A 62,530-nucleotide genomic window follows, 5' to 3' on the forward strand; every position below is an offset into this window, starting at 1 on the left:
TGAAATGATAAATGAAAATTTGATAAAAAACTCTAATTATGATAACAATGGTGTTAGAAAAGGAGCAAAGTAAGGCGAAGACACATACCTTAGATACTTACGTTCCGCCATGATCACGGCGATTTACGAGTTCCGGTAAGCTCTCCCACTTCTCCAATGCTTCTCCCCACACACCCAGGACACCAAGAACACACTTGATGGATCTCAAAACTCACTATCTTTCAATCAGCCCACACAAGTAGGAAGAAAATTTAAGATGAATTTCACAATGATCCAGGCCTCTATTTATAGATCAGAGGGTTTGAATGGAAAGAGGAGGGGAAGACGAAGCAATACTAAAAATTTCAGCTAAATCAGAGGTGTAGATCAAAATTTATGGCCGTTTGAAGTTGAAGAAATCCTAGCCCTTGAAATTTTCTCTCTCATCATCATCATCATCATTTTCCGTGCCTGTTGAGCAGTCAAAGCGCTCCGCATTCCGCGCTTTTTGTATTCTGCGCGGCATTCATCTTATTCTGCGCCATGTGCACCTAGGGAGAAGAAAAAGACAAAAAGGAAGAAAAGAAAGATAAAATAGAGGGCGAAATAGAAATAATTAAAAAAAAATGATATCCCTTCTCGAGGCTGACGTGGTGGCCAGTCAGCGCACGCTACGTTGCCTCTCTCTCTCCTTATCTTTTTTTATTTCTTTAACATTGGATACGAGCGTGCCACGTGTACAAGCATGGGCATGTGTACACGTGGCACCCCATCGTGCAGCCACGTCGTCTCCGTCGGAATCAAAAGAGAGAAAGCTAAAAAGTGATTTTTTGTCTTTTGCACATCAGTCCACGCAGCATTTATTGCTACAAAATGGCCTCTTTGTTTCTATTCATCCACGTCATCCTGCACAGAGAAAAAAATAATTATCGAAGTGTTAGTCACGAATCCAATCATCACTTTGCGAATTGCGAAGCGATGATTGCGTGGCTAATGATTGGCGGATGCCAATCATTAACTTTGCTAATGATTGGCTGTTGCCAATCATCAGAGATCGCTACGATTCGTTGTCGTTTGACGAATCAAATGGCGCCACGTGGCTGCGCGAATAAAAGGGCTAAAATATAATTAAAAATTCATATGACTTAAAATAAAAGCCCAAAAAATGCATATAAATATATATAATTTGACTTAGAAAATTCATATATTTCTAAATTTAATGTCAAAAAATTCCAGAAAAATCGTACTCTGTCTCAAAAAATATTATTTTATAGTATATTGTTAGAAAAATCCCAAAAATGCAGAAATTTCAGAAATGCATTCTAAAAGTAAATTTTATCATTTTAATCGTGATAACATGGAAATATAAGTAATTTAATGCAGATAAACATGTAAATATGATCATATAAGGCACTAAAAATGCATGTTATCACTTGCCCATCTTGCCTATTAATTCGGAATGCATGTTATCACTAAAAATGCATGTTATCGCCATTTGGTTGGTATTTGACTGTAAAGACCCATCTTGCCTATTAACTTTTAATGTCATTGTAATTTAATTTTCCTAAAATCAATTAAATTTATAAAACATATAGTACTCACTCAGACGTACAGTATCGTAAGGTTGTTTCCACAGGGACTGGCCTTTAGAGGTGTATTTAACAATGGAGTTATGGTAAATAAGCAATACTAATAGTACTAAAGATAGTGAATGTAAAAGGGGATGAGTAGTACGTAAGTGGAGGGAATATTAGGTGAATAAGAGAACTAGATATCAGAGATAATCAGATATTTTTTATTTATACTTTTATAGATACTAGAAATAATAAAGAAGTGAGAGATGCCGCAAGAGTTATGAGTAATGCTAGTATAAGTAATGGAATAAGTAGATAAGTTTAATAAGATATATAAAATACTAAAGTTCTATGAAGAGAGGCTCCGAGTTTATTTAATTAATAGTATGTATATCTTAGATAGTAGAAATAAGGAATACTTATATATATATATATATATATATATATATATATATATATATATATATATATATGTCATAAGAGTTTAATATTAAGAGAGTTTGGTAGGTTTATGATATAATTAATTAGCTAGCAAGATAGGGAGACAGGTTAAGAGAGAATAAATGGGCTACTAATGGTAATTAAGGAGTAGATGTATGATTATAATGTTGCCTATAGTAGTAGAAGATGACTTATATCGGTATGTTATTTATTATATGGTTGATATATATAGTTTAATATCCTTTTAATAGCATAAATTTGATAGAAACAAGGGTAGTTCTGTCAATACCAGAGAGCTGTTTTACAGAACACCCAAAAGAGATTGAAATAATATATATATAATTTTATTATGTTTTTTACATAACTTTTATGAGTTAAAATAGGGAGATATAAGCGTAGTTATGTCCACACTTGAGAGGTGTTCGATAGAATGCCCAATAGAAACTGAAATAAGATATAAATAATTTTTTAAGATATTTTTATATGGTGAAATCGGCGTAAAAATATGAAAAGAAATCAAGGAAAATGCTTTGATTCAAAGTTCTTGTTTGATAAAATGCCTGAAAGAGGCTGCGGTAACCAATATTGACGAAAGTTCGATCAACCACCAAGTTTACTTAAAATCACACATCTGGGTGTGATAAACTAGTTACAATATACCAATTTGAGGTCAGTAGAATACTTGAACCACCCTGATTCGAGTGGCGGAGGATGGGGACGTCATTCGCGCCCCCCTGACTTCGGCGTGTGTCCCTGCAACTCTCCTCCATGCTGGTGCGAATCCAGAGCGGGAAGGAGCTCCAATGGCACCATCCGAAGCTCTAAGAACTGTCAGAAGGGTGTCACACCCCTCCTCTAAGAGCTCTTACCACTACTGGAGGGGTCCTCTGCCTCAAACAATCAAATTCGGTCGAAGGATGCCAAAATTAGGGGCCTTCGAGCCCCTTTAACCGCTTAGGAAGGGCCTCCTAGGGCTGTTGATGGAGGGAGACAGCCCTAGGGGTCCTCCCAGGCCACCGGATGCTTTGGTGGTTCACCCCCGCCAACCGAAAACAACCGTTTGGCGACGCCGTCGACGGCTAGGGACTGGGATGGATGAAACTGCCCCTAGTCGTCCGATCCCATTATATTTTTTTCCAAAGGCTGCAATTAAATCGCAGCCATGGATCCTTCTTAACATGTACCCCTGTTCTTGCCCCGTCAGGTGCTCCACCAATGTCTTCCTACTTCGTGATTCATTCGCTAGGGGACCCACCATCCTTGCTAGCAAATCAGAAGCCTACACATAAATCAATAAAAATATTAGTAGACTATGAAGATCTCATCGTGCGTTCTTCCTTAAGAAGATTGAAAAATCGAGATATATCACTATACTTAAAATGACCGATTATTACAGGGCTCGAAGCCCATTTATGTTTTCTATCCAGATTTTATTCATATCGCGGCCCGTTGGGTCCCGATCCTTCTTTAAAAATTCTAGGCCCAGCCCGTGCCAGCTGAAACTTAAAAGGTGAATCTAATCCCATATTGGACTATTCTAAAATGTGCAACCCTATATAATCTCTGCGCCATGAATGGAATGAAATATATAACACTCCCCTCTCATGTGTGTGCTGAACTCTCTGGGCCTATGTTGGGCGTTTGGTGGGCTTTTGATGGGTGTCGGCGCCCTTTATTGATTGCGGGTAGGCTTGAGCTGGCTTTAAAATGTGTATGATTGCATGGCGCCCTGATTTTATGCGTCCACCTGTCTGTGGCTGGCTCAAGAATTGTTGCACCTAGTTGCTGCCTAACTGGCTTAGCCCTAGCTGTGGCATTGAATCAACCTCTTTTATTATTCTTATATATGTGTGTGTATACTTTGTTCCTCTCTCTCCTTCTCTCTTTTATTTATTTCTTCAACCTTGATTTCACCCCTCCAACATCATATATTGACAGACTAGAGAGAGCATTAGTTTCATTAAAATTAACAATGTTTTTAAACACATTTTTACTAAGAAATACTTAGACTTGTAAAATATGTAACCATTAAATTCAAATGCATTGGTTTATCATTTTAACCATTTAGTGCATGAAATAAAAATCTGTGTAAAGTTAATACACATGAAATGATCCCAAAGTGACTTTAAAATATGTATGATTTCATGTCACATTTTTGTCCATCATCGCTTTCTAATTGCTATCATACAATGTTTCTGTCCAGGAACCAACTTTCGAAATGGAACCACTTTCAAAATAACCACTTGGTAAGAGTCTGTGAGAAGTTTAGGAGAAATGTGTACCTGAATAGGATAGTTGATGTCATCCTTTTTGCCACTTGTTTCATGGAGGAAGTTGTATTATTTTACAAGTCTTCTCATGATAGACTTGCTTACTAAATCTATTTATTGACGCAGCCGGTTGATTCTTCACCCCACACTTACTAACTTGTCTGTCTTGTTTCATTTAAGCAATGATGCCCTCCCGAAACGGTGTGGGGGATTTTACACTCATCAGTTCTATAGTAGATGTAGTTTGTCCAACTGGTTCACTAATTCTATCTTCAGTCATTTGATGCTGACTTGATGACATAGGGGTTCCATAGCAACATCAATCATCAATGGAAGGTTCACATCTTGTACATGTGATACAGAGTTTGATGTGACAAAATAAAATGGAATATACTCATGGAAAGTTACATCCAAGGTGGAATAATATTTTTGTTCTTTGGGATCATAACCTTTTTGATTCATGGAATAATCAACAAAAATGCACCTTAGCGCTCTAGATTCTAACTTTCTTGTTGGTGTAGCGATGTATGTATGTTCTGTAGTCGAAGACCATTAGGGAAAGTGGTGACCACAATTGAACACCTTGCATATGTTTCTGAAGTCCCTCAATTGGGAAATTCTTCCCCAATATCCTTGTAGGTCAAGTATTTATTAGAGATGTGCTCGTTAGTAGTACATCTCCCCACAAATAAGTAGAGACCTTATTGTTGAAAAATAGTGCTCTAGTGACATCTAAAAGGTGCCTATTCTTCCTCTCAGCTATACCATTTTGCTGAGGTGTATTCACATATGAGGTTTCATGTACCACCCCACTATCTTGAAAGAAGTTTCTCAACTCATGGTTTACATAATATTTTACATTATCTGAATGGAAGCATTGAATCCTCGTGTTAAACTGTAACTGAATCATTATAAAATATTTAATAATTATTGTAGATGAGCCAGAGGTTTGGGGCTTCAAATATACCCACATCCTCCTAGTACAGTCGTCAAGGAAGGTAATGTACCATCAATTACCTCCTATAGCTGGTCCTGGTGCAGGCCCATAAATATCACTATGAACTAACTCAAATGGATGCAAGTATATGTGAGATGAAAGGGGGTGATAGGTGAGGTGTGCTTGGCCAATTGACAAGTGTCACATACAAGGTCCAAAGCACATAAACTAGTACAGACTTTTGGGAACATTAAACATAAAGTCTGAAAATAGTGATGCCCAAGTCACTTATGGAGAAACATTTCCTCTCTTGAGGTCAAAGAGATGCTCTGAAAGAGCTTCGGAACAATTCTAGTGGCGCATCGGCCCATCCACTCCTCAAGTTAGTTCACATCTTGGAGTTCCTCAACCATCTTAATCTTCTGCCCAATAGGCTGGTTCACAAGAACACACCCATTTTTAATGATAAAAAAATCATGAATCATAGATTTTCTCAGTCAATTGATTGAGATGAGGTTGGCCGATAGATAGGGTGCATGTAGGTTCTTTAGGAAAAAACCAATATTTGGTGTATGGATTGTGTCAATGCTAGCGATAGGAATCATATGGACATTAGCAATAGATACTTTGTGGGTAGTCGAGAATGGGGTATACTTGATAAAGAAGTGTTTGTGTGGTGTCATGTTTTATGTGGCTCCTAAATCCAACATCTGCATATCGTATGATCGTCTCCGCTCATTAGATGCATTACCAAATAGCCATATGATTAACATAAGGAGATGTACCAGTTGAGGCATTTGATGGAGTAATTGACACAGCTGCCACCATCTAACGCATCCGATCAAGTTCATGTTGAATCTTCTCAATATCCTCAACAGAAGTAGATGTAGTCATTAGAGTGGTACTGGGAGCCTCTCCAATAGAGGAGCCCAAATGGTGAACGATGGTACTGGACACTGTCTACTCTTGAGGGAATCTCCAAGGAACATCTTCATGTGTTTGACTCAGAAATGTTTACTTCTGACTTGGTTGAGTTTTGCCATGTATCTTCCAACAGGCGTCTTTAATATGGTGTTGTTTACCACTGTAGTTTCACTAAAGGTGTCCTTTAGGATCAGTTTCAAGGAGTGTTATCTAACTCCTTGGCTCAGTGTCCCCATTATGAGTAGGTCTCTTGTCGAACGTTTTGGCTCCAAAGGCAGTGGTTTCTTGAGTAGGATCTATGACTACAGATTGCATACAACTCTCTTCTCTAATGGCAAGGTTTACAGTTTCTTCAAAGTTGGGCATTTTTTCCCTATTGATCAATAAGGTTTTAAATGTGTCAAATTGTGAACTAAGGCCAAAGGTGAATTTATGATCTCGATCTTCCAAAACATTGGCATGTTCTTTTAACTCTAGGTTTTTAACTGGTCTATAATGGTACAGCTCATTCCAAATGGCCTCTACAGGTGACGCATATTCCATTACCTTCATACTTCTTTGGTTGAGGGTAATTGATCGTTGAAAAATACAGCTATGTACGCTTTTTCATTGCATTAAGAGTGTGTATGGTGAAATTTTTCCCATACATCTTTGACATCGGGCGATCGTATAAGCTGCATCCTATTATAGGTTCTACTGTCTGAATGAGACATGCCTTGAGTAAGGCATCGACTTCTATCCATCCTTCATAAAGTGGACTAGATTATGCACGTGGAATTGAAGTTAGATGTGAGAGCTAACGCCAACCTTACAATATCATCTTAACATATTCCGACCACTAAAGTAGGTTAGGTCCCTTCAGCTTGAACCTTAGGAACCTCGGGTAGATCATGACATGACTAGGCATACTCAGCTTAGGGGTGGACTTGGACTAGAGATAATTCTAGTATCGTGCTTTCATCCATGGTTAAATTCTTGCCACTAATGTACTCTCCAACAGTAGAGTTGCTCCCACAAAGATGACTCTCCCTGATGATAGGAATACGGCCAGGTGTGGATAATGAGCTCTCCCTTATGATATGGCTACGGCTCGAGCAATAAAGAAATTAATAGGGGTATCCATGATGATAGGGCTATAGCCAAACACTGGGGATGATTGGGGTTATGGACCTGTCTATGGTATGATGCACACCACATGCATGTTTATGGCTCTCCCCAAGAAGAACAGTTTAAGCAGAAAAAGATAGAAACAAGATTTGCATAAAAACAAAATAATTACACCTGGATGTCCTGCTCTGATACACCACCGTCTAGGGAAAGGGAGAGATCTGATTGTTACACACGGAACGTGCCATGTTTGTGTCATTTGAGGTGCAGCAAGGTCCAGCCCACTCTCAATTGCACTTCTATGGCAGCCCATTTTGATCTTCTTCAGGCTCAAGGTGAACCAAGATGGGCTTAGTGGCAGATCATAGGCCACTAGCTGATTTTCTATGCCTAAATAGGCTTAAAGGACAAAAATGTGACCCAAAAGAGGCCATAATTGATCCTAATGAAGTAGCAACAATTGCTAGACTTTTGATGGGCACTAAAAACATATTAAAACCTGTTTGTTTGGAAATGGATTTTTACATATCATATCAAAGGGAAGCATTGAATATATGTGCATAATTATGAATTGGACTAATTGAAGGTTATAAATGAGCAAGATCATAAATAAAAGCAGACACATACATGCAAATTGAGTACGTTGTCCAGTGTTGTGAGTTTTTTTATGGAAACCACAAGCTAAAATGAGCTCTCTTTTGAATATGTTTTCACTATACATTAGATGTCATGTATGCATGTCAAATGTCAGGACTAGCTGGAACAAAGGTAGACAACTAAATGACGAGACAATGTACACTCATGATAATTATTCAATATTTTTTCTTCTGATCATTGAGTCATTCCAAACGATGACATGATACTTCATGAGAACTTATTGTCGATATATGCATTTGCTCCAAGACACCCATTTTAGTAAATATTATCATCCAAAGATGATATATTATTGGTGTCTTGTATGATAGTTTTCATCCTTCAACTCATGTTTTGAAAATATCTACATTGTTTGAAGATTTTTCAGTCATCATGACAATTACTTGTTGGGTTTCATGACCAGGATCAATAATTCAAAAATGATTTTCACATAGGAATGAAATTTTTTTAAAAAACATAGTAAAATTAAAATGAAAACTATTGATGTTCAAATCACCTTGTGTAAAATAAAATTTAGTCATTGGCACATCAAATCTCCTTGTCTTTTGGCAAACAAACATCATCCTCAATCTGAGATGGATATTTTCGTTGTTCTAGTTGCACGGGAAGGCAAGGGCATCCAAGCATAGAGGGAGAAGGAGGGCCCCAAAGAATGACTTGAATGGGTGTATTTCATTTTGATATTTATTATTTTCTACTTAATGATATTTTATATAAAATTGCCTATAATTTAAGTATGTCCTCAAATGTCCAATAAACCTTATATGTGTGACATTTTAGGCTCATGTCTAGTTGCCTTAACTACTTGATAATCACTTTATTATTTATTTTCTAACCTAATTTAGAAGCTGTATTTAATATATGTAACCAATAATTATTGATCAATTAAACCCAATCGAGTTGTGAACACATAAATTTCCAAGCTATATTGCATTTCTATAAGAGACAAGGGGTTCATCAAACCTCTCATAAAAAGATTATGTCATCAGTTACCATGTGCATAATCTCTCATTCGTGTGACATTCCTAGGATATAGTCAACTATCAAACCCTAATCGATTATTCTAACTATTGCTGATGTTTTTGGGACATCATCAAAAATACATTTTTTGGTATTTACACCCCATTAACTTCCCTGAGTTGTCACCTCTTACACGAAGGGAAGACAATCTCATCTTGATCACTCAATCACCATTGTGGACTTATTACTATACCTATGTGGAGCATGTTTGAATTAATCCAATTGACATTTACGTATAAAACCACCTAGAGTTTCATAACAATCAATTTAAAGAACTCCTTCAGTAAAGAGCACTCATGATATATATGTGGTGTCTTGATATGAATGGTTATTCGATCAAGTGCCTTTGTCATAAGAGGAGTAGATTGGGCTATTATTTTCTAGATATTTTTAAATCTTTCTCAAACATCTTACAGATAGGAATTTCTGGAATGTGTTTAACAATAAGTAATGGAATGTCTTTAACCAAGATCATCATAATTCACTTATCATTTCACATAGCATTGGATTTTATTATAAGCATTGCACGTGCATCATAATGTCTTTTATTAATGTTGTTGAATGCTAAATGAAATGTAGAATGTGCAATTTGTTAGCAAGACATGAATTATTCCATCAATACATATGGATGATAGAGAAACAAGGATGTTAATTAATGTTATGAATTTATGAAATAATCATTGTATGTGCAGTGTACCTTGTTTGTTAGGTCAAAGTCATGTACGAGTTTCACCAAGACGTTCCCCATCATCTCCCTAATTTTTATGGCAACAAATGCTTCAAAGCTTAAAATATACCCACACACGGTCCGCTTCTACATCCAATGCACTGTGATTCCCAAGAGGAAACCTGATATTTAGAGGTACATTTTTCAGTGGTAAGGGAAACATGTGGTGTCGTCCCCATTTTTGCATGGAGTCTAGACCTCCCCTCGATGAACATATAGTCCAATGTGATCCTGATTGTGTTTTCAAAGGGAACAGTGACATATTTCTGGTGAACTAAGACTCTAATATTTTCAACACCTTTACACTAGCGAGCTTAAACTAACATACAGCCCTGGTCACTTGAAAACCTAATGTCGGGTTATAAGGACCATAGATAAGTGTTGCATCATTAAACTACACTATACATATAATTGATGGAAAATCAAATCAAAAATATAAATTAATTAAAAGTGCCTGGAGTAATTATATTTTCAAGGAAATGAGATTTGAAAAATATTTAATATGAATATATATTACATGTAATTGATGAGGCACATAAAACAAAATACAATGAGTTGACAAATCTTTATGCCAAAGATTATGATTTTGGATAATGCCTACCGTATCCTTCAATATTATGAACCGTAAGGCCTCACGTAAAAGAAAAGAGCCAGACCAACCTACTTATTATGTAGTATTTTTATAACAGCGTAGGCTTTAATTGTTTACCAGGAAAGTAAGTACAAATTTTAATGATTGATTTTTATATGGGGGTAGTCTCAGAACAACATCAAAAAATACACTAAAGATATCCCATTTGCCTGCCTTCGATCAGCACTACGTTGAAAGAAGATTCAAAATCAAGCCCATCATCAAGCTGACAAAACCAACTAAGACAGCAAATTGAAAGGAGAATCCTTCATTCTTCCGGCGAGCATTTTTCACCTCATCCTGCAAATACGAACGATGGTCTCGGTTATCAAAGCGTGATAGTCACTTACATATGAAATTTTAACGTTGCAAGAAGTGGGGGATTTCTCCATTAGAGAATAACCCAGATAACTTGCACAAAGCCACATTAGAAATTCCAGAAATGGGACCTTGTTTCTAGTCTGGGTCATGGTCAGTGGAAGGTAAGAGTGATTCAATAATTCTTTCAAAGAGACGAAAAACTTTGATTCTAAAGAATTATAGGCATAAATTTTGAAACATGTAGCAGAATACATCTGCAAAGGTTGCTAAAAGCACCAAGGTTGAATCACTAATTCTTTAAGAGAGTCTACAAACTTTGACTCTGAAGATTTAGAAGTTTAAAAAATGAAATATGTAGCAGAATATATCAGTAACGCGTCAAAAGTTTATAGTGGATGAACGTTTCCTTACCAGTTCTCTTCTCAGCTGCTGATTGTAACCAAGGGCGGCATCCAACTCCTCCTTCAGGCGACGCTCCAAATCGATCTGCAAAAAGAATAAATCTAAATAAGTAAAAGACAGGTGACGTGCACTATTCCCTCATCTTCCTTTTCTTTTTTATTATCTTCATTTTCTTATTTTTGTTGTTCTTCTTCTTCCTTTTCTAATTGTTGTTGTTATTGTTCTTCTTCTCTCTCTCTCTCTCTCTCTCTCTCTCTCTCTCTCTCTCTCTCTCTCTCTCTCTCTCTCTCTCTCTCTCTCTTTCTCTTTTTCTCTCTCTTTTTCTTTCTCTCTCTCTCTCTCTCTCTCTCTCTCTCTCTCTCTCTCTCTCTCTCTCTCTCTCTCTCTCTCTCTCTCTCTCTCTCTCTCTCTCTCTCTCTCTCTCTCTCTCTCTCTCTCTCTCTCTCTCTCTCTCTCTCTCTCTCTCTCTCTCTCTCTCTCTCTCTCTCTCTCTCTCTCTCTCTCTCTCTCTCTCTCCCTCTCTCTCTCCCTCTCTCTCTCTCTCTCTCTCTCTCTCTCTCTCTCTCTCTCTCTCTCTCTCTCTCTCTCTTTCTATCTATCTATCTGTCTCTTTTTATCTATCTCTCTGTATCTCTCTCTGTTTATCTATCTCTCTGTATCTTTCTCTGTCTATCTATCTCTCTGTATCTCTCTCTGTCTATCTATCTCTCTGTATCTCTCTCTGTCAATCCACCTCTCTGTATCTCTCTCTGTCTATCTATCTCTCTTTCTATATATCTCTCTGTCTATCTATCCCTCTGTATCTCTCTCTGTCTATCTGTTCTGTATCTCTCTGTCTGCCTATCTCTATTTATCAATCTATTTCTCTTTCTCTCTCTCTGTCTATCTATCTCTCTTTATCTATATATCTCTCTGTATCTCTCTATATCTATCTATCTCTCTTTCTCTCTTTCTGTCTCTCTCTGGGTCTCTCTATATCTCTCTCTGTCTAGCTCTCTTTATCTATCTCTCTTTCTCTCTCTCTGTCAATCTATCTCTCCTTCTTTCTCTCTCTGTGTGTCTGTCTCTTTATCTCTCTTTCTCTCTCTATCTATCTATCTATTTATCTCTCTCTCTTTCTATCTATATATTTCTCTCTATTTATTTATATATTCTCTTTATCTATTTATATCTCTCTCACTCTATCTATATACATCTTTCTCTCTCTCTGTCTCTGTCTCTGCATCTCTCGCAAGCAATTTATCTCTCTTTCTCTATCTATCTATTTATCTCTCTATTTCTATCTACGTATCTCTCTCTTTCTCTATCTATCTATATATCTATTTATCTCTATATTTCTATCAATTTATCTTTCTCTTTATCTTTCTATTTATCATCTATCTATCTATTTATCTCTCTCTTTCTCTTTCTATTTATTTATCTATCTATTTATCTCTCTCTCTCTCTCTTTCTATCTATCTATTTACCTCTCTCTCTCTCTTATCTATCTATCTTTCTCTCTATCTATCTATATATTTATCTATATATATTCTCTATATCTTTGTCTCTCCCAATAAGACTACGAAAACCCACTTACCACGGAGGAATCGGGATTCCTACTCGAGAAAGGATTCGTGGCGAAGACGGGCTCAACGTCTCGCGGCGTTCGTCCCTTGCACACCACGCCTAGTTTCTGCTCTTCTATACGTCGACCGCCGTTGAACTGTTCAGAAAGTTGAATTTGCGTTACCAAAGTTCAGGTGTGAGACAAGATGGGAAGGAGAATAGGAACAAGATCAACAAGAATAAGAAGACGATGAACAATACGAATCAGAAGAAAAATAGTTATAAAAAAAAACAACAAGAAGAAAAGGAAGATGAGAAGAAGATGATGAAAAAGTAGAGGAAGAATAATAAGAAGAAGAGAAAGAAGAAAAAGATAATCACATTAAAAATATAAATAGTAAGAAGAAGAAGAACAACAACAACAACAAAAGAAAGTCGAGAAAAAGAGAAGAGAAAGAAGAAGAAGAATAATCAGGTAAACAATATGAATAAGAAGAACGACAACAACAACAAAAGGAAGATGAGAAAAAGAAGAGAAAAACGAAGAATGATAATCAGATTAACAACAAAAACAAGAAAAAAGAATAATAAGAAAATAAGATAAAGAACAAATGGCAGAAGACGATCAAGAAGAAGAAGTTCAAGAAGATTAAGAACAAGAAGAAATAGAAGAAGAAAAATCAGATAATCATGATATGAACGAAGATGGCGACGATGTGTGTTAAGACCCTCACAGTGTTTGGGGGAAGTTCATCAAAATCCACCGTCGGCCCCACGACTGTGCTAAGAACGAGGAACTTGTCCTTGTCGTCAGGGAACCTCTCCGCAGCTTGATGAATTACTGCAAATCAAGGAAAACCTCGCGTTCACTAAATTATCAAAGACAATCCCCTTAAAAAAAAATCTCAGAAATTTAATAAGAACATACTTTGGATTGTTTGGGAGTCCCACGGCTGCACCACCCCTTTGTTGGGTCTCACGAAATACTTCCTCGGAGCCGTTGTTTTCACCTTCAAAGTTCATTCCATACAGTTTATAAAGTATTTTTCGCTAATATGTTTTCTAAAGTTTTGGACGTTTAAATTGGGTAGAAAAGGAAATACCTTGAACGCAACGTAGTGCTCAGTGGTGTTGACGACCTTGATATCGCAGGAGGACGACTTTCCTGGCTCGGCTGATAGAGAATAGAACCGGTTTTTTATTTTTTTTTAAGGAGAGTAAATGAGTTTATTGGGTTTTTAGGGCAGGAATCCTGATCTTTTCTTCCTGAATAATTCGCGAAGGAGATATATAAAAATGCAAGAGAAACAGAACAGATACATTTTTACTGTTTTTAAGGAGAGTAAATGAATTTATTGGGTTTTTAGGGCAGGAATCCTGATCTTTCCTTCCTGAATAATTCGCGAAGGAGATATATAAAAATGCAAGAGAAACAGAACAGATACATTTTTACTGTTTTTAAGGAGAGTAAATGAATTTATTGGGTTTTTAGGGCAGGAATCCTGATCTTTTCTTCCCGAATAATTCACTAAGGATATATATAAAAATGCAAGAGAAATAGAACAGATTCATGTTTACTGTTTTTAAGGAGAGTAAATGAGTTTATTGGGTTTTTAGGGCAGGAATCCTGATCTTTCCTTCCTGAATAATTCGCGAAGGAGATATATAAAAATGCAAGAGAAACAGAACAGATTCATTTTTACTGTTTTTAAGGAGAGTAAATTAATTTACTGGGTTTTTAGGGTAGGAATCCTGACCTTTTCTTCCTGAATAATTCACTAAGGATATATAAAAAAATGCAAGAGAAATAGAACAGACTCATGTTTACTGTTTTTAAGGAGAGTAAATGAATTTATTGGTTTTTTCGGACAGGAATCCATGATATTTATTGCTTGAATAATTCACAAAGGAAATATATAAAAATGCAAGAGAAATATAGGAGGAAGACGACTTATCTGGCTCGTCTGATAGAGAATAGAACACTTCTTGAATATATTTTTTAAGAAGAGTAAATGAATTTATTAGATTTTTAGGATAGGAATCCGTGATCTTCACATCTTGAATAATTCACGACGGAAATATATAAAAATGCAAGAGAGCAATAGAACATATTCATTTTTACTGTTTTTAAGTAGAGTAAATGAATTTGTTGGGTTTTAGGACAGGACTCCATGATATTTACTGCTTAAATAATTCACGAAGGAAATAAATAAAAATGCAAGAGGATTATAGGAGAAAGAAATAAATGGTATACAACGGAGATCAAGGGGGGAAAAGGAAAAACAAATAAAATATTAACTGCGACGAGATGATAACATCAAGATTGAGGTTTGATTAAGATATCATGAAAGAGATAGAATGTTACGTTCGAATGTTAGATCGGGGGAATAGAGTGAGAAGAGAACAGTTTTTTAGTATTTTTTAAGGAGAGTAAACGAATTTATTGGGTTTTTATGACGGGAAGCCATGATCTTCACTGCTTGAATAATTCAAGGAAATAAATTTAAAAAAATGGTACGCAACGTAAGGAATTTCAACAGGGTTGCGCAGCAAACGTGGATTTAGAGAAAAATTAAACAAAAAAATGAAATATTAACTGCGATGAGATGATAACATCAAGATTGAGATTTGATTTAGATATCAAGAAAGAGATAGAATCTTACGTTCGAATGTTAGCTCGGAGGGATAGAGAGAGAAGAGGCGGCCGCCGTTGCACTCGCCGTTCGTTTCCGTTGCCATTACGATGGAATCAAGAACACAAATGCAAGAACAGTATGTTGATTTAGAGAGATAGATAAAGAATTCTTCTTGAAAGAGAGAGGAGTTGGGAGACAGAAATGCAAGAACAGTATAGAGAGAGAGAGAGAAAGAAGTCTTCTTGAAAGAGAGAGGAGCTGGGAGACAGAAAGAGATCAGAGAAAATTGAGAAGGGAGAAGAGAGACTCGAGAGGAAGAGAGAGAAGAGAGATACGGAGAGGAAAGAGAGAGGGATGAGAAAGGAGGGAGAGATGAGAGAGACAGAGGGGATAGAGAGAATTGAGAACAGACAAGGGAGAAAGAGAGAGAGAACAGGCAGGAGAAAGATGGAGGAGAGAGAGATAGGAGAGGCAGATATGAGAGACTGAGAGAGACAACAGAGAGGAGAGAGAGATGCGAGAGACGACAGAGAGGAGAGAGAGGTACGAGAGACAACAGAGAGGAAAGAGATACGAGAGACAACAGAGCGAAGAGATACAAGAGACAACAGAGGAGAGATACAAGAGACAACAGAGGAGAGAGAGATTGAAGAGACAACAGAGAGAGAACAGAGAGAGAGAGAGAAACGAGAGACGACAGAGAAAAGAGATATATATATATATATATATATGAGAGACAACAGAGAGGAGAGAGAGATACGAGAGACAACAGAGAGGAGAAAAAGAGAGAGAAAAACGAGAGACGACAGAGAGAAGAGAGAAATTCAGAGAGGAAAGAGAGATACGAGAGACAACAGAGAGGAGAGAGAGATGCAAGCGACTTAGAGAGAGAACAGGGACGATAGAGAGACGCGAGAGACAACAAGAGGAGAGAGAGATACGAGAGACTAAGAGAGACAACAGATAGGAGAGAGAGAGAGAGATACAAGAGACCGAGAGAGACAACAGAGGAAAGACAGAGATACGAGACACTAAGAGAGACAACAGAGAGGAGAGAGAGATACGAGAGACCGAAAGAGACAACAGACAGGAGAGAGAGATACGAGACATCGAGAGAGACAACAGACAGGTGAGAGAGAGATACGAGATATCTCTATTTTTTCTTCTCTCCTCTCTTTTTTCTCTCTCAGTCTCTCGTATCCCTCTATTATTATCTCTCTCTCTCTCTCTACCGTTGGCTAACCAACTAAATTAGGAAAAACCAAAAATAACTCCTCAATAACCAAAAAAAATCAACCCATATATATTTATTTATCCAGAAACCAAAACCCCACGGCCCAGGAGTGAACAGATCCACCGCCACGTCCACCCCCTCACCCTCATCGGACGGCCAAGAATCCACCTCGTGGCGACCTCAAAACCCGCCACGTCACCCTTCCATCGGCCCCTTCTCCACGTAAAAACGTTCCCTCTCCCCGTCTCTCTCCCCTTACTCTCTCCGGTTCTTCGATCAGGCCGAGGTCGGAGGAAGAAGATGAGACCGGGAGGGCCTCCAGGGCTGAAATTCCTCAGCCGATTCGGCGGAGAAAGCTCGATTTCCGGCCATGGCGGCGATCCAGAGGCGAAGACGAAGCAGCGGAAGAAGAAATTCAAATACCTGGTTCTCCTCCTCACCTTCCTCGCCTACGCCTGCTTCCACGCCTCCCGCAAGCCGCCGAGCATCGTGAAGAGCGTCCTCCACCCCGATCCGCCGTCCGATCAAACCTCAACGACCGGCTGGCCGCCGTTCGATCGCGAAGACGGCACGGTGAAGCTCGGCGAGATTGATCTGGCCTTCCTCGTGTTCTACTCGCTGGGAATGTACGTGGCGGGGCATCTCGGCGACAGCCTCGATCTTCGCGTGTTCCTGGCAGGGGGGATGGTGGGGAGCGGCTTCTTCGTGGCGTTGTTCGGCCTCGGAAGCTTCTGGAATGTCCACCGGTTCGGATTTTACTTTGCGGTTCAGGCCATGGCGGGGCTGTTCCAGGCGACGGGGTGGCCGTCGGTGGTGGCGGTGGTGGGGAATTGGTTCGGGAAGAGGAAGAGGGGGCTGATCATGGGGGTTTGGAACGCGCATACTTCCGTTGGCAACATACTTGGCTCCGTTTTAGCCGCTTCTGTGCTTGATTATGGCTGGGGCTGGTCCTTCCTCCTCCCTGGTGCGCTAATTGCCATGGCTGGCGTCGTCGTCTTCCTCTTCCTCCCCGCCTACCCTGAAGACTTTGGCCTCCCCAGCCCTCACCGAGCCCCGTCCGCCTCGCCGTCGCCGTCGCCATCCGCTGTCGGCCTCGTCGCCGCCTCCCGGATCCCCGGCGTGCTTCCGTTCGCCCTCTGCCTCTTCTTCGCCAAGCTCGTCGCCTACACCTTCATGTACTGGCTCCCCTTCTACCTCAACCAGACAGGTCTTCTTCTGCCTCCTTCTCTTTGATTTTGACCCTTGACCGGTGACCGTTGACTATTGACCTTGGTGCAGAGATTGGAGGGGAGCGGATGTCGGTCAGAACGGCAGGAATGTTGTCGACGGTGTTTGATGTTGGGGGGATTGTGGGTGGTGTGCTGGCGGGGTATATCTCTGACCGGGTCAACGCCAGGGCGACGACCGCCGCCGGATTCATGTTCCTCTCCGTGCCCGCCTTGTTCGCGTACCGGAGCTATGGAGGCGCCTCCAAGGCAACCAATGTCGTCCTCATGTTGATCGCTGGCTCATTGGTCAACGGCCCATACTCCCTTATAACGACGGCGGTCTCTGCCGACCTCGGGACCCATCCGTCAGTCAACGGCGACGCCCGCGCTCTGGCCACGGTCGCCGCCATCATCGACGGCACGGGCTCCGCCGGGGCGGCGCTTGGCCCCCTTCTGACTGGCGTTCTGTCGACCCGCGGCTGGGGCCAGGTGTTCACCATGCTCGCCGCCAGCGCCGCCGCCGCCGGCGCTCTGCTGGTCTTCTTGGTCAAGGCCGAGATCTCAGAGATGATCAGCCACCGTCCCCGCCACGGACCTGCGCCGGCAGAGCCACTCCTGGGGTCGTCAATCTCATAATAGAATTATAGTCCTGGGGTCAAACTAAGTCAACGTCAGGAGACCAGCGGCGCTTGAGCTCCGTCTTGGAACGGACCTCCTTGAGCTTGCCGTCAGGCCCGTAGTCTCGCTCCATGACAAGGTTGATCCCCTCGTCGGAGTACCAGCCGACACCGATGCAGAGAACGCCATCGGGGAGGACGTCCACATAAGCCGTCACGCCGCCCGGGAGCCACAGCACGGTGACGTCATGCTGGTCAAAGGCCTCTTCTTCGCCGAAATGGATCGGGCTCTCGGGGAGGCTCCTCTTCTTGAGCGTCTCCATGCAGAGGTACAGGCTCGACGGCCCGCTGCTGCTGCTGCTGCTGCTGCTGCCGCCATTGTCAAAGACGGGGGTCGAGCTGAGCTCGAACACCTTCCACGCTCCGGCGAGGTCGGTTGGCCGCGTCCGCTCCCGCCGTGAGAAGGGTTTGACGTCGAGAGGCCGAGCGCTGACCAGTTGCTCTAGCGTTGACTTTATACAATTATATGGAAACTAAAGAGATGACCGAAGACAAATTCACCTCTGGTCAACAGCGTCGTCGTCGAGGTTGACTGCGTTGTCCCACTGCTCCTCAAAGACTGAGACTCTTATGATCTGAACGTCGGCTCCCCCTTGGCTGAACTCGATCGTGTGGACGACGCGAAGCCGCTTGTGGCAACCTTTGACCAAGCACTGGTCAGCGCCACAAGTCAACGTATCCAGAAAGTCAACGCCCAAGTCCAATTGGGGAAATTTTATATTAAAAGAGTAGATTTACCTGCTCGAACTTGAAAGTAGGGCAGAGGAAGTATTTTGACTCGTCGTACTCCCCGACGGGTATCTCTGCCGGCCCATTGGAATAAGATCCGTCCTATGAATCCCAAGAACCGATGTTTTACTAAATTATGACAACATTGAAAATTCACAAGATTGATCAATCGATTTCGTCAAAAATAGTAGTCTTAATCATGATTATGGTTGATAATAGGTTCGAGCAAATTCATCATTTTTTTCATTTAAAGGAAAAACTTCGATGGGAACATAATTAAGCGATGTAATTAGATGATTAGAGGGAGTGCTAACCTCAAAAAAAACAAGACCAGGTTGCTCGCGGAGATGATCTTCTTCCATGACTTCGGCGCCGGCCAGATCGAAAGACTCGAAGCTCGGAAAATCATCAGATTTTGGATGAACAGACATGGAAGATCCACTCCGCCGGGAAGATTTTCCAATCTCTCCGAGGGAATTCAGAGAAACCCAGTTCGTCTTCCGTGTGACCTCCGCAACCCTTCCCTCGGAGAAAATTTCTTCGACTCGAGACCGTACGTAGCAATCGTAGAGATTCTCGCCCTTGTTGCTGATCCCAATCGGCTCCATTTCTCCAGAAATCGGAGAGAATACGGCCCCGACTCCCTTCCAGATCCCGCTCACGCTGCTCGCGAAGGTGTTCCAGAGAGGTATGATCACAGGTTCCTGCGAGAAATTCCACCCTAAATGAACTTGGCGGATTGATGAAATATTCAAAGATCGAATAGTGTTCGCAATTGAACGGAAATCACGAGGAATTTGAACGGAAGCTGTTGCGGAAAAAATTTGGACGGAATCTAGATTCGCTCCGATCGTAAATTGAGTAAGCCGACCGATCGCTTAATCAGGACTGAGCACCAAACGCGATTAACTGGAGATTGAAACGACAAATTCAGCCGAGAATTTGATCGACAGTAAAGCAGGACTCAAAATCGAACTTTAATCAAGAGAAATTCGATCACAAAGAGGGGAAAAAAATGAAATCGGCCGGAAAGAAGAGAAATTCGCACCAAAATCGGAAGCAAAAACCTAATCCAAACAGACCTGCGTCTGGAGCACGGCCTCAACCTCCATCAACATGGCCGCAGAAACCAAGCACCTCGACGACGAAGAAGAAGAAGAAGAACCCCTCCTCCTCGGCCCCTTCCCGGCCCTCGTTCTCCGCCTAGTTCTCGCCGGCTTCTCGGCTTCCGCCGCCTTCTCCGCGAGTTCATTGTCGACGCTCCACACGTTCTCCTTCCCCCTCGGCCGCTGAAGATCGCCATTACCGCTGTTCTTCCCTCTTGATCTCGCTCTGCCGCCATCGCCGCGGCAGGAGAGGAGAAGCTTCCCCCGGCGAGCGAGGACGGGAAGAAGACGAGGAAATTGCTGCCTGAGCTCCTGGAAATTCCATCTCTGGAGCCCTCCATAGCCTCCGTCCACGCACAGAGCTTGCATTCTGAAGAGTGAAGACGAGCTCTCAGACTCAGCTCTTCAAGAGAGGATTATATAGGAGTCCGTTCTGGGAATTCTCGTTATCCGTTCGGTCCTCCTTATAACGTCGTCCGTTCCGTCATCGCTGTTTCCTCATCGGCCATCGTTCTCTTCTAGACAACAGTGCAGGGACGCGGACAGGACGGTTTTTTTCGTCCCAGGATGAAAAAATTATCCCGTCTACGAGGATAGACGGAAATTCATCCCAAGACCTCCGGACGGGACGGTTTTCGTCTACTTGGACAAAAACTCGTCACATCCGAAGGTCTCGGACGAAAAAACCATCTTGTCCGCGTCACTGCACTGATTCCGGACGTCCATCGTCCACGTCCCACACGATCCAGAACTAGAGAGTGCAGGGAAGCAGACGGGATGGCTTTTTGTCCCAAGACAGAAAAATCGTTTCGCCCACGAGGTTAGACAAAAATCAGGACGGAAATTCATCCCATGATCTCCGGACAGGACGGATTTCACCCACTCGAAAAAAAATACCGTCCCGTCCACGTCCCAGCACTGTTTTTGGACATCGGATGGGGCAATATTCGTCCCGTCCCGTCCACCGTCCATGTCTCGGACGATTCGGTACTTTACTTGTAGTACCTTGAATGGAAACGGAACTAACACCTGCAGACTGTGTGATTGTGGATAACCCTAATTGCAGACTTAGTTGGCAATTGCCTTGATGGCGAACACAAAACCACGCACTATCACCAGACGTGACACCATTACCGCATGAGAAGTCTCGTGTCATGACACATCGCCAACGTCAACTTCAGACTTGAAATCTGAGCGTCATTTAAAATTAGATTTGAATTTCACAGTTATTTAAAGTTTTCTCTTTCCTCAAAAGCCTATACATAGATCAATGCTGTATTGGACTGCTTAGGTGATACTCTTTGGAATTGAACTTTTCTTCTAAAAAAAATTACCCTAATCTCTTCTGTGCCGCCGCTGCCGTCTGCTACCATTGTTGCCGTTGAGAGGAGAACTTCCTGCCCGTAGCCACCACGCCCACCCGCGCAGCCACTGCGCATCGCGCCCACCCGCATGGCCACTGCGCGCCACGCTTGCCTGCACAGCCACCGCGCAGCGTGCCCGCCCGAGCAGCCACTACGTGCAACGCCTGCCCGTGCGACCACTGCACATCGTGCCCGCCGTGTGCCGTCATCGCATGCTTCAGAAACGTCACCCTCACCTTGTGGTCCTACAATCGCACGCCCCGTTTACCGTTTAGGTTTCGGTGTACTGCCTGGAACCCCGCAAGGAGGCGACTCCCCCTTTGATCCCCCGCCAACTGAAGCTCACTTGGATCCGCATCACCCTGTTTAAGTGGACATTATTCGCTCCCTCCAACGATGCGCCAATGACATCAGCTTTGCCCTCTCGCACTACGGGGGCGCTAAAGGTCCACCCTTCGCTCTCTAGTGATTCGCATTATTTTATCCAGTGTTTTCGAGATATTAGATTTGGAGCTTTGTTTTCACTGCAGTGGTTGTGAGACAGTCCTCCCGCCCTTGATCGAGAAAAGGGGCTGCAACATCAACATTTTCGCCGGATATAAATGTCCGAAGTTGATCTCATTGATTTGTGGTATGTTTTGTCCATCCCTAGTTGAGTCCTAGTCATCCTGCATCATGCCTCCGTCAACATCAACACAACAGCAATGACGGTTACTTCCATGTACTGTGTATTGTAGTGCACTGAAGTGTACGGGACGGTTCTTCATCATGTTGAACAAAACATGCTGATGTATTTGCCTTGGATGTATTGAACAATACATGATGATGTATTGGCCTTGGATGCCATATCGCACAAAAAATTCATCCGTTGAAAATCTGGTGGTGCTACCTAAAGACTTGAAAGAATAGCCATCGCTGTTAAGAATCGAGAAAAAATAATAATTTGCACCTAGCTTCTGGTCTTTGACATTAAGAAAGAAGGTTGTAATAACGAAACGGACAGGTCTTCCCGGAAACCCCCTGGTAACTAAGGTAAGCAACGTAGTAAAAGCACTAATTTCTGTACCGGTTCCGGAAAAGCGAAGATAAATGCGATGTTTTGTTAGTGGGAACAAGGACCTGTTTATGGCCGTTGCTATATACACAACTATACTCATCTGTGCCACAGGAACATGCACATTATGAAATACTAGAATTTCCACCTTGGAAGGATGTGTTGAGAGTAAACACTTGCAGAAGTATACTTGGAAAACACCCATGACAAGTGGCAACAGGCTCGATAGAGACCAGGACTCCGCATATGGATGACGCTAAAACCATTGTAGATGGAAACACCACAATTGTGAAAACACCACTATTGTGATTTCATTGGCGTCAACGTCATCCATCATTCAAAATTAAAGTCAACGAGAGGGCGGATGCCGTTGACGTGACGCCGTTGACATGGGAAAATAAGGACATTATTTTAATTCATTTAAAGTATTTATGTCGGCCGTTAAGCTGGCAACTGGCAAGAACTCCGGACGACAGGGAGGTCAAGGAGGATAAGCTTGGAATGATCCAGGCGTCCATGTGTCCGGCTGCGATTGGTTCTCGGCCGCGCACTCCTATTTAAATTTGCCCCCTTTGGGAATCGGCGATCTCGAGGAACTCGGAAGAGAAACTCTGGAGTGATGGATTCCTTGTTTCAGTCGGAGGTTTTCAGCAGCTCCAGCTGGAGCTATGAATCTCTGAAGAACTTCGGTCCGATCACCACCTCGGTGCAGAATCACCTCAAATTGGTCAGATCATCGTCTTTTCCTTGATCGCGAGAACTTTCTTGTCAGAAAATTTTCATCAAAGATCTGCTTCGCAAGTTTTCCAGATCCGTTCTTGATTTCCGTCGAAAACAGTTCTACTGCCAAACGCTTAATCGGAAATTCCTTTTCGTCATGAATTATTGGAATTAAGAACCTGAGTTGGTGAGACCGCTGTCTGATTTCTTGTCGTCGGAAAATTTAATTGACGATTCCGCTATTTCTCTAATTCTTACGTTTGCGTTCCTAGAATCAACCGCAAACAATTCTAGTGTCTACGGTCGATCGTATACTCCGCTATTTCTCTAATTCTTACGTTTGCGTTCCTAGAATCAACCGCGAACAATTCTAGTGTCTACGGTCGATCGTATACTCCGCTATTTCTCTAATTCTTACGTTTGCGTTCCTAGAATCAACCGCAAACAATTCTAGTGTCTACGGTCGATCGTATACTCCGTTATTTCTCTAATTCTTACGTTTGCGTTCCTAGAATCAACCGCAAACAATTCTAGTGTCTACGGTCGATCGTATACTCCGCTATTTCTCTAATTCTTGCGTTTGCATTCCTAGAATCAACCGCAAACAATTTGTGTCTACGGTTGATCGTATACTCCGCTATTTCTCTACTTCTTACGTTTGCATTCCTAGAATCAACCGCAAACAATTCAAGTGTCAACGGACGATCGTATACTCCGCTATTTCTCTAATTCTCACGTTTGCATTCCTAGAATCAACCGCAATCAATTCAAGTGTCAACGGACGATCGTATACTCCGCTATTTCTCCAGATCATATATTTCCTCGAATCAACCGCAAACAATTCCAGTGTCGACGCCAAATCGTATACTCCTTCCTTTTCAGCGTTAATTTCTCGCCAAGAACGACTCACTAACAGGAAGAACATGAACTTCAGGTGTACCTCACGCTGTGCCTCGCTGTTGCCGCTTCCGCTGGGGGGGCGTATCTCCACATCCTCTACAACATTGGCGGTGCGATAACCGCCATATCAAGTTTGGCACCTGTAACTTGGATCCTACTTACTCCTGCATCAGATCTCGTAAGTTCCAGATCTCAATCCTTCCTCAAAAACAAATTCATTTCATCTCATCACGTTTTCAAATTTCGCAGAACCGGCGGTTTAATCTTCTGCTGGCTACTTCTCTTCTGCAAGGTGCAACAATCGGTGCACTAATCGGTCTCGTTCTTGACATAAATCCAAGGTTTGATTCTCGATCCATGCGAAAAATCTATGATTACATCAAGAACAATTAACGATCAATTTGTTAAACTGGTCATAGAACTATAGTGACGGCCCTCATAGGAAGCGGATTTGCATTTGGTTGCTTTTCTGCAACGGCGATGGTGGCCAAGCGGCGGCAATTGCTCTTCCTCGGCGGTCTATTAAGTTCTGGATTAACTATACTTCTATGGTTACATCTCACTTCTTCGATCTTTGGCGGATCTACTGCACATTTCAATGCCGAGGCAAGAACGATTTTAATTTATTGAGTAATGTTTATTAGAGTAGATCAAACAGCTGATCTTAATTTTGTGGCAGATTTACTTCGGATTGCTTCTGTTTCTTGGATACATAGTGTTCGACACGCAGTTAATGATCGAAAGAGCCGCAAGCGGCGGCCGCGACTACATTTTAGATTGCCTTTTGCTGTTTGTGGATTTCTGTGGGGTTTTCATTCGAATGATCACGAATTTGGTGAGTGCTTTTCCTGATTTTTACAATTATTTGGACAGTAAATACTAATTATTTCAGTCACCAATACAGGTCAACAACGCAACGGAAAGAGACAGGCGGAGGAAGAGGTGATAATTATCGAGTACGTGATCGATGAAGAGTATAATATGTATATTTCGTTTGTTAATAGTATAGTTAATCAGATCATCATCAGACTTAGAGTTATTCACATGCACTTCCCGGATTTACGGGAAATGTAGGAAGGTGTCCTAAGATTGTTAAAAGTTTTCATCACCTGATGATCTGACAGGCTTAACTATTTAAAACCGATTTATGTAATAACTAATTTTATTTCGGATTCAGAAGTATACAATGCTACGTCACTTGGCACGTATGATACGGCCTCAGGTCAAGTGTTGGATATATGATTACCTCTTCATTATCACTGAAAATTTGTTCGCTAAAGAATTAGGATGTAAACAGGATAATAGTAACAGGTAGCTCACGAATAAATTAAGCTCCAGTGTCGCAAGGCCTGTTCATCGACGGTATTATTATTTGCCATATTAACGAGATACAGCGCCATTGAACTGACGGCAATATCAGATACCAGTGGCAATTTGAAATCAAACAATTAAAATAAATAACGAAAAAAATAGAGAGGCGAAGGGAACAAGGATCAGATGGTAGTGCATGTAAGTTCGAATCCTCACGGATTATCAGTAGATAAAAGGTCTATGGAAAATAAAATCCTCATATCCACTAGTCCTTCTGCCTCTGGAGTGAACAGATCGAAAACCGAAATAAGAATCCATGAACCGAATAAATCGAGAAAACGGAAGAATTTCAAATTAAAATTCTACGGCAACAATACAATGATCGAGAAGTAGATCAAGAAACGGAAGGTTTCAGAAGTAGATCGGGAAGTAGATCTAGAATTTCAGAAATCGGTGAAGAACGAAAAGAGTTAGAGTAGAACGACGCTGATTCAGAAAGTAGATAAGTTGTCAATCACCATAAGGCTACCATAGGCGCCTGTAAGACTGGGGCGACAAATAAGAAACATCACGATCAGCGCCATAAAATTTCTCTGGCTAGAACACTTACAGATGAGAAGATCCGAGAAATGAAGAACACCACCTCCGTGGAACAACTAGGGTTGATACAGCCAAGTCCAGTCGTCAGGTATATATAGAGGAGCTTGGTAGGGCTGAGGCTCGACCCGATTTGGGAGGGGACGTGTAACCCTTTTGGCCGTCCGATTAGTGACTTACGATGCGTCCACGTGGCGCCACGATGGAATATGTATTGTGATGCTCAGAAAATAATAATATTTTAAAATAGAAGTTTGGCTGGTGCAGCTTGCCCACCCATGAAGGTGCTTTGAACGACGCGTCAGTCTCTCTCCCTATTTCTCTCTTTATATCGCCCTTCTATATCTCTCTCTTGCTCTCTTCTCCCTTTCTCAACCTCTGTAGCTCATTTGTCTCATCCTCTTTCTCGCTCTCGCTCACTCTTCTCTCTCTCCCTCTCTCTCTTCTCTCTCTTTCTCGCTATTCTCTGATGGAGTGCACCAGCCCACCCCACCGGAGATGTCTTCAGAGCTGCCATCATCATCATCGATGGCCCTGCCAGTTCACGTACATCCTGACTGGCACGCAAAGGCGCAAGTGAAAACTCCCGAGTTCAAATACCCCCGATAAAAGCACGTCTGCATTTTCGTTGTTTTGATTTTGATCGGCAAGTGCTCATTTTCTCTATTTGTGTGTTTGTGTTTGTCATATCCATATTTGTGTTCATTGTGTTTCACATCGTCTTCGTGTCGTCATATTGCATCGTCGTTTACTCCTCTGTTTTGTTGTAAACAAGGGGGTCCCTATGTATAAGACCCCCCCTTGGTAAGGGCACTTGGGCCCTTACAAAGGGATTGTATGCCCTTAGTAAGGGCATCGTGCTCCTATATAAGGGGGCACCTTGTTTTCCATAGACCTTGTTTTTTTCTCTAACTCTTCATACCTTGTTTTTTTCTCTTTGTGGTTGAAGTTCTCATTCAGGACTAGGTCTCACGAGAGAAAAACAAAGGAGAGGAAGGAAGAGGGGAAGAAGAGGAGTACTATCATCTCCGGCCGTCGCCATAACCTATCGCTGCTATTGGTCTTCGTCGCCAATCGAACGTTCGGCCGCACGCCATCTTCATGCACCGGGAGCAACCGTTCCCATCATTCACAAGCCGTGCCATACACGTTGTCGCTTGACTCCTCGCGTGCATCTTCGCGATACGTTAACTAGGCGGTGCATGCCGCGGCACCATTGCAGCTGCCCATTACTGTGCGACCCCTTTGCCACCTCAAAAGCTATCCCTGCGGATTCACCGAGGGCTGTTTGCTGCACCGACGGGTGCTGACCGCCGCAACCCTGCCATTGCAAACCGGAAAGCCTTGCGAGACCGCATCGGTAGCCTTGAGCGCACGTCTCCCTCAGTGCACTCCGCACTCGCCACGCTGGCGTCCGTTCAGTCGCCCCTTAAGGAGTCCGTCAAGCCGCACTGCCCAACGTGTTTGGGCTGCCAGACGGGCTCACCGCCGAAGTACCAATGACATCAAACCGTCATTGATCGTGCGTTGCACCGTGTGCATAACATTGCTCAACGCTTGCAACTCATTGCCCGACACGTAGCCTCACGTGATGTGGTCCGCAGTCACTGTCGTCGCTTGAAGCTGTCACTGTCGTGAGGCGCCCCACGTTTGCGTCGCGCCATGCACTGCCCGCCGTTGTCGATGTCGACGCCTGAAACCGCCTTTGCCACAACACGCACCCGCACTCGCGTCGCTCTGCCACGCCATTGCCGATCGGCTATCACTATTTGTGCTCGCGCACACGCCAGGCAGGTACCGGCCGTGATGATACCCTAAATTAGGTCTTTATTTCATGCTATTTGCACAATTTTATGCATTTAAAGAGCTTAAAATTGTTTGTAATCATATATTTACCTAAATGTAATGTTTCCAAGTGATTTCTGATTTTTCCATAATTTTCTGTTGATTTTATGAATTTCTGGGATTTATTTGAGCTTGAAATAATTATTTTTAAATGAAAATGGCAGATTTAAAATTTAATTTCAAGCTTAAGTATTGTGGGGATGAAATAATGAATTTTTTAGAATTTTTTGGAATTTTCTAGAATTTATTTAGGATGTAATTGGATTTTTTGAGATTTATTCAAGTGAGAAATGAATTTTTAAAGAGGAAAAGGATATATTTATAATGAGAAAATATGTTTTAAAGCAATTTTTACTCTTCTAGGGGCTTTTCATAAATTTAGTTGCAATTATGCCCTCAAAAATAGCTCTCGGTCGTGTATGTAGGCGTAAAGCTATTATTTAAATAGTTACAGGGTTTTATTGCAATTACTTAGTATTTTTTAATGGTTTTTATTAGAAATCAGAGGAGAGAGAATGTGCAAGGGGCATGTACACAATTACTTTTGGGCGGCGTTCAAGAGCAATTCCAGGCTTTCTAAAGGACTTTTTTGCAAAAAAGAGAATTTAAAATGCATCCACCAATGAGAGGGCGACACATCATGGCGTGTTAAAAAAAAGAAATGAATAAATAAATGAATTTATATTCAATGGCTTAAATTGGTTTAAAATTTATTTATTAATAACTTTTGTTCCTGAAGTCTGATTGAGATGATTTTTTTATTGGATTAGCTCGTCTTGGTCCCCTCTTTATATCTGTACGTATTCAGATCAAGCCTACATTGATAGATAAAAGTTAATTACTTAACAGGAGTAAAATGGTGATTTTTACCATGTAACCTAAGTATAAAAGTTAAGTTTCGTTCTTGATGGTGCTCTATCACAGCTGCAAGACAGAGAGGAGCTCCAACTCGGATCAACCTATTTGGTACTTTTTCCTTCTTTGTATTTGAATTTTTGGTGTATTTTGAATGATGTTTAATTTCTTGATTGTTCTTCTTGATTCTGGTCTGAACTTCTAAATCGCTTGGCTTGAGCGGCATGTACAAGCCCTTACTGGGATTGAGAGGATAAATTGAGAGATTGACCTAGCTATTCCAATTGCACATTAAAAAAACTATAAAAAACTTCAATTTCTAGGAGATTAAACTTCCCTATTTATTGTCAAGCCTACAGAAACAACCAAAACAAATCAAAAATTTCTCCCTTCAACCTCTCTAATTGACCCCCTTGACCCTTCTCTTTGGATCAAAGAAGCCAATCTAGAGCCCCTTATTTCTTCTATTCCTCTCATCTCTTCTACCCTCCTTTCTAACTTCCTTGTCTAATTAGGTTGATTGGATCTTCATTGAAGATCAAATCAACTCTAATTAGGGTCAAATTACTCAAGCAGATCATCAAATTGGATTCCTTACTAGCTTCCCTTGGACGATACCTCTACTTTTCATTATACATCTTAAGTAAGGTTTTAAAAATTTTATTGTATAAGCTGAAATTGACAACGACAAGGGATTAAAATTTAGTAAAATTTACCCCTCTTTTGGCTTATCAGCCCGCTTGCAATGCATCTCCCACACGCCGTTGCCCTTGCACCTCTACCGCTCGCACCGCTGCTGTTGCGTTCGCGCCACTTGTGTTACCTGCCGCTTGCATCGACCGCCACTTAGCCGTCTATGATGATGTGCCATTGGCTCGAGCTGCCCGCGCAACATCCCTCTCGTCACTCGTCCTTGTCTTCGGCACACCTCCACCATCCTTGTCCGCACCGGCTGTTGCACTGACGATTTAATCGACGTCGCACGACTTTTCGACGAGGTACGTTGTTCCCCTTGCTCGTCCGTTATATTACCTTTTTCAGTATATTTTAGGATGCACTCCACCGCACTCAGGTTAGAATTAGGTGAGAGTTTATATTCTGAACACTATGATATAAGTGGATTTGTAGGTATGGGTCGAGCCCGTACGTTACGTGTGAACGCCAATGGAATTATTCGGCTTGATGTCGTAGTCATTGTTGTCACTCTAACGAGGGTCAGAAGGTCACCGCCACCATCATTGGTCTCCCATCCTGGAGCTCAGAGCTCGGCGAAACCCCACGAGTTGGGGCCTGCACCTACTCCGCCTAGAACACTGCATCACGTAGTTTCATTTACTTAGGGAATTTAGCCATCGAACGACGTCATAGATCACATCCAGCATCATCCTGGTATCAGAGCATCATCTCGGTACCCATCGAATGACGTCCCCGATGACATCCAGCATAATTCTCTCTCCGGATCATTCTTCCCTCTCTAGGATACTCTCTCTCTAGTGCTCCCTCCCGCTCATTCTCTTTCTCGCTCTTATTTCTCTCTTACTCTCTATTTTTTTATCTTCTTTCTCTCTCACTAGTTCTCTCTCTCTCATCCATCTCTGATCTCAATCTTTTGTGCGATGTGCGATGTGATTTTCCCCACAAATTTGCACCAGCCATCTAACAGGGATTTCATGCAATCTAAAAAAACTGCACACTAGCGAAAAATTCGTACCGGACTGCACAACCAACCCTAATTTCAGATGACCAATTTTTATAGACATCTACACCGTATATATTTTATTTTCTACATATGGCAGTATCTGTAGGGATAAGTAAGTCCATATAACTAAATGAACATACATCTATCACGAGTGAACTCGTATTTTATCAAATACTAATATACATGATCATTTACATATTTATATCTATATATTCCCATACTTCAATCTCTATATCTAGTTATATATGATAGTATCTACGTTTGCAGTTTCTATTTATATCTATATCTATATACATATATATATACTAATATCAAGCTGACGTAGGACGACAAAGGGAAAGGGCGACTAAGGTGACGGACGGGTTGACGATGGGAATAGGGTTTATAAGGAGGGATAAAATAATCCGTAGAATTCCACACGGTCGGATTCGGACTTTAAAACCGATGAAAAATCTGGTGGTGCAGCTCTGACCCTTATCGAGGGCGGGAGTGCTGTCTTCCCCCACCGCGACGATGCCTAAGCACCGAAATCAATACGTCGGATTCGCGTCGCGAGGAAACACTCGAGAAAGAGGTAGAAGAAGCAGAAAATCCAAACCAATTCAGATTCCGACGGCGGTGGAAACTTCCCGAGAAAACACTGGACGGAGAACACTTCGACACCAGAGAGTTCAGGCGTACCTCTGCACCGTAGTGCGTGAAGAGGGAGCGGGAAATTCTGATCGTGATGCGATTGGACGAATCCAAGCGTTGGAGGCCCACTGGACGAAGGGGTCTGGAAGTATCTGGGCGTTGCGTGGCCCTGGCCAAGAACGAGTGGCCTAGCTCTGCTCCGGGACGGTCCGATGACGGCAAAAGTGGGCAGCCAACAGAGGCAGCCAAAGGGCAACTGTGGGCGCTCTTGGACGGCCTGACGAAGCGGCCCTGGACGGCCAGTGAGGGCGAGTCCAAGGGGCGGCCAAGGAGCGCCTTCGGGCGTTCTTGGGCGGCTTTGGCAAGGGTTGCCAAAAGCGGCCTGGGCAGCCTTGTTGGGGCGGCCTTTGGCATCCTAGGGCGGCCTTGACAGGGGCAGTTCTGGGCTGGCCTGGGGCTGCCCCGTTGGGCGTTCTTGGCAGGGCTGCCTGAGGGCATTCTGGGGGCATCTTTGGGCGGCCCTTGGCGGGGCTGCCTTGTTGGGTTCTAGGGGCCTTGACTTGGATGAATAAATCTAAAACGATGCGCAGCAGAAGTCTTTTGTGAATCGAACGGCATCAACAAAAACATTGAAACGAGGTACCTTTGCACGAATCTCATTCGTGATTTCTTCGATCCTGGAGAGAGAGGAGTCGAGCTGCTCAAGTGTGCAGCCTCTAGACGTATCCACGCGGTCCTCGGCGCATCGGATCTCCTCCTTCTCGTTGACGAGGCCCGTTCTTTCTCCGTCGACATCGTTACGTCGTCCCGATCACATCAGGGATGGAGAGGGGGTGTGGGGAGAGTGGAGAAGAAGGGGAAAGGCCCCTGAACAATTCTGGCCTGGGTGAATTTCATTCAGGGCCTTCCCCTATTTATACTAAGTGGGTATTTTTCATAAAAACCCCCAAAACTTAAGTATATCTTCTAACGTCCAAAAGACCATTTGCGTGTGACCCGCTAGGCCCATGTATCAGTCTAGTTAACGACTCCAATGGCCCAATAACCTTTATTGGCCTTCCAAATTAAATAACTATATCATCATATAGATTAATTAACGTCGGATCGATTTAACCCAGTCGATAGGTCGAGACTCCAACACGTTGGGTGCCAAGCTACACCTCGTGTCCTAGAAGATACAAAGGAGTGTGTATCAACTCACTCATGGAACCTGTTCATCATCAGTTATCGTGTACGTATAATCCCTCATCCACTTGATGCTCCTTGGACGACTTAGGGTATGGTTAACTGTCAAACCCTAATCGGTCATCCGAGTTAGTACTGATGTATTCGGAAATCATCGGAGAACTCTTCTCCGATATTTCACTGCCTTGGCCAAGGACTTCATCGCATCATCTTCCTTGAGCTGTCACCTCTTATAACGTGGGTGGACGATCCCATCTTGACCACTCAATCGCCTTCGTGTACTTCTTGATGCACCCGAACTAAGACCGTTTAGAATCCCATGATTAGAGACTCGTTGGCCATAGCCAAAGTGCAACCGTCCGTCCACAAGACGCCTTTGGTGTCTCAGGTCTAAGGACCACTTACACAACCGTGACGTGAATCAACCTGATTGACAGTTCGGTATAATACCATTCAGGGATTCATACGGATCAATTCAGTGAACTCTTTTACTAAAGAGCACCCACTATCTATCCTTAGTGTCGCCACACTAATGGCTACGGGACCGGCCATACTCATCATATGAGTGAGGCTAGATAGTGCTATTCTATCCGGATACTTCGATGTCCTTCTCGTGTATCCTTTGAATAGGAATGTTTAGAATACATGCTTAAAGACAAGTGATCTCAGTATTATGATCTCATCATAATTCACTAAGTCCGATCATGTATTCATGGACTTCATTATACGCATCACACGTGCACTATAATGAATATGTTCTATTAATGAATATGGAACGAGATGTGGAATGTGTGACTGGCTTGTCGGCCACATATATTTCCATCATGCATGAGGGCGGCCTGGGGCGTCCTTGGACGGCCCTGGGCGGGGCTGCTTGGGCGACCTGGGGACGTCCTGGGGCAGCCTTGGAGGGGCTGCCTGAGGGCGGCCTGGGGGCGTCCTTGGGCGCCCCTTGGCGGGGCTGCCTGAGGGCAGCCTGGGGCATCCTTGGGTGGCCTTAGGCGGGGCTGCCTGGGGCGTCCTGGGGCGTCCTTGGGCGGCCTAGGCGGGGCTGCCTAAGGCGGCCTGGGGGTTCTTGGCGGCCTGGCGGCTGCGAGGGCGTCTGGGCGTCCTTGGGTGGCCCTTGGCGGGACTGCCTGAGGGCGGCCTGGGGGCGTCCTTGGGCGGCCCTTGGCGGGGCTGCCGGAGGGCGGCCTGGGGCGTCCTTGGGCGGCCCTGGGCGGGGCTGCCTGGGGCGACCTGGGGACGTCCTGGGCCAGCCTTAGAGGGGCTGCCTGAGGGCGGCCTGGAGGCATCCTTGGGTGGCCTTGTTGGGGCTGCCTGAGGGCGCCCTTGGGCAGCCTTGGCGGGGCTGCCTGAGGGCGGCCTGGGGCGTCCTTGGGCGGCCTTGGCGAGGCTGCCTAGGGCGACCTGGGGACGTCCTTGGGCGGCCGGTAGCGGTTGTGGCAGTCACGCGAGAGAGAGAAGGAAGGTGGGAGAGGGAGAGGGAGGAGAGAAGAAGATGGAGGGGAAGAAGTGGAGGCCGGCGACACGACGGTGGTGGCGGCGGAGGTGGCAGCGGCAGCGACGACGGCTAGGGTTGGAGAAGGATAGGGGAGGCTGGGCAATCCTCCAAGAAGAGTTAAACAAAAAACTCGATTCTTGAATTATGATTGCCTAAGAGTTTCTTGAAAACAATGGCCTTTATATAGGCCTTGGAGGAAAGAGAAATTGACGAGAAAGTAAAGACGTGCGCCGTCTCACGCCAAAGGGCAGTTGTGGATCTGCCTTTGGCGTCGTGTCATGACGCACGTAGAGACGTGCACAGGTGGAGACGTGCTAGTTGGCGGTTGTGGCGTGTCGGCTTTAGTGTTGACTCCGGTTGACCGTGGCGAGTTGACTTCGGTTGACTTAGGTCGAACATGGTCCAAAGCATGCGTGTTGACTCCGGTTGACCGTGGTGACACGTTCGTTGAAGATATGTTGGCGTCCTCGCCATCACAAGCACTATTTATTGGTATATCCAGTTTTAAATATTAACAAATATTTATATGTCTATGTATATATCTATCTATGTATCAATTTCTATAGCTATATTTATGCCTATCTCTGGATTGGTATGCTACATTTATGTGTGTATTTTCCCTATAAGGACACTTCTACTGATAATATTACTTTGAAAGTTTGAGAGGTATAAATGGTGGCAACCTTCTACTAAACGTCTTTGGAATACACAGACAAATGAGAATCATATTTATATTTCAACACATTTTGATGTTATGTTGCGATTGGAAAGTAAGTTAAAAAATGCTTCATAACTATGAGAATTACAAAAATCCTTCTATTGTAGAAAACAAATCGGATGGACCCATTCTTTTTGTGCTGATATGTCCCTAGTAAGTCCATGAAGGTATGACACGGTTCAGAGGTTGTGACCCGTGGATGTTATGGCTTCTCTTATTTTTGCTCACTTGTGTTGTGTGTACAATCTAACATGCTTAGCTTTTGATATAGCTTCTTGCAGTGAAAAAATATTTGATTATCAATTCAAACTAAGTGGAAGCAATGAGTATCCATGAAAAAATACAATATAGACATTTAATGGAAACCTTATTCTACTTGAGAATGATCTCGCGCCGCATGTCGATAATCTGAGTTCACTCCATGGGATGTCTTCTTCCACAATGAGACTGAATATTCAGTTGATCTTTGTTGAATGCATTGAATATTATTTCAGCATGCTTTGTCAGCTTGTAACACTTTCAATTAAACTCAGTTCTGCTTCCATCCAACATCAAACATAAAAAATTCAAAGGAATTTATTGGAAAAGGTGAAGGCTGGCTAAATTAGCAATGATTGAGAGCAATTAAACTAAAATTTTGATAAATCAGAAACACATGACACTTTGTTAAAATGAGCATGGAGATTCAAAATCTAAAACCTAGAAACACAAGATGATTTTTTTTCTCAAACGTCATGTATGTCATTGGCATGTAAGTTGGACATTTTTGACCATCCTTTCAGTACCTAATGTTGAACATAAGAAGATAACAAGAAATGGTTTTGCAAGTTGACTTCTCATCGTGATGGGTCACAACCATATAAATGGACCATATCTTACCCTAACATCCAAATTGCATCTCAAATAATGAAATAATTTTTTCACACAATCGTTTAATAATGTACCCCATATCTTATCAATGCAGGTAAAGTGTTTTCAGAATAAAAGCCTTGTCGTCCTAAAAAAAATGATGGCCTCCGTGTTATTTTTTTTTGAAATAACTTGTTGCATGGGATTGGTGATGATGTTAATGGTATTCTCATTAATCTGTATAAAGGATTAAATGAAGACATGAAGAAAAACCCTATGACGTTTTTTCTGTTTATTTATTTATTTAAAAATTCACTCACAACCAAACAAACACATTGTACATACCTCTATGTGGTTTGGCGTACAGTTTTTTTGTGGCGTGTGTGATTTGCAGTTCAGAAAATTGCACTGCAGGGAACACCATGCTAAAATTTCCAGGACTGCTCAAATTTAACATGTCTACTGAAGTGGCCTTGTGATACATGAAATAATTGAATTTGGTAGGAGTAATATCCTCATTACTTTAACATCAATGTACACCGGTGAAGCCGTTAGGCAAAACAAAGCTACACCATTCATCTTTCCTGGCCTCATGCATCTTATGTAATCGCCTTATTTACATCACCAAAATCAGCAAGCCTCGATATAAAACTATGATACCAACTTAATGCGATCTGAATCCTAGTACTTCAACGATGGAGGACCAGACATTAGGTTTGTAGCAATGCACAATGGCTCAGAGTTTACTTGAAAGTTTTCGATATTTTTGTGTAAATATAATGGTAGGCTCTATGGCATCTCCTTCATTGAGATGTGAATGGAACTAGTATATAATAATAAAAATAACTGAATGAACTTCTAGATCTACAGTCATTTTTTGTGACAAGGCATCATATCTATCCCACGGTTTACTTCTTCTGACCAGCTAGATACGTTTTAACTATGAGCATATGTGGAGAATTTTATGACATCACGTGTAGCAAGATGGGCATGTTTGACTTATATTCTATAACTTTGGGGGGAATGTTAGACTGGCCCATTTGGCCCATTATCTCTTGATTTTCAAAGAGATTTATAGATAGACAAAGAATAGTAGGCCTATCAATAAAAGTATTTAGTATCTAGATGGATTAAAACCTTTTAATTTTCTCAAAAAGCTCATAGAAGTTTCAAAATAATAGACCATTGTGGTCTACCTTGGTTCACATTCACAAATTTAAGCATAAAAAAGCAATGACCATTGTTTAACGACACCTCAAGATGTTCTCAATCTTACTAGCATAAATGCCACTCAATGGATTCACTCAGCTGGTGGACTATATCTCTCCCACTCTATTTTACCTGCTGGAGAGGCGCCAACATGTCTCTCCCACTTCGGTAGAGATGGTTAATGAACTTGGCTTTATGTGCTAGCTTGGATTACCATGGGGGCCACTAGCTAAATGAGGTACTCCATTCTAAATTGATAAATCACGAGCTCTGGTAGCTCCAGAGATATTTTATTTTTTTATACCTGAAATTGAAAATAAATCATTTCATACACTCTTTATCTATTCTTCCTTTAAAATATTATAATTTTATTATACTCGAGAGGATCCTTCAAATAATAAATATTATGTTCATTAATCCTCATTCAAGTCATTCCTCACTGGATGCCTTAAGTGTATGCATAATGAAGGAATAATGAGTGAGGAATTCCATGTATTAACCTCACAGAAATATCCGTGTTATGAATAAAGCCATTATTCCCGAGTAAAAATGAAAACATAATTTTCATTCATCCAATATATATATTAAAATTCATGGGAAATTGGGGGGACAAAAAATTCTCAATTTCATGAATATCATGAAAAAATGGATGCATTAAATGAAGTTTGTCAATTACACATGGTCTTTTTTATTCCTATTTATGAACTTTCCATGAACTTTCAAGTTGACTTTTCAGGATGATCGGATGCAGTTCTGTTACAAGCCTTTGCTTATCTTGGCCTCCAAATTTTAATAAAGAACTACAAAGTATAATTAAATGATCACAAAAATGTGATCATCAACAAATACGCAACTCAAAAAATAATTAAAAATTCACTTCCAACAGTCTGGAGTTGGTAACGAAGCTGATGATGCTTTCTCGTATGTGCTTTAGATATTTCCCAAACATGAGAAATGAACTCACCATTGACCAAAAAATCATATGGTTGTAATGCATTTTTCAAAATGTGAAAATGAATAAATAAATTGAATACTAAAATATACCATTTGCTTTATGGTTGATTGTCCAGGCCCTTTGTCCTATGTTGGTCAAAAGTGATGTTGTATAGTCTTCTTGGATAAAGGTTTTACTTTGAGATGTAGCCTTTGGTGAAACCAACTCACCGTAGCCAATCGATATATTATTTCTTCCTCTCATTTTCGTCACTTAGATCCTTTTTCACTTGTATCGACTTGAAATTTGAATGTAAAAGTACATATATTTGCATTGTTGAATATTGACTCGAGAATTGAATGCACTAACACCATATATTTGCACTGTGTAATATTTGGAACGAGCACCAAAAGGGGAAAATACCAAAGAAAAAACATTGAAATAAGAGCCTAGAACTAAAAGCAAGATATCATGTGTATTAGTGTCATGCTCCTAAGTATGCTCTGACATCAAAGTTCACTACACCAAAATCAACATTTAGGCATGGAGAATTATGATCTCTCCTAAATGAATTTATGTGAGAATCTTTTGTGAAGTAATTACACGAACTCTGCATAGAAGTTACCAAATTAGTCAATTTCATTAACATTCAGAACCCCGGTCGCAGCCCAAGACCTCAATGTGTAGAGAACCTTGATACTGTTAGTATTAAGTCTCACTCTTTTGCAAGTGTCAGTAACAAAATCCCCCCAGAATAGCCACTCCCTTGGTGTGCTTATCACTGACATCAAGATGAACTCGTGTGCAATTATGGATAAAGAGAATGAAACATAAGAAAAGAGATAGACGTGGCAAAGAGATGGAGAGATCTAGAAGGATAGACACACACACACAATACGTATGAATAAATATACATATGAGAATATACTGATTTAGACATACTTTCAAATTGAGATCGAGACAGAGATTCAGATGGGCAGTGATAGAGAATAGGAGAGATACTGAATGATAAATACATACATAGATAAATAGATTTATAGATATATAGATAGACTTGAGAAATTTTAGATAAATATAAGGATTGAGATACACGTTCAAATTGATATAGAGATAGAAATTCAGCTTGGTAGAGATAGAGAATAGGAGAGATACTGATAGACATATAGAATAAATAATACCTGTAGAGAGAGAGACAGATATATATTTGACATATGAATAAGGGAAATTTTGAAAACTTACATAGTTCAATATACTTTCAATTTGAGATAGAGCAAGATATTCAAATAGGCAGTGATAAATAATACCAGAGATAATGCCAGACATCTAGAATGATAGAATAGATAGATATTATGTCGATTAATGAAGGGAAATTTAGAGAAATATCTGTATTTACATAAACTTAGAGATAAAGACATAGATAGAGGTTAAGATAGGTAATGATAGATACATACATAGATCTAGATGATAGATACATATATTGAGAGATGGATACGAGATATACTAGTAAAGGGAAATTTAGAGAAATATAATGATTTAAATATGCTTTGTATTTGATATAGAAGTAGAAATAGAAATTCAGATAGGTAGAGATAGGGAACAGGAGGGACACTGATAGACATCTTGAATGATAAATGCTAATTTGACATAAGAAGGAAGAGAATTATATATATTTATATATTGATTTACTTTCAAATTTAGATAGAGAAAGATATTCATATGTCAAGAGAATAGAGAAGAGGAGAGATACTGACACAGAACTACAATGATAGATACTGACACAGAACTGCAATGATAGATACTTATAAGGATAAAATAAAGATAAAATAGATATAGAGATAGAGATAGAAATTTAGACATTGATCGAGATCTAGAATGATGCATACATGTATAGAGAGAGACGGACAGGTAGAAAATTGAGCTATTATTAACATAGTTAAATTTAGAGAAATACAGTCATATACATTAACTTTAAAATAGAGATAGAGATAGAAATTCAAACAAGTATAGACAGAGATAGAAATTCAGACATTGATAGAGATCTAGAATGACAGATACAAAGATGTAGAGACATACATATAGATATTTAGAGAAATACAGCCATATACACAAACTTTCAAATAGAAAGAGTCAGAGAAAATCAAACAAGTAGAGATAGAGATAAAAAAAATACAGCCTTGTGGTCTAGCTAGACCAACGTGGAGGAATTCAAGCAGGAGAAAAAGCGGTGACCAGACCGCAGAAGGTGACCGGACCTCTTGATTGCTTCTTCCCCAAGTAAGCGTAACCGTCACTCAACGGAAGCTATCAGGATGCTGGCGGCGACCGTCTCTCCCACTCTTCTACCAGCCACGGCGGCGGCGCCCCGACTCGCCGCCCTCCGCCGCCTCTCCAAACTCAAGTACGGAATCTCCGATCGATCTCTGAATTCCTCTTCTTCGCGTTCTCTCGCGACGATGAACTGGCTCGGGAAGATCGGCTTCGGAGCGGGCAATCGAACGGTGTCGGAATCGGACCCCCTCGCTCAGAGCCCCGACGACGACGTGCCCATCGCCGGGAAGCAGTTTGCGCAATTTGGGGCGGGCTGCTTTTGGGGCGTGGAGCTCGCGTTTCAGAGGGTCACCGGCGTCGCGGTTACGGAGGCGGGCTACACGCAGGGCAACACCCATCAACCCACTTACGAGGATATTTGCTCGGGGACGACCAATCACTCCGAGGTCGTTCGGGTCCAGTACGATCCCTCGGAATGTAGCTATGACACGCTTCTGGATGTTTTTTGGTCAAGGCATGATCCCACGACGCTTAATCGCCAGGTTTGGTTGATTCCCAGTTTTTTTTTTGTTTATTGATGTTGCACGGCGGGGAAATTATACCCGTTTGTTGAATTTTTAGTTTGGTAGAAAGTCCGAGTTTTGTGGAGGGATTATTGAGTGTTGCCAGGGGTTAAGCCGGTTCTCAAGCTGGTTTGATTAAGATTTACGTGCGGTTGAGCGGTTGATTCCCTTTTTTTTGTTTGTTGGATTTAAGTGATGTTGCCCGGTGTGGAAATTATACCCGTTTCTTGGATTTTTAGTTTGGTAGAAAGTCCGAGTTTTGTGGAGTGATTATTGGGTGTTGCCTGAGGTTAAGCCGGTTCTCAAGCTGGTTTAATTAATTGCATTGGTTTGATTAAGATTTACATGTGGTTCTGGATTTTATGGATTTTCTATATACTTTCTGGTGGATTGAATAGGACATTTTTGTTGCGTTTGAAATTGAACTCCGTGTTTCTGAAGGTTAAGCAATTGAGGGGAATAGACCCGTTACTTGAAGTTGAAGTTTAGTAGAGAGCTTATTTGAACTTGCATTAGAGTCAGCCGACTAAGATGCGATTTTCGATTGCTTTTTCATAGAGATTTTATCCAAGAAACTGGACGAACAGAGAAGGGGGTTTAATCGATATTTCACTTGTAGAATTAATAGGGGTACAGAAGCATAGACGGACCCAAGAAAATGCAGAAAATAATTGGTCATCGAAAATTAAATTATGGGGTTTGCATGGTTGATTCAGATTTGCATGTATCGGGTACAATATATATCAGTAGTTAAACACTTAATTTCTGTGCCACTAGGTTTTTATTTAGAGTTGGACGATCGATTTCTACCATTTCAAATTTCTGAGCCCGTGAGCTTGATAAATCATATGATTTTTTGGGAAATGAAGCTTCCCAATAATGAAAGAGGAACAAGGTTCTCATCGACTGGTTCATTTGAGGAACTACATCGCATGAAACCTTACTGAGATTAGGAGGAACAAATATTATTATCAGCCACTTGTGACGTCTTGTGTGGTGATTCATCTAGATTTTGATATTTATGGACGGGAACTACATCGCATGAAACCTTACTAAGATTAGGATGAACAAATTTTATCATCAGCCACTTTTGGCATCTGTTGTGCTGATGGAAAGATGACGAAAATTCTTTTATCAATGTTTCGACTGGCTAAATATTTCTGCATTATGCCTCGTCAATACGAAAATTTCGGCACGCTTTTGTTATTTTATAATTTCAAATCTCCAGTATAGATAATGAGTCTCTCTCTCTCTCTCTCTCTGCAGAAACTACATTGAATTTACTGTGGTCTCTTGCATTACTATCTCTCCCTTTGTTTTTCTTTTTTCTCAAATGTGGATGGACTGCAGGGCAATGATGTGGGCTCTCAGTACCGATCAGGGATATACTTCTACACGCCGGAGCAGGAGGCGGCGGCACTAGCATCGTTGGAGCGCCAGCAGAAGCAGCTAAACAGGAAGATCGTGACAGAGATCCTCCCAGCAAAGAAATTCTACCGAGCAGAGGAGTACCACCAGCAGTACCTAGCAAAAGGCGGTCGCTTCGGCTTTCGCCAGTCTACTGAAAAGGGCTGCAACGACCCCATTCGCTGTTATGGTTAGCCAGCCCCTCCACAGCAGGTAAACATTCTCCTGAAAATGAGTATTTTGTACCAAGACTCTCTGTCTTGTGTTGCATATATTTCTGCCTCCACTGAGTGGTGATCTAATTGGCCTGTATTTTGTTGTTTTCTTTCTCTTGGAAAAAGATGAAGGCCCTGCCTCTTTTGAACTGGGTCTTTCGTGAATTTGATCCTACAGTTTTTTTTTTGCATAAGCGTTTATTACCACTTGGGTTTATAAAACATTGAAAATCCTCCAATTAGTGTGGTTAACTTGTTACGTATGAACTCACTGTGTATGGGATGTTATTTTACAATCACTAATGCATCGGATTCCATCGATACTTGAGAAGTAAATGAGTTGGGCCCCTTTAGCTCTGGCCTCCTTTTGTTTGTTATGATTCTGTCAAAAAAAGTGACAAGCCATGGTGGAGAGCCCTTTTAGAAAAGTGATTTACAAATTGTTCCAGAAAGAATTTACAGTTTTCTATATGGTATAGTAAAATATAAGTTCAACTTGACTATCACAATTTGTGATTACATGACACATTAAAAATTATAAGCGAGTCAACCTTCACTTTATGATTGTGCTTCTCATCTCATAAACAGATAGTGGGTTCAATCTATGAAAAAGGTGCTGCGCTTTGGTGCATGGGACTTAAAATGTAAGACTGTGAACCGTATACTATGTGCAGGAAAAAGATGCTTTTAGGGTTGTTAAACTTTTGCAGGAAAAAGGTTTTGCAGCTGATTGTAACAATGTACGGTGTCGTATTACTTATTTGCTGATGATCAACCATTGTAAAGATAGTTCTTTTTCCCAAGTGTTAAAACAAGGTCAAACAATAGTCGGGCTATTCTTTAAGTGTATCGCAAGATGGGGCCTTAAAAAGAATACAAAATTTAATAAATGGCTTGAAAGACCTTACAAGTAGGTCAGGTCCAATTTTCTTGGCATGGACCTAAAACTTACCTTAAGTTCGGTCTGGTTCTGGTCCAGTTCCGGTCCAGTTCCGGTTCGGTCCTCCGTCCCGGTCCGGTCCCTGTCACGTCAACTTGACTAGTCAAAGTTAAAGATGAAAATTTGGCAATAACTTTTCCTAAAAGAATATTGCATTACAAGGCAATTTACCATCTTGTAAAGTGAAAAACACCATCTAGATGTTACTTCCAAGCTCTCTTCAATTTGATCAATGCACAACCTCCAAAGTAACATTGCTTTGGCACCATCTTGCCGCTACAACCTAAAAGAAGCATAGACATACATCATGATTAAACAACATGCAATTGGAAAAGACAATATATAATTTGAATAATAGTAATACCATAAAATGATCATAAGACTTTTAATCTTCATCGTCATTCTCTGAAATTTCCTCCACTTCACCATCTTCCTCTTTATTCTCCTCATCGGCTTTATAAACCCAACATTTTAAAGTCATCAATATGAATATAGATTCTACAGGTAGCCATCCTCTTTTGAAAGTGACAATTCCTCTTCCAGCTGAAAAGAGACGCTCTGATGGCGCACTCAAAGCACAAATAGGGAGGAACTCCTTGGCAACAACTGCAAGTCGTGGATATTTGCAGACCCAACTTTAGATCACCATTTGAGCGGGTCATCATGAGGACCAATGCAAGGCTATTTCAAGTATTTATCTAATTTATCTCTAGTGGATCTTTGACTTGGACTTGTAGTTGTTTTGTCTGGCTCCATCAATGCAACCATTAATTTTGAGCATTTTGCAAGTATAGATGGTTATTCTTCAATATTTTGTTGGTTAGTTGAAGTTAAAAAGCTGGATACTTTATTGAGCAATTGTACAGTAGTGTGAATGAAGAAAAATTTTTCATCATCGGGAATAAACTCAAGCTTCTTTCGTGGGTCTAACATTGTTGCAATGGGGAACATAGGCTTTAACTTCAAGTGATGTTGATAATATATCAATTTCTCCTTTATTGCACCATATCCAATTTTAAGCAACCTTGTTTGTTCCTTGCTTGGTGATCTTAAGAGTTCAGGATGCATATCATCTAGTACATGAATAACAGAGTCTAATTGATTGAACAGAAGTTGATGCGCCTTCAAAACAGTAGATGATGTAATGGTTTGTGAATGTGAAAGGATATTAGTAGCATGGTGAAAGTCTTCTAGTTCATCAGAAAACCTTTTCAAGAGATCCCACTCTTCAGCCATGATTGATTAGCTAACTTTGTTTGTGTTTAGATAATCACTTGCCATCTTATCTAACACAATTCTCTTCTGGTAAGCTGCTTCAATCATTTCATATGTAGAATTCCACCTGGTGGGCACATCTTCAATAAGCAAGTTTTGATTTTCCATGCCCAAATCATGGCATAAAGTACGATAGTGGTGAACTCTCTGTGGTGACGCTCTAACTGCAAGGACAAGTCTTCGAAGTCTATATATAATTTCTTTAAATGAAAGTTGAGTATTATTAAGGAGGATATTTTGGTCGTCAATGAGCTTGTTGCCCCTCTAATGTGAGTCAAATTATGTGCCAAATGTTTTTCAAAAGAAGGATTTTCATTAGAAAAAGTTAATAACATTAAATACCTAGCTCCTTCAGGCCTCTTTGAACCGCCAAATTTAGAATATGTGCCATGCATGGTGCATGATATTGGTCGGTGAAGTCTGAACCAGAACCCTTCACGAACCTTTCTAAAGTTTCAACCATGGTTTTATTATTACTAACACTGTCAGTTGTGATGGCAAGCACCTATGAAAAAAAGGGAAACAAGTCAAATATGTAATTGCTACATAATAAAAATTAATGATGACATACCTTGTTGGTGAGATTATAGTCTTTCAACACATGGTGCACTACCTCTGCCAAGTAAGCACCTTGATGAGAACAAATTAATTGGAAAACACTTAGAACTCGTTCACAAAGTATCCATGTCGTATCAATCCAATGAACCGTGATCCCAAGTATAGCTACATGGTTTGAGGTTGTTCAAGTGTCCATCGTGAGTGGCACTTTTTCTATTGGTTTGAGTACTTTTTTCAGCTTGGACTTTTCCTACGTAAATTTTTCAGCTGTTGTGCGTCGTATAGTCTTGGAACATGGATTATATGCATCATCAATTTGTGCATAGAAGGTTAAAGCATTCTTAAATTTTGGACGGTCAATAAGTAAGAATGGTAGATCTACAATCACAACAAGGTCCAACCAAAGTGCTTTTGCTTCTTCTGGAGATCTGCATGAATACTTTGAAGTCTTTGTCAAATAACCTGAGATAGGTTTCACAGCACTAGGAGGGTTTAAGTCATTGTATTCCATGCTTTTAGGTGCTTCCATAACTTTTATGTGCTCCCTGTCTTATCCCTGATTACTATTCTATTTGTTCTTTTACAAAGCTTGCATTTGTAGTTACCGTCACTATTTTTAATATAGTACTACAAGACAGGCGATGACTTTTGAAGATGGGAAATTGGGGAGTCATCCATTATATCTTATTCATTTCTTGCAGTGTCCAGTACATGGTCTTCACCCAAATCCATGAATCCAAAGCTGATTCGACTTGGAGCTTAAAGAGAAAATAATAGAAAACTAATCAGTATGAGATAGTGCAAGAGTATTAACCAACATAATAAGAAATAAGAGTACCAAAACAAAACCAACTAGAACATGAAAAACAAAGATTCTTTTAGTATAAAATAATAAGAAAAAAGAAGAATAAGAGTACAATAAAAATAAAGGAAAATGAAAAAAGAAGAATAAAATAAGAACAGAACAATAAAAAGGAAGAGAGATGAAAAAAAGAACAATAAAAGGAGAATAAAAAAAGAAGAAGAGAACAATAAAAAGGAAGGAAGATGAAAAAGAGAAGAATAAAAGAAGAGTAAAAGAGGAGTAAAAGAAGAAGAGAACAATTAAAAGGAGGGAAGATGAAAAAAAGAAGAATAAAAGGAGAATAAAAAAAGGAGAAGAGAAGAAAAAGTAAGAAGATAACAAATGAAAAAAAGAGAAAAGAGGAAAGGAAGAATAAAAGAAAAAGAAGATAAGAGATAAGAGAAAAAAAGGATGAAGATAAGATGAGAAGACAAGAATAAAGAAGACCAGAAGTGAGTATAAGAAGAAAGGAATATGAAAATTAGAAGAGAAGGAAGAATAAAGGAAGATAAGAAGTAATGAAGATCAGAAGAGAAGAAAAAGTAAAAGAGGAATACAACAAAGAAGAGAAGACCAAAAAGAAATAGTAAAAAGAAGAAGAAGACGATAAGAGCAAAGAAAGATGAAAAGAAGAAGAGAAGAATAAAACAAGAAAATAAGAAGATAATAAGAACGAGCATGGTAAGAAATAAGAGAATTAACTAACATAGTCAGAAATAAGAGTACCAGCATGAAGGGGGGGGGGGCAGTGGTGAGCATGGGGGAGGTGGGGCAGTGATGAGAGGGAGAGGGGGGGGGGGGTGGGGGGTGGCGGCAAGAGAGCAGACGGGAGGTGGGGGAGGAGCAGGGCCGTGAGTGAGGGGGAAGGGGATGGCGGCAAGAGGGGCGAGGTGGGGTGGCGGCTAGAAAGAGTGGGGGCATGAGCGCGATGGGGGAAGGGAGGAGCGCAGCGCTCGGAGCGGCGAGGGGAGAGGCAGCAAACGAGCAGGGGGCGGCAGAGGAGCGCTGGGGTAGCGGGTGATGGGAGGAAGATGGGTAATGCGTGGGACATGGATTGTGCATGGGGCTAGAGGCAACGCTCTCGGGGTTGACCAACAAAAAAAATTATATATATTTTTAAACATAAACCAGTACCGGTCTGACCTTCAGACCGGATCCGGACTGACCAGCCAGTCCCCTTGGAAATGGTGGACCGCCGGTCCTAGTTTGGTCTGGTCTGACCGATCCCCGGTCGAAAATGTCAAACCCTACTTACAAGTGCCCAAAATATGGTTGTGAAGTACATTACCATCAACCCACCAAAAATTGTTCCGTGAATATTGTAACATATTATTTGGGCTGTCCTATAAATGGCTTAAAAATATGAATAAAATAGTTTGAGAGTATTTTTTAGGATTTAATAAATTTTCGCACAGGTTTCGGGTTGGTTCAAAAAAGTAGGAAAATTCTCAAATATTTAAAATCTGCCCATTGAGAAGTTAATCTATCATGGATAAGTTAATCTATCATGGATAAGTTAATCCTAAATAATTATTAATATTATTTTATTAATTTAATTTTGAGATGTTAACCCCAAAAAAAGCTGATATAATCTATAAAAGACTTTTCAGTAGGATTAATTGTAATGTTGTCAAATCTCGAGGTAGGAACAATGCACAGATTGAATGCGTGCCAAACTCAGTGCTTGGACAGGAATACTGAGCAGCCCTTTGATTTTAAAGCAAAAATCTTGAGCAGTGGCTCTTGAATGCTTGGAGGTCAAGGAGAGGGGGCGGAGATGCAGCCCCATACATGAGTTGGCTCATTGCATTATCTATTCAAATAGATTACATCCTAGTCATAACCATTACATGGGGGAAGATCTGAGATGATACCGAAGTAACGAGGCAAGGCACCGCGCGCCTGAGTAGTGTCACTCATATGCCTTGAGGCCCATAGCCCTGCGTACGCGCCTGCCGACACTGCCGCTACGCACATGTCCTAGGGCCAGGTGCCACACCCCCATAGGGCCAGTCCAACCCCAGCCTTGACGCTCCCTACACCCTTAGCACTCGCACTAATACCATCGCACGCGTAGCGCGTAGGCGCCGTCATGCTTGGCACCCCAAACTAGGCTCTACGCGCCCAACAATACCGTCTTGTCGCTCTCTTTATGCCAACACCTTAGTCTCCTGGTGTGAAGTTTCCCGTCCCATGCCAAGCAAACACAATGCACGTGGCATGCGTGTGCCGTCCCCACAGAGCTCACACATGGCCGCGTGTTTCCTGCACATGACGTCTGCGCCTTTGCCGCCCAGCCTACGTGTCCCATGCACGCACACGACATTCAGTGCCTGTGCATGCATACTCCTGGCTTCCCCCCGCGCCCAGCACGCGCACGACCTGTCTTGATCCGCTGTCATTGTGCGCAACGAGCACGAGTGCCAAAAGGGGGTTTGGCTTTTAAGATCAGGGTTGGGTGTTACCACCCATGATTAGTGTGGTGTCCACGCTTAAGGAATCAATCCCAAAACCGGAGTCCAAGTACATGGCCATGTCCTCACCATAAGCAAGCAGGCCCCTATGCAGGAAATGCCATAAATTTTGGGCCATATATTAACTCTTAGATATATTTTCTTCAATGTTTATTGAATGATGAAACAAAGAAAATTTTTACTAGAATAAGAATAACTTTTTTCATCCAAAATGATCAAAACTTGAGAAATAGTGTGTCAAGAGGTTTGATGTATATGGCCCAAAATTATAATAATTTGACCTAATATTAAGTTCCATGTTTTTGATAAAATAAATTATTGTACAACAGTCACGGTCCTTAAATCTTAAATATTTGGAACAGAGCCCTAAATCAAATTAAAAGTAACTTTCAAAAATTAATTTTTAACAATTAACCATGATAAGATGTTTACTCTGTTCCAAATATTTAAGCTATTCAACTAAAGTCATAAAAAATAAAGTTAAGTTAAAATTTATTTAATTTATAAATAAGATTATGTAAAAATTTAAAAACTAGATATATCTTTAATAGAAAGTTGGATTAGATTATGAAGCTTCTGCATTAAACTATTTGTTAGATCACTTAAATTGGAAATTAAAATTGTTGTCAATAAAACGATAGTTGTCATTGATGTGATATTTTTATTTTTTCCCCTAATGGATAGATAATTTTTAATCTTGAATGTATTATTTCAAACTTGGGGCCTGTCAGAAATATTAATTTCTCATATTCTGAGTTGAAATTTGGAATATTCATTATTGCCCATATTTTAAAACCAAAATACACATACCTCTCAGTCATAGTGACTACTTTAGGGAAACATCCAGAGGTTATTATGATACGTAGGCACTGGTTTTATACCATCAATGATTAGCACTAAGTTGAAAATTCAAGGTTAAAATGTTCGAGTGAGACAAGAAATATTTACAGTTGAGGGAGAGTCTCATTTTCCCTCTTGTATTAATGTAAAACGATTGAAGATAATCAAAAAAGACATTATATTTGACACAATTCACTAATTTGTTAAATAATACATTAGAGTTCAATAAGGGATAAATTAAGGAGAATACCAAGTATTAGATGCAAAAAATCAAGATAAGAAATAGAAATTAAAAATGTGGAGGTATAAAAAATGAAAAGAGATAATGTGCATGAACAAAGGATAATAGAGAATAAGATAATTTGGAGTAATGGTCAATAGTGTGAAAGAGAACAAGTAGATAATGTATAATTGGAGAGAGAGATTTCTTGCATAGCACGAAAATAGGAGAAATACGTGGAATTATATAGTAAGAGAGAGGAGAAGGAACAACCAAAGGTTGGCCTCTCTTGATTGGGCGCCATCGTTACAACGCCCAATATAAAAGGTGGGCAGCCTCCAATTGGGCATTCTCCTCTCACACTCCCCCTCAAGCTGGAGCGTAGATGTTCTATAGGCCCAGCTTGCGTGAGAAGGTGTCGTAGGATGCCACATTAGCCGTTTAGTGAGTATACCTGCGAGTTGATCCGCAGAGGCCACATATGTTGTAGAAATAAGTCCTGCAACGATGCGATGTCAAATCATGTAGCACTCCAATTTGATATGCTTGGTATGCATAGGGAAGGTCTGGTTGTTGGCAATGAACATGATATCTTGGTTGGCGCACATTATCGACATAGCCCCTTTAACTGGAAAACCAAGTTCAAATAAGAAGTTATGTACCCACAACATCTCGGATGATGTTTCTGCCATTGCTCGATATTCTGCCTCAGCGTTTGACATGGATGGGACAGATTGTTTGTGACTTCGCAAAATCATATGATTTTCACCCACGTACACACATTAGCTAGTCGTAGAATTCCATTCCTTATGATCATCCACAAATCCTGCATCAGAGTACCTGACTACATGTAGGAGACCATGTCATCTAAAGATGAGACCTCGTCTTGGAGCATATTTAAGATATGCAAGTAGGCGTAGAGTAGCCTCCCAATGGACCTCCCAAGAGCATGCATGAACCGGCTCAAAACATTTACGGTGAAGGCGATGTCAAGTCGAGTCAGCATAGCGTAGATGAGCTTCCCAACTAGACAATGGTATCATTTAGGATCAATATAGAGCAGAGATGTAGTACTCTAGAGCTGAGGCTTGCTATCAATCGGCGATGCGTAGGGCTTACACCCAAACAGGCCAGCTTCTTGCAAGATATCAAGGATGTACCTGCTCCTGGTCGAGAGGTAAATTTGATGCCGAGAAAATACTTAGGTTCCCACAAGTCGCCAATGTCGACATGTTGATGCAGAAAGGTCTTGACATCTTGGATGCCCGTACGATCACTGCTAGTGATGATTATGTCATCCACGTAGACGACTAGGATGATGCAACCAGCCAAAGTAGTCTTGAGAAATATGGTGGGCTCCATGTGACAACCCACCAGTCCACAAGTCGAGATGAGTTCATTGAACTTTTCAAACCATGATCGCAGGCTCTGTTGGAGGCCATAGAGAGTGCAACGAAGAAGGCATACCTTATTAGTCTCCCCCTCAACCGAATAGCTTGGAGGTTGCTCCATGTAGATGCGTTCAAAGAGGTTCCCATAAAAGAAGGCGTTGGAGACATCAAGCTGGTGCATCAGCCAGTCAAAGTTGACCATCATGGAAAGAAGGATGTGGATGGAGTTGAGTCAAACCACTAGGAAGAAGGTTTCCTCATAGTTTATGACGTGAATTTGTGAAAAACCGTGAGCTACCAACTGAGCTTTGTAGCGATGGATGGTCCAATTAGGATTGTATTTGACGGTGAACACCTAGTGACAACTCACAACATTAGCATTTGTCGGTGGACCGATGAGTTCCCAGGTGCCGCGACGAACAAGAGCAGAATACTCTTCATCCATAGCTTCTTTCCACTGTGGAAGCATTAACGCAACCGCAAGAGATTGAGGGATAGTCTCAGTAGCCAAAGTCAGGGCAAAGGCACGATAGGGCTGAGAGAGTCTGGCATACGAGACCACATTAGAGTAGGGATGAAGAGTGCAGGAGTGCGTACCTTTCCTAAGCACAATCGTAAGATAAAGGTCAAGTGGTGGGGGACTTGAAAAGGGCCCAAATTGATCTTCTTAGGGAGCTCGGGGCACAAAGATCCAGGTGTCTGAAGGGCAAGGAGGGGGGGAGCCGATAAAGTGGGTATAGTAGTCTCTTAGGCTAGGAGGAGTTCCGACATGGGAGCAAAAGGTAGTGGAAGGGGAGGATCATGCACAAGAGACAGTGCCGCTGGTGCCACCGTGGGAATAGTGGGAGGTGAACTCGGATTCTTCCAATATGAAGATGTTGTGGAAAAGTATGGCATCGACTCATGAAATGTAATGTTGGCTGAGAGAATGTACTGATGAATGTTGGGTCAGTAGATCCGGAAGCCCTTCTGCATTCAATAGTAGCCCACAAAAATCCCTCTGGTTGCATGAGGAGTAAGTTTGGATTTGATGGCCTAGTGGTCGTGAGCAAAGGCCACACACCCAAATACTCAAGGCGACAATGGAAATAGTTCCTGATTTGGATGAAGTTGATGAAGAGGAACGTCTCCGCCAAGGGGAGTGGAAGGAAGGCGATTGATGAGGAATGTGGAGGTCAAAATAGCATCAGCCCAGAACTAATGTGGCACATTCATCTCATATAGGATCGTCTGAGTCATGTCGAGAAAGTGACGATGCTTCCGCTCAGCTACGCCATTTTACTGAGAGGTGTGAGGCACAAAATTTGATGAACAATGCCAACGGCAGCACACAATTCTTAAAATCCTTTTTGGATAAGTTCTGCAACATTGTCCGTGCGAATAATCTTAGGAGTGCATGAATATTGAGTCAAGTCCTCCTGGAGAAACTGGCGGATCATCGGAAGAGCATTGGCGGTCGGTCAAGAGGTATACCCATGACACGCGAGAGTAATCGTCACTAAGAATCATGTAATATCGAAAACCAAGTATGGATGGAAGGCGTGATGGTCCCCAAATATCACAATGCACCAAATCAAAAGGTCTTAAACTAATGAATTCAACATGTTGAAATGTGGCATGATGATGTTTGCCCGACTGACATGATTCATAGTCAAAATCCTTAATTTGGATCCACAGGAGAGTTTGGCGAAGCTGTGTATGACCAGGATGTCCAAGTCAGCGATGGTACTCTAGAGAGGTAGACGAATGAGATAGGAGAAAGGTCAGGCCTGAGGATAGTGCATTCGACACAAGCTCGTAGATACCACCCCGAGTCTTACGCCCCAAACCAATCTGTGCGCTGGTCCTCAAGTCTTGAAACACACAATGATAAGGCAAAAAGGACACCGAACATAGGAGAGCTTCAGTTAATGCCCAAATTAAGATGAGATTGATTGGAAAGAGCGGAATATAGAGGACATCATGGAGCGGAAGCTGAGATGTCGCTGATGTTGTGCTTTTGCCCATAACCAAACAGGGGTGTCCATCCGCAACAAACACGGATTTGAGATTGGCGAGTTTGGAGAGAGAAGGGTGTCATCACCCTTAATGTGATGGGAAGCGGAGGAATCAATGATCCAAAACCCCGATGAGGAGGCTAAGAGAGTAGTACCTTGGCCAGATGATGGAGTACCAACCGTGAAAGTGGTAAGTGTAGCAAGGGAGTGGGACTGAAGCTCGGTAGGAGAGAGATTTTCTGCATAAGGATGAGAGGCCGGTGTAGAGGAGGAAGGCTATGCAAACCGTGGAGTCAGCAGTTGTGGGCCGGCCCGTGATGGGGGCACATGATAAGGGCGCCCGGGAGGATAGCCACACTTATGATAGCAGCGAGCGAATGAATGTGTTGAACGAGAGAAGTGAATGCATGGAGGGCTGGCATATTTGCTATGATGATGTTCAGAGGAGCAATCACTGGAATTTGGACGATTGCCGGTACCCCTGCCAGTGGCAGCCAAAACCATAGAGTCTGAGGTGACTAGTGCCAAAGAGTCAGATGACGCGAGAGGAGTGGATGAAGAAGGTCCCATTATGGGGGTGAGGTTGTCCACCCGTTGAGCCGCATTGAAGATATCGGCCAAGGAGGGAAGAGTCGTACGACAAAGAATAGAGTTGAGGAACAACGAAACTAGGAGCTCCTCTCGATAGCGATTTTGTTCCACAAGATCTGTCGTGTATGTTGTAGCCATGTATTTCACCCATGAAGAGTAGTGTAGAACACTTCGAGTGGTGCTTCAAGCCTCGAAACTTGAACATTTTCTTGAAGATGTCAATAGTAGAGGCGATGTTGCTCTTGGGACCATATATCCAGAAGAGCTCGTCCCATACCTTCTTTGTGTGAGATATTGAGTTGTAGTGAGTCGGCGAGATCTAGGGAGAGCATCTTGAGGAGCCAGGCGGTGGCCATACGATCTTGTGCAATCCAGTTTGCATATCGAGAATCATCGGGAGAGGCGGTTGTTCTGTCAAAATAAATTCGTGAAGGTGGATCTGCAAAAATCTGCAGAAGCTAGAAGACCACGTGATGTAATTGGAGCCACGTCCAGAGAAGATTGAGCACTGAGCCTGCAATTGGGAGATGAACAGATTTACTGGTCAGCTAATGAATGATGGATGCATATGAGAAGACGTGTCGGGGAGAGGCGGAGAATCTGCAGACTCAGGCATGTTGTTGAAGCCCAGAACTAATTCGGATGAAGATAAACAGTGACCTTAGAGAGTGAGTGGGACCTAGGTAGCATCCGGGAGTGGAGATTACAGAGATAGAGAGGAGGCGTGGACGTGGAGATTTCCGGGCCAAGTAAAGTGTCCAGACATGTAGATCGCTTGGACAGAGGATCACCAGAGAAGAAGACCACCAGGAAGAGGAGGCAAGGAGGGATCGCTCGAGCTATAATGTTTTGATACCATGTAGAATTGAAGAGAGAGATTCCTTGCATACCACGAAAATAGGAGAAATACGTGGGTTTATATGGTAAGAGAGAGGAGACAAAACAATCAAAGGTCACCCTCTCCTGATTGGGCACCACCTTTACAGTGCCCAATATAGAAGGTGGGCAGCACCACCTGTACAACCTCCAATTGGGCCTTTTCTTCTCACTGACAGGATAAAAAACAAATTGAATACATAAATGGTATAATAATAATAAATATAACTTTAATGTGATAAAAATAAAATAATTAAAATTCCAGTGCATGAAATAAGCCGTTAAAGAGAAAACACAAGGATTTTCAAAAAATATATACATACTTTTCTAAGATGAAAGTCAATCATATCAATTTTTTAAGATTAATATAAATGATCCAATTGTCATTATTATTCAACAAAAAAATCCATAAAATCAGTCAAGTGCATTTAATCAACTTATCAAGAAATATTTTCTTTTTGATTGCTCATATGATATATTAAGTGTGGAAAAATTGATACAGATACATTTGCACAATGTTACTCCATTTCTTTTCCTTAAAAATGCAAACTTATATCATGATAATTTATTGCATGGAAATTAAAAGAAATCAATCAATAAATTATGTATGAGTTAGAGTATTGAAATACACAAAATAACACGTGTCATTTTATTTTAGATATAAAATAGGAGTCATCTTGAACGCATTTATATCTATATTTGATAGTTGAATATAATATTATGTGTAATTAATTGAAAACTTACTGGTCTATTATTTATTAGGTTTGAAATATGAATATGTTCATTTATGTTCTTACTATATTTTATGGTTTTTCATGAATTTAAAGAAACTTTCATTAGAAATTTAATTTGTAAAAATTAATTTGAATTAAGAAATGAAAGGTAAAGTATTAAAGTTGCAGGTGAGGGAAGATTGTCTTGACTATTTGGTGCACTAAAAGATCCGAACAAGGAGAGGCCCATATGTCCAACATGATGCAAAGGCAATGTTTGATGAACGGCTCTAAGAGTTAAGGCACGCACATCATTCTAAGATTTGGTGCCCCGGGTATTACTTATTGGGTTTTTAGGCCTTGATCAATGGTCTGAAGTTTATTTGTACAATAAAAATAAATCTGAATCAAAATCGACCTTTAAAATAAAGTAAAAAACACATGATTAGTTAAATACCTTTTGTGAACTTCACTGTGCTACTGCTCAGTTCCTTAAATGAGTCATCATAAGCTTTAAAGATGCCCAAACTGTAGTTACACGCACAAAATCCTTGACACAAATGGATCACCTCATCTTTGCTCAATAAATGCTGCCATCAATCTGGAAAGATCCTCTTGTTTTTATAATAGCATTGATGAGGGAGAGAACCCAAGGAGAGAGGGAGGAGGGACGCCTGAACAAAGAGTCAAATTTATATTTCATTCGTTTGGGAAATTTTATGATCTAACGTTAAATATTAAAAACAGTAAGCTTACCTCGCCCTTTATTTTATCATTATTTTTGTAGGCGCCGACGGTCAAACATTGTGGCTGACGATTAAAAAGAAATATAAAAAAATAAAAGTCTTTTGTTTCTTTTTTATTTCAGAGCGACGTGGCACTCTCTCAACCATCCAAAATGGCGCATTATGCACCAATCATTCTGCGCTGATGACGCGGAAAATCACGTTTCAGGACGCGATCTGAGACAGCAAAAAACGAGAAAGAATAATGCTGGCCGATCAGAAAAATGCTGATTTTTGAGATATTTTGAAGAGACAAAAGATCCAACGGTCCAGATTTATCCTCACTAAAACCTTGACATCTTGAGATGTAGACATTCGATTGGGCTGAAATTTTGAGGGTAGGTTCGTCTTTTCCCCTCTACGATAAGACGGTTGGATCTTTAAATGGGGGTCTGGAAATGGGCGAAAATGACTTTTGGAGACTTTCCCCAAGCATTTCGCCAGGAAGGACACAGGAGGGGCTCTTGAAGTCGATAGATCTTGCTTCTGCACTCAAATTTTTAAGTCTCTGATTTGTATTTCAATCATCTTCTTGAACGATTCTAAATGCCAAGGCATGTGCGAAATGTACATGTCCTAGAAGTTTGTTTTGAATGAAATTAGCACTCCATTTTGATTCTGATTCAAGATCTGATTTTTGATCCTTAATTTTAAATCAATTTAGAACATTTCTGCATCATTAGATTTTTAATTTAGGGTCGGAATTCATCTTTTCCCCAAATTCTTCACTTTCTCTCTCTAGGTTAATTTGTCTACTTTATCTCTCTAGATTTTGATTTTTATTGTTTAGGAATTTAACTTAATATATGAAAAACCTAAAAATAAAATTTGATTTGAAATTTCATCCATCTTGAAGTCCAATTTAAAATTCCCTTTCTTGATTATTTAATTCCCAATTTTAATTCATAAAAATTGTCTTAAAATTTTATAATAATTGGGAAATTAATAATCTGAATTAATCTGATTTTAAAATTTAAATATTCCTATTTTGAGATTTCTGACCAAAATATTTAAAATCAAAATTAAGTCTTACTTGATTTTGATTAATTAAAAACATTATTAAGCATAATTAAGATTTATTCGTTGCAAAATTAATTCATCTTTGAATTAATTCATTGAAACTGGATAAAATTCTCACTTGCTGCCTCCCTGTGGTTTGACCCCTTACTTGCTCTATATTCCATATTTAGTGGTTAAGGGAAATTAAAAAAATTTATTGTATAAGTCTAAATCCAAAATCAATGACATATTTACGTGCATTTTTAGGCTTATCAATTGGCGCCGTTGCCGGGGAGGCACGGTTTGAATTTTTAAAATTCTGTTCTGGAGTGATCACTAATTTTTTATAAAGTCTTGAATTGAATTGAATTTTTCAATTGTTTTGTGAATTTTAAAGAAATAGTGGAAATTGCAAAAACTTATCATTTCTCTTTATCTTATATTTGATTTTTCTTGTTCATCTAAGCTCATTGTTTTGCTATTGGTGTGTTTGACTTTGCATGAAAGGTAGGAGGTCCTTAAAACCTTATCTAGTGAACCTTGAGACAGTCAGTAGACGTCCTAGCCTTGATTATATTTTTGAGAGCTCCGAAGGGGAAAATCAACACATTTGTGAGAGAATGGAGGATAACCAAAATTGTAGAGCTGAACATGGAATTAGAAGAATGACATTGAGAGAGTTTTCTAATCCTGCAGAGAGTGAAACCTATACTAAAATTTCTGCTCCATTACCTGAAAATGTTAACTTTAGAATTGACCCGAATATGATCAATCAATTACCAACGTTTTATGGAGGATTTAATGAGGAGCCTTATGAGTTTTTTGAAGAGTATAACCAGATATGTTCTGCTTATAGTTATGCAGATGTTCCTCAGGAAATTCTCAAACTCAGGCTATTTCAATTCGCTTTGAAAGATAGGGCCAAAGAGTGGTTCAAAGGGGTAGGTCAAGAATTTCCACCTAATGGAATTCAAGACCTAATCAGAATTGGAGCAAAGGACGAAACAACAACTTCGCATCAAAGCAATTTGCTCCGCAGCAATATCCGCAAAATTTTCAAAATTTTTCTAAGCATTTTTACTCTCATCCTAACAACAATAACAACAACACTAACTCAACTTTGATGGATTTTATCAGGGAAATGCAAGAAGAGAGAAAAAGCATACATGAAGAAAGGAAGATGATGCAGACCTTAGAAGAACACAAAAAAGAAATTGAAATGCTCAAGCAAGGACAAGGCGTTCAAGCACAACAACCTGCTCTCAGAATGAAAGGTAAATCAGAAGAAGTCTTTATAAGAGAAGGCCATCCAGGTCAACTCCCTACCCAGCCTAATATTAATCCAAAGAATATCATGTTGTGTGTAGATAGAAATTTAGAATCATCATGTTTTGTATCTTCCGAAAATACGAATGAATCTTGCATTAGTGAAAATAATAATGTTGCATCATGCACTGGTTTTATGAATAATTTTTTACATAGTTGTGAAGAAGATATGAATAATAATGAGCAAGTGCATGTAATTTCAAAATTAAGAAGTGGAAAAGTTTTGTTGGATCCTCATGAAAAGGGTGTAGGATTGCATGAAGCTAAAGATAAAGAAAATGGAGAGATGGAAAATGATCAACGAGATAAGGGTTGCCAGGATGAGGCAAGGCATCCAAGAATGGCAGACCCTAATCCAGTTGATTATAGACCACCCATTACATTTCTTAGTGCATTAAATATAACCAAGCAAAAACCAGAAAATTCTCATTTGCTTGAAATATTTAAAAATGCAACCATAACTATTCCCCTTACTGAGGCAATACAAAATATTCCTTCATATGCAACATATGTGAAGGAATTATGCACCCCTTCTAGGACGCAGAAAAGGGTACAACTTTGTGAAAATATTAGTTCAATTTTATTGAATGATATTCCTAGAAAAAGAAGAGATCCAGGGGCTCCTCTCATTAAATGTGAAACACAAGGAATGGTTTTTAGCAAATCACTTCTTGATTCAGGTGAAAGTGTTAACATAATGCCTAAAGCTTTGTATGACAAATTTAAATTTGGTGAACTTGAACCTATTTTTCTTGAATTACAATTTAGCCGATGGATCAATTAGGTAACCTTATGGAAAATTAGAAGATGTTATTGTGAAATTAGAGAACTGTAAATTTCCTGTTGATTTCATAGTTATAGATATGAAAATAACAGGAAATTTGAGCCATGCTCCTATTATTTTAGGTAGACCATTCCTAGCTACGGCGAAAGCCACAATGGATTGGGATAAGGGTACTTTGGAACTCAAAGTAGGAGATGAAAAAATTGAACTATCTATCTCAAAATTAATGAAATACCCAAAAGACACATGCGAGGATGTTTGTTTTCTAGGGTTGGTAGAAGAAGACGATTTTGATTTTGATCCGTGCTCTTATGATTTATTTTCTTGTGAATCTAATGAATGTTTGAATGAAAAATATTCCATGCCAACAAATATTTCATTACATTCTGAAATTGAGCTTAAGCCTTTACCTTCGTCATTGAAATATGCTTATTTAGGACCATGCAATTATTTTCTCGTAATTATATCATCATTGTTATCATCTGAACAAGAATTAGAGCTTTTAGATGTTTTATCTACTTAAAAATCTGCTATAGGATGGACAATTGATGATATTAAGGGCATTAGGCCAAACATTTGTGAGCATAGAATTTTCTTAGAAGAAAATTCTAAAGCAACGAGACAATCTCAAAGGCGACTCAACCCGCACATGTTGGAGGTTTTTAAGAAAGAAATCATGAAATGGCTAAAAGCTGATTTCATATATGCCATTTCAGATAGCCCATGGGTAAGTCCTATTCATGTAGTACCTAAGAAAACAGGAATAAACAGTGACGAAGGATGAGAATGGTAATGAAGTTCAAACTCGAGTAGCTTCTAGTTGGAGAGTATGCATAGATTATAGGAAGTTTAACTTGGTGACAAAGAAAGATCATTATCCATTACCATTCATTGATCAGATTCTTGAAAGACTTTCAGGTCAAAACTTTTATTTGTTTCTTGATGGATATTCAGGATATAACCAAATTAAAATTAACAAAAGTGATCAAGAGAAAACAACATTTACATGTCCAGTAGGTACTTTTGCATTTAAAAGGATGCCTTTTCGGTTATGCAATGCACCAGCTACTTTTCAAAGATGTATGACTGCTATGTTTTCAGATTTAGTAGGGGATTGCTTAGAAATTTTTGTGGATGATTTTTCAGTCTTTGGTTCATCATTTTATAGTTGTCTATCTAATTTAACCAAGGTGTTGCAGATATGTGTACAGAACAATCTGGTTCTAAGTTGGGAGAAGTCCCACTTCCTGGTGGAGGAGGGAATTGTCCTAGGGCACCATATCAGCAAGGATGGGCTAAGGGTAGACAAGTCCAAGGTCGAGGTTATCAAGAACCTCGCCCTGCCCACAACCCTAAAGCAACTTAGGGGATTTCTAGGGCATGATGGCTTCTACAGAAGATTTATTAAAGATTTTGCTAAAATTTCTAAACCCTTAACTAATTTACTTTCTAAAGATAAATTGTTTATTTTTGATGAAAATGCTAAAGCATCCTTCTTGCAGATTAAAGAGGCTTTGATTCAAGCACCAATATTACAAGCTCCAGATTGGAGTAAGCCTTTTGAGATTATGTGTGATGCCTCTGACAGTGCAGTGGGAGCTATTTTAGGACAAAGAATTGACAAGAAGCGAGTTGCCATCTACTATGCAAGCAAAACTTTAGGAGGAGCACAAGTAAACTTCTCAACAACTGAAAAAGAATTGCTTGCTGTTATTTTTGCCTTACAAAATTTTCCTTCTTATCTGTTAGGTAGTAAAATAGTTATCTTTTCAGATCATGCAGATTTGAAGTTTATATTAAATAAAAAAGAAACCAAACCTAGATTAATACGGTGGATTTTACTTTTACAAGAATTTGATTTAGAAATCAAGGATAAACGAGGAATAGATAATATTGTTGCAGATCATCTTTCTAGATTTCTACAGAATTATCTATTCCTATCCATGATGATTTTCCTGATGAATATATTTTATAAATTCATAGTAAAAAGCTTCCATGGTATGCTCATATTGTAAATTTTCTTGTCACAGGGTTAGTACCTAATGATTGGGATGTTAATGATAGAAAGAAGTTTTATAAAGATATTAAATACTACTATTATGATGAACCTGAACTTTTTAAATTAGGTGTTGATCATGTGTTTAGAAGGTGTGTACCCAAGGAAGCACAATGGAGCATATTAGATGCTTGTCATTCTTCTTTATGTGCTGGACATTATGCTCCAAAATTAACTGCATTTAAAGTTTTAAATTGTGGATTCTTTTGGCCAACCTTATTTTCAGATGCTTTTTAGTTCTGCTCTAGTAGTTTAAAGTGTCAAGCTGTGGTACATAAAAAAAAGAATGATAGAATGCCACTAAAGCCCATAATTGAAGTAGAAATATTTGACCTATGGGGGATTGATTTTATGGGGCCATTCCCAAATTCAGATGGACATGAGTACATCTTGATGGGAGTTGATTATCTTTCCAGATGGGTTGAAGCAATCCCCACTAGGTCAAATGATCATAAAGTAGTGCTTAAATTTATTCAACAACATATATTTTGCAGGTTTGGTTGTCCTAGAGCAATTATTAGCGATGGAGGAAGTCATTTCAATAATTCTCAATTCAAGACCATGCTTAAAAAATATGGGGTTCAACATAGAATCACTACCCCATATCATCCACAAGCCAATGGTCAAATTGAGAATTCAAATAGAGAGATTAAGAACATTATTAAAAGGATAATTAGGCCTGATGGGAAAGATTAGTCAAGTAGGTTATATGATGCTCTTTGGGCATATAGAACTGCTTACAAAACACTCTTAGGGATGTCTCCTTATAGGGTTGTTTTTGGTAAAGCATGTCATCTACCGGTGGAAATAGAGCATAGAGCTTATTGGGCTATTAAGAAACTTAATCTCTCTTTAGATGCAGTAGGAAACAACGTTTATTGCAGATGCACGAACTCCAGGAGCTGAGGAATGAAGCTCATGAAAATTCAAGAATTTATAAAGCCAGGACGAAGCATTTTCATGACAAAAACATTAACCGTAAGCATTTTCAGAAACATCAAAAGGTATGGCTTTATAATTCAAGGTTGAAACTCTTTCCAGGGAAGTTAAAATCAAGATGGGATGGACCATTTATAATTACTGACATATATGATAATGGAGCAGTTTTGATTTTTGATCCTAAGACAGGGAAGGAGTCCACAGTAAATGGCATGCGATTAAAACCATATGTGGAAGCAGAAGTATTATCGCAACCCACAGCAACAATATTGCTAAATCCGATCGAGCCCACCGAACAGGAAGCACCAACATAGGATTTGGATTCTATAAATTTTCTTTTTTTTATTGCATTTTTTATTTCACAAATAATGGGAATTAACCTAATTCCCTAGCTCTCAATTTTTTTCTTGTTTATTTTGTTTTCAATTTATAGCTTTTCCAGGAATAAAGAAGAAGAAGTACAATTCACACACAAAATGAGATGTCAGCTCATCATTAGAAAGTTCTTCAAAGATCACGCCTAAGCAGGTTTGCAATTCTGAACTTCTGAATTACAATTATGATCCATTCCCATGCATTGAGGACGTTGCATAATTTAGTGGGGGGGAGAACATTTCATGTGTTTAGGAGTGGAAACCTTTATTTTTCTTTGTGTCATAAAAATTCCATGTATAATTAAAAACCCACCTTTAGGAGACTTTCTTCATCCATGAATTCGAATTACATGTGTAGGGAAGTTTGGCTTTATACAGCGGATCATGATCATGTGAAAATAAAACAAACCTTGATTTTGGATAATATGGGAGTCAATTTCCAAATGGCTAGGGTATCTAGTGGGTGTATAGGGGATAGGAAAATCAAAGGATTGAAGCACTATGATTCAAAATGGTAGAGAGTTGAGTGAATTGAGGACCCCCACCGCGCCACCATTCACTGAGCCGATCCTACTTGAATGTTTTTATTCTTTCAT

General features: G+C 40.6%; 5 protein-coding genes, 1 long non-coding RNA gene and 3 other non-coding genes across 11 annotated transcripts; 3 read left to right on the forward strand and 6 right to left on the reverse strand.

The window, feature by feature from the left end:
• Positions 1 to 10,389: 10,389 nt before the first annotated feature.
• Positions 10,390 to 15,857, reverse strand: LOC144708324 (vesicle-associated protein 2-1-like). The gene is made up of 7 exons (XM_078581567.1): positions 15,196 to 15,857; positions 13,636 to 13,706; positions 13,461 to 13,542; positions 13,267 to 13,373; positions 12,564 to 12,689; positions 10,997 to 11,071; positions 10,390 to 10,564 (listed from the first exon to the last, which is right to left on the reverse strand). The coding sequence occupies exons 1-7, from the start codon at positions 15,269 to 15,271 to the stop codon at positions 10,451 to 10,453; spliced, it is 651 nt and encodes a 216-aa protein (XP_078437693.1). The 5' UTR covers positions 15,272 to 15,857; the 3' UTR covers positions 10,390 to 10,450.
• An 811-nt stretch (positions 15,858 to 16,668) lies between these two features.
• On the forward strand, positions 16,669 to 19,120 carry G3PP4 (Major facilitator superfamily protein). Its single transcript, XM_078581566.1, has 2 exons — positions 16,669 to 17,609; positions 17,681 to 19,120. The coding sequence occupies exons 1-2, from the start codon at positions 16,703 to 16,705 to the stop codon at positions 18,244 to 18,246; spliced, it is 1,473 nt and encodes a 490-aa protein (XP_078437692.1). The 5' UTR covers positions 16,669 to 16,702; the 3' UTR covers positions 18,247 to 19,120.
• Positions 18,232 to 20,522, reverse strand: LOC144708322 (dihydroorotate dehydrogenase (DUF3598)). Its single transcript, XM_078581565.1, has 5 exons — positions 20,099 to 20,522; positions 19,331 to 19,720; positions 19,026 to 19,118; positions 18,789 to 18,940; positions 18,232 to 18,716 (listed from the first exon to the last, which is right to left on the reverse strand). The coding sequence occupies exons 1-5, from the start codon at positions 20,489 to 20,491 to the stop codon at positions 18,266 to 18,268; spliced, it is 1,479 nt and encodes a 492-aa protein (XP_078437691.1). The 5' UTR covers positions 20,492 to 20,522; the 3' UTR covers positions 18,232 to 18,265.
• A 2,543-nt stretch (positions 20,523 to 23,065) lies between these two features.
• LOC144708435 (bax inhibitor 1-like) lies at positions 23,066 to 25,381 on the forward strand. 3 transcript variants are annotated; one of them, XM_078581756.1, is made up of 7 exons: positions 23,066 to 23,267; positions 24,011 to 24,122; positions 24,195 to 24,338; positions 24,453 to 24,501; positions 24,580 to 24,766; positions 24,840 to 24,995; positions 25,065 to 25,381. In XM_078581756.1, the coding sequence occupies exons 1-7, from the start codon at positions 23,160 to 23,162 to the stop codon at positions 25,104 to 25,106; spliced, it is 798 nt and encodes a 265-aa protein (XP_078437882.1). In that variant the 5' UTR covers positions 23,066 to 23,159; the 3' UTR covers positions 25,107 to 25,381. The 3 variants fall into 3 exon arrangements, with proteins under 3 accessions (XP_078437882.1, XP_078437884.1, XP_078437883.1); XM_078581758.1 differs by lacking the exon at positions 24,011 to 24,122 and having other exon boundaries at positions 23,100 to 23,267; positions 24,416 to 24,501; XM_078581757.1 differs by lacking the exon at positions 24,011 to 24,122 and having other exon boundaries at positions 23,104 to 23,267; positions 24,410 to 24,501.
• On the reverse strand, positions 24,108 to 26,181 carry LOC144708436 (uncharacterized). Its single transcript, XR_013582783.1, has 3 exons — positions 26,082 to 26,181; positions 24,413 to 25,509; positions 24,108 to 24,335 (listed from the first exon to the last, which is right to left on the reverse strand). It is a non-coding gene; the product is annotated as an uncharacterized LOC144708436 (long non-coding RNA).
• LOC144709019 (small nucleolar RNA snoR31/Z110/Z27) lies at positions 25,178 to 25,277 on the reverse strand. Its single transcript, XR_013582955.1, has one exon. It is a non-coding gene; the product is annotated as a small nucleolar RNA snoR31/Z110/Z27 (small nucleolar RNA).
• LOC144709024 (small nucleolar RNA snoR31) lies at positions 25,328 to 25,420 on the reverse strand. The gene has a single exon (XR_013582960.1). It is a non-coding gene; the product is annotated as a small nucleolar RNA snoR31 (small nucleolar RNA).
• Positions 25,960 to 26,047, reverse strand: LOC144709023 (small nucleolar RNA U31b). Its single transcript, XR_013582959.1, has one exon. It is a non-coding gene; the product is annotated as a small nucleolar RNA U31b (small nucleolar RNA).
• Positions 26,182 to 39,780: 13,599 nt separating the features above from the next.
• On the forward strand, positions 39,781 to 42,139 carry LOC144708425 (peptide methionine sulfoxide reductase A1-like). Its single transcript, XM_078581738.1, has 2 exons — positions 39,781 to 40,309; positions 41,681 to 42,139. The coding sequence occupies exons 1-2, from the start codon at positions 39,809 to 39,811 to the stop codon at positions 41,930 to 41,932; spliced, it is 753 nt and encodes a 250-aa protein (XP_078437864.1). The 5' UTR covers positions 39,781 to 39,808; the 3' UTR covers positions 41,933 to 42,139.
• The last annotated feature ends 20,391 nt before the right edge of the window (positions 42,140 to 62,530 follow it).

This window comes from Wolffia australiana, chromosome 10 (genome assembly GCF_029677425.1).
Source record: "Wolffia australiana isolate 7733 chromosome 10, ASM2967742v1".
Taxonomy (NCBI): Eukaryota; Viridiplantae; Streptophyta; class Magnoliopsida; order Alismatales; family Araceae; genus Wolffia; species Wolffia australiana.

Coding starts and splice junctions, on each gene's coding strand:
- LOC144708324 (XM_078581567.1), bottom strand. CDS start 15,271: ATGGCAACGGAAACGAACGGCGAGTGCAACGGCGGCCGCCTCTTCTCT. Junction 13,543..13,635: donor AGCACTACGTTGCGTTCAAG/GTATTTCCTTTT, acceptor TGAACTTTGAAG/GTGAAAACAACGGCTCCGAG. Junction 13,374..13,460: donor GGACTCCCAAACAATCCAAA/GTATGTTCTTAT, acceptor CTTGATTTGCAG/TAATTCATCAAGCTGCGGAG.
- G3PP4 (XM_078581566.1), top strand. CDS start 16,703: ATGAGACCGGGAGGGCCTCCAGGGCTGAAATTCCTCAGCCGATTCGGC. Junction 17,610..17,680: donor CTTCTACCTCAACCAGACAG/GTCTTCTTCTGC, acceptor ACCTTGGTGCAG/AGATTGGAGGGGAGCGGATG.
- LOC144708322 (XM_078581565.1), bottom strand. CDS start 20,491: ATGCAAGCTCTGTGCGTGGACGGAGGCTATGGAGGGCTCCAGAGATGG. Junction 18,941..19,025: donor CTACTTTCAAGTTCGAGCAG/GTAAATCTACTC, acceptor GGCGCTGACCAG/TGCTTGGTCAAAGGTTGCCA. Junction 18,717..18,788: donor GACGACGCTGTTGACCAGAG/GTGAATTTGTCT, acceptor GCAACTGGTCAG/CGCTCGGCCTCTCGACGTCA.
- LOC144708435 (XM_078581756.1), top strand. CDS start 23,160: ATGGATTCCTTGTTTCAGTCGGAGGTTTTCAGCAGCTCCAGCTGGAGC. Junction 24,502..24,579: donor GTTCTTGACATAAATCCAAG/GTTTGATTCTCG, acceptor AACTGGTCATAG/AACTATAGTGACGGCCCTCA. Junction 24,767..24,839: donor CTGCACATTTCAATGCCGAG/GCAAGAACGATT, acceptor ATTTTGTGGCAG/ATTTACTTCGGATTGCTTCT.
- LOC144708425 (XM_078581738.1), top strand. CDS start 39,809: ATGCTGGCGGCGACCGTCTCTCCCACTCTTCTACCAGCCACGGCGGCG. Junction 40,310..41,680: donor CCACGACGCTTAATCGCCAG/GTTTGGTTGATT, acceptor GATGGACTGCAG/GGCAATGATGTGGGCTCTCA.